This window comes from Pholcus phalangioides, unplaced genomic scaffold (genome assembly GCF_987345545.1).
Source record: "Pholcus phalangioides strain wild (caught in Gottingen) unplaced genomic scaffold, Ppha-v1.0 ptg000003l_1, whole genome shotgun sequence".
NCBI classification, from domain to species: domain Eukaryota; kingdom Metazoa; phylum Arthropoda; class Arachnida; order Araneae; family Pholcidae; genus Pholcus; species Pholcus phalangioides.
The window spans coordinates 28,911,135-28,983,223 of NW_028301596.1; the positions used below are offsets into that span (position 1 = coordinate 28,911,135).

A 72,089-nucleotide genomic window follows, 5' to 3' on the forward strand; every position below is an offset into this window, starting at 1 on the left:
CTCAGGAGCTTATAGTACAACCCCGACAAATGCTCTCCAGACTATCTTGGGCCTCCCTCCGTTGAGCCTGAAAATGGAGTTTCTAGCTAAATCGGCTCGCCTACTCCAGCTCCACAAGACAGTCTCAACGACTGCGGAACAGCCAAATACGTTTTGACGAACCAGAAAACGAAGGTGAGCTGCTTCAGTCATCCACACTTATATATTACACGGATGGATCAAAGTCGGAAAAAGGGGACTGGAGCAGCATACGTTAAGACTAAAGGTAAACAAGTAATAGCCCGATGGTCGGTCAAGCTAAAGGATGATAACTCAGTGTTTCAGGCTGAGCTTTTCTCCATCTACAACGCAGTCTTAGATGCTTCTTTACATCGAAAAACTGCCCTAATTAGATCTGACAGTCGCTCTAGCATACTGGCGGTCTCTAATCCTCAGTCTAGTCATGAAATGGCTAGGACAATAAGAAAGCTTCTCTGCAATCACACCAGAATAAGCCTCTCTTGGGTAAAAGCACATATAGGCCAATGGGGTAATGAATTGGCGGATACCACGGCGAAGGAAGCTACCGAATGCGAAATCATTACAGGTGATCTGCTGCTTCCCGCATCACACGCCAAAGCAATCCTATGGAAGGATCTAATGAATAAATGGCAACAGAGGTGGGATGACAACACAGAGCCGGGTCGATCAACTCATAGCATCCTGCGACATGTAATGCCTCGGAACCGTAAATGGTCACGTGAGATGATTATGTTCGTAACGGGCCATGGTCCATTTCCGGCTAACCTTCATAGGTTCAAATCAATCCCCAGTGATAAATGCTCATGTTTGGCCATAGGCACGCCTCTTCACTACGCAACTCTATGCCCCAAGACAACGGCTTTCCACTTCAGAGAGCCAGCTGAACATCTGCGAATACCTTGGCTTGAGTGCATCCTGAAGCGGGAAGATTCGAAAAGTAAAATACGTAAACTGGTCCGCTTTCTAGAGCAGCACCCTGAGGATATCAGAACTACAGTCCCGGAGCCAGAACCAGATAGAGAGCCACCTATGCCAGTTAGGAGATCCACTAGACTACGACGTCAACTATGCCCAGACAGCGATCTCGTACATCTGTTTAGAGAAGAGGATGAAGAAGAGGAGCCTGAGTAGTCGAGAATAGTTTGATCCACGCTGGCTTATCGAAAAGCTGGATACAGGCAGCAATTACTGACGAATGTCTTTGGACCAAATCAAACCACACGGTGCAGCGATTAGATCAACCCAGCAGTAGATTGACAGCTTTCATTGATGTGATAGTTACTGATCCAATGAAAATCCCTGAAGAGAAGCAGATCAAATTTTATCAAGAACTATTCCCGATTATGACGATTATTATGTGATTTATAACCTGTGATTTATTTACAGAATCACCATTTTTCGATTACAAATTTTATACTTGTTTACTGGCGAGGTGCGTAATGGCACCTGCCCATGTATGTAATATATCTTTCTCAAGATCAATAAATGGTTAGGTTTCCCCGGAGGCACCCGAGTCCCCAGGGACAATGTGCTTATATCACTGAGTGTGACAGAGCCTGGGTGTCTCTCGGTTCCTATCACTATCACACTACGCTGACGTGTCGTAGTCTTCTGTAGGTACGTTCACACCGTGCTGACACAACGTGGTAAAGTCTGTGATGATAAAATCTGACGTAACACGCAAAAATCCATGCACACTACTCTGACGTGACGTGGGAGCACGTAGAAATGCGTGCGATATTAATTCCACCTATGAGCCTTCTTTTTGCTCGTGTGTTGGTGATGGAAGAGCAACTGATCGAACACGTTCGGTCAAATTCTCTGCTGTATGAGAATACAGAAATCAAAATTCGCGGAGGAAGGCTTGGGACGAGATCGGAGGAAAACATGAAGTTTCAGGTCAGTAAACAAATTATTTATTTAGTCTTTGAAATTGTAAAATTAAACAAGTGTATTTGTGAATATGAGATAAATAAACATATACGTTACGGTAAATTTGATATATGCGTTTATTATACATAACAACTGGTTATTATGTACTTACTGATCGTCTTAGTGAGTGATAAATTGCCCTAAATTTATCACTTTTACCGGAGATTATGCATACTACCCAAGCATCATCGGTAAATTTAATAACTAATAAAAAAATTGTAGCTTTTATTGGCGATTATGCATAATAACCATGAGTGGCGTCGTTGGTAAACATGATAAAACGTGCTATATGATATACATAATAATTCATACATGCATTGTATCATTATATCGGAGTACGATAGTAAAATTTATTATCATTATATCGGGGCACAATCGTCAAATTTGTTATTATACCGGTATGACTATATTCATCAGACATACTTTACTCATTTGGAATTTTTTGTCATATTTATAAAATTCCCCAACTACATACATTAGGGTGTTATGCATAATCACACAAAAAGGTGATATATTCCTATTTATCATATTGCCAACGGCACTTGGTTATTATGCATAATCTCCTTTAAAGGTAATAATTGTTTTTTAGTACTTATCAAATTCACCAACGACGCTTGGGTGTTATGCCTATTCGCCCGTAAAAGTGACAAATTTATCAACCTCACCAAGACGATTGGTAAGTATGCATAATAACAGGTTTATCCAATTACCCTAATATATATATATAGCATTCTACACTATATTGAGCATATTGAGAAACAGTCGACGCTCATTATAAAGACTGCTACGGTAGTTCCCAATTATCTTACTCTATTTCTGCAATATTATTTTTTATCTAAAGCCCCGTTCACATGTGCAAGATTGGGGGTCGCTTTGATGATAGTTATTATCACCAAAGCGATTAATTATTACCGGCATGGCAAATTTTTTCCCCTCGTAGGGAAAAAAAGGTGGAAGAGAAGCTCATCAAAAAAAGCCCCTCTTTGTTGGGGTGGATTGGTGGTCTTATGGGACCTTCTCTCCCATAATCCTTTGCGTCGCGAAAACTACTGTAAGTTCCTTCGTCAGCCATATTGAATCAACCACTTCCGTTCAACTCACGTAACCAGTGACGACTTCCGGAAAGAAGGGGGGGGGGATTATTGGCATAAACAAAACGTCATGTGAATGGTTTGTAGCGAAAATCCCCGTTACCGGGAACTTTCCGGGATGTTTTATTGCACATGTGAACGGGTCTTAATATAACTGTTTTTCAACCTCTCATCATTGCATGAATAACAAACACATTTACTTATGTAAAACTGTATAATTGCACTTATTTTTTATACGCAAATTATCAAAACAATACATTTTGGGCAGAGATACGCAAAAGAGGCGAAATGATGCGTTGCATTGTACATTAATTAATTATTGCGAAGGCGGAGGGGAGAGGCGGCTCAGACTCCTCATAAAATGTATTTGAGGAAGTCTCATATAGCTACAGTCCCCAGCTTCCAGCGTCTACGATTTTGAATTTTATTGGGGGCTTGCATCTCGAAATTGACCTTCAACACAAGAGGTCGGTGATATCAAAAAGGTTGGGAAAAACGCTGCAATATAACGACCAATAAATATCATTAACTCGACCAAAACAACGACGGAAATCGGCTTTCCCCCTCCCTCCCAAAGAAATGGACAAATGGTCTTTGAGTGTGTTTAACCTTTCTATCGGTTTCCCCTTTTTACAAAATGGCAAAATGGCGGCCAAAGTACGATTCTCGGCCGAAGAGCACAGATTGAAGAATGCAAACGACAGACAAGCTGAGATGGGTCAGGGTACGTCCACAGTGAACCGCTTCTCGCTACTCGCTTTATCGCGGCTGAAAAATAGATCGTGAAAACTCATTGGGGTGGCCTTAGTACGTCCGCCTACCTGCTTTTACCGGCTGAAACTGCTTTTACCCGCTTTAACCGGAATGAATTGTTATTTCTTTTTCTCGCTTGACCGGCTCACCGCTTGCACTTTAAAACGGATACTTTCCTGTAAGTGTTCGTTTTATAGTGGAATAGTAAATCGACGGAGTTGATTGACTAATCGTTGTTGTATATTATAAAAAATAATATTGCAGAAATAGAGTAAGATAATTGGGAACTACCGTAGCAGTCTTTATAATGAGCGTCGACTGTTTCTCAATATGCTCAATATAGTGTAGAATGCTATATATATATATTAGGGTAATTGGATAAACCTGTTATTATGCATACTTACCAATCGTCTTGGTGAGGTTGATAAATTTGTCACTTTTACGGGCGAATAGGCATAACACCCAAGCGTCGTTGGTGAATTTGATAAGTACTAAAAAACAATTATTACCTTTAAAGGAGATTATGCATAATAACCAAGTGCCGTTGGCAATATGATAAATAGGAATATATCACCTTTTTGTGTGATTATGCATAACACCCTAATGTATGTAGTTGGGGAATTTTATAAATATGACAAAAAATTCCAAATGAGTAAAGTATGTCTGATGAATATAGTCATACCGGTATAATAACAAATTTGACGATTGTGCCCCGATATAATGATAATAAATTTTACTATCGTACTCCGATATAATGATACAATGCATGTATGAATTATTATGTATATCATATAGCACGTTTTATCATGTTTACCAACGACGCCACTCATGGTTATTATGCATAATCGCCAATAAAAGCTACAATTTTTTTATTAGTTATTAAATTTACCGATGATGCTTGGGTAGTATGCATAATCTCCGGTAAAAGTGATAAATTTAGGGCAATTTATCACTCACTAAGACGATCAGTAAGTACATAATAACCAGTTGTTATGTATAATAAACGCATATATCAAATTTACCGTAACGTATATGTTTATTTATCTCATATTCACAAATACACTTGTTTAATTTTACAATTTCAAAGACTAAATAAATAATTTGTTTACTGACCTGAAACTTCATGTTTTCCTCCGATCTCGTCCCAAGCCTTCCTCCGCGAATTTTGATTTCTGTATTCTCATACAGCAGAGAATTTGACCGAACGTGTTCGATCAGTTGCTCTTCCATCACCAACACACGAGCAAAAAACAAATTAAATGAAAACACGGAAAAAATTATATCAATCAAAACGCGAAAAAAAAACCAAATTGATCAAAACACGAACGAAGCAAAAAGGAACGAGAAAAACAAATATGGCGTCTTCACACGCCTCACACGACTGACGAAAATCTGAAAGGTTTGATTTTTTTGTGGCACGTAACAAGGCTTGTTACGTCGGATTTCATCATCCGACACATTCCCACGTCGCGTCAGCACAGTGTGAACGTAACGTACCTACAGAAGGCTCATAGGTGGAAATAATATCGCACGCATTTCTACGTGCTCCCACGTCACGTCAGAGTAGTGTGCATAGATTTTTGCGTGTTACGTCAGATTTCATCATCACAGACTTTACCACGTTGTGTCAGCACGGTGTGAACGTACCTACAGAAGACTCAACTACTACTACTGGTGGAACTTTATATCACACGCATTAACGTGTGGTAACATGTCACGTTAGCCTAGTGTGTATCCGGTTTTATGGGGAAAGCATCATACCACGATGTTCAACCGTAATAATATACACTGCTCAAAACAATTAGGGGAGCACATGGTTTTTACAAAATTACGCAAAGATGTATACCGATAAGTAACATAAAATGAATCATCCATAATTTAAAGCCTAGCACGAAACGGAAAAAGAAAACTTCATATGCAAATCAAAGTTCATGACGTCAAAAACCAGAAAAAGGAGATAAGGGCAGAAATCGGGATGTTGCAGAAACGTCTGTTTTACTGCCGTAACTGTGAAATTCGATTGCGCAGTATTGTTTTTTGAGACAAGGTGACTTGAGGATGTCTCAACAACGTGATTTACCGGAATCCATGGCATGTCGTGTTATAGGCAGACTGGAATCCGGGCAAACACAACGTAGTGTCGCGGACGCTGTTGGAGTCGCCAGAAGTGTTGTTGCAAGGCTGTGGAATCGATTCCAAGAAACAGGAAATGTTAGACGTCGACCAGGGCAAGGTCGGCCACGCGCCACTACAGCAACTAATGACCGGTATATACGGTTAACAGCCCGTCGAAACAGAACAGAGAATGCTACGCAGCTGCAAAGACGGTTGCTCTTTGCAACAGGACGAAGGGTGTCCAGCCAAACAGTACGTAATCGGCTTCATGAGGGAGGGCTCTATGCACGTAGGCCAATGGTCTGCATTCCGTTGACCCCACGCCACCGTACGGCCCGAAGAAAATGGGCTGCTGAACATCGAGATTAGGAGCAACATGATTGGAGCCAAGTGCTGTTTAAAGACGAGTCCCGATTCAGTCTGGAGTGACATCCGACGTGTTCTGGTATGGAGGGACAGGGGTACTCGAAATAACCCCGCATTCGTTCGTGAAAGGTCACAATACAGACGAGCTGGTTGGATGGTATGGGGTGGAATCAGCATAGGCAGACGTACGGACCTGCATATCATTCGGAATGGCACTTTGACGGCCCGAAGGTATGCAAACGAGATACTGCGACCTAGTGTCATCCCTTACGCTGGAGCCATTGGAGATTCCTTTGTTTTCCAGGATGATAATGCCCGACCGCATAGAGCTCGTCTGGTGGAGAACATGCTTGAAGCTGAAACAATACAGCGTATGGAATGGCCAGCGTGCTCTCCTGACCTGAATCCTATCGGACAACGCATTGCTGCGCGACCAAGGCCGCCTGTTACTGTCCGAGACTTGCAGATTGCACTTCTTGAGGAGTGGAACAGTATTCCCCAAAGTCTGATCGATAACCTGATCGCATCCATGGCAAACAGGTGTGCAGCAGTCTTAGCTGTTCGAGGAGACCACACGCCCTATTAAAACTCATGCATCATGTCTAAACAGTACTTTTTTTATCGTTTACATGTAACCAAATTGTTGCCCTAAATCATCTTTTCATGTTTTTTCCATATTTTCAAAGAATTAAAGCTTAATTCCAAATTTTTTTTGCGTCTTTTTTCTGTATTGCGCATTGATACGCGTGTACTATCCATTGTATGCCAATACGTGGCTGTCTCGCACGGTTTTCTTCACTTTTTTGCTTGCCCCCCTAATTGTTTTGAGCAGTGTATATGAGGTACCTCATTCAATCATTTCTTTTTTTGTGCACCTTCTTTTTTTTAATTTTAGCAGAGCCAAATTTTTTTTTGTCAAAATATAAATTCAATCATTAGTAAATTCTAACATGAGTATAATAATTTGATTTTGTTTTGCCATTTGCAAGAATTTTTTTGTGATAATCCCCCTTATACAACGCTAAAATGAATGTGATTTCATAAGTTTTGTTAACCCTAGCGATCTCTGGTCTCACGTTTTTGTTGGTATATTTTGTCATTCCTTGTCATTTTCACCTTTCCCCCCCCCCCCTTTCAGGCATACTTCGCTTTCGTGACCTCAAGACACCAATTTAATTTAACCCCACACTCTAACCAGATTTCACCACAATTTTAATTTAATTTTGTCTTGTTTTGTGTGTGTGCTGTGTGTTTGATATTTTGCAGCATTCCTATATATTTTGTAATAATGTATGAATATTTGAATGCCGATTTCCTTCCCCCACAGAATATATAAAACCAGGGCTAAAAGTATTTTGAGAAGCACCGCTCCCTATTTTAATTAGTGTTATCAACTGTTTTTATTTCAACGAAATTTGGAAAACAGTGAAAATTTTATTATCTATGTAAATTCGTAATAAAAGAATTTTCCTATTTCACATCTGAGGAAAAATTGGTACGCGTTCCTTAACACGTAATGAAGGAGCGGGTAAAATTACAACCAATAGAGATAAAGGATACGGAGTGATATACAAAAATTGGTGCACAGCGGTATGTGTACCACCTTCTGATTCTTAATAACCAATCATCCATAAGTAAGAATCGGTTCGTAAGAATCACGTTAAGAATAGAGCTCCGAATGCAACCACGGTGTGATTGTTAAAAGTTATTCTTAAGATCACGTGACGATGGACAGGCCGATAAATTTCTCTTTTGGGGAATTTCGCCATTGGCCAATCAGCGCCCAGCTAAAAATTAACAACAGCTTGTTGTTGACAAGATGGAGAGGAAAAGAAATTTTAGAGCGACGCTAGCCTGAAAAAATGGCGGAGATTATTTCAGCAAATGTGAATACGGTTTTGAAGAAATGATAAGTACATAATATTTTTGTAACATGTTGCAGTAAAAAACAGAAACATATCCATACTTAATCATCCGATATGATTCGAATCAAAGATTCATCCCACGTTCACTGGGATGGATCCCTGCCACCCTCCATGAAGAGGGGCTGTGCTATATATGTTATGGTGAAAGTGATAAAGAGCTGTTATTATATAAATAATCACCGGCCATTTTGGTAAGTTTGATAAATTTTGCTCATATACCGTGAATCTATCGCATTTGTAGGTCATTATGCATAATTGTCAAACCATGGTTAATGCGATAAATGAATCATCGTTGTGTTTACATTATGTATGTAAGTGAAGCTAACATTACAAGACTAACAATAATTTTTATAATATGCTTCATGTTTCTTTAAATTAATTGTCATGGTGAATTGAACGTGGTGATGTACATGGATTGCATAGCTGCTTCGTGGCCAAATAAAAATAATATATAGTGATCAGATAATACATCAATATTAAAAATGGTCATCGCTTCTGTAATGTTGGCTTTTTCACGTACACCGAAGTATGTGAAAAAAAACAAACGCAGCAGCAGGCTAATAATGATTTTTAATTTATGTACAATTATATTTCGGCCGATTAAAGCTTTATCTCACATATTTTGTGGGCGAAATTCAATTTTCTCTCAAGTTTTAAACGAATAAAAAATTTCAAATCTATAAGTTCCCATAATATGAAAAAAATTGTATTTACGACTCATCGCTCATGATATTTATGGATTGAAAATTTGAGAATTATGCATAATCACTGGTAAATGTGATAAATGTAGCAAAATTTATCAAACTTTATTGAAATGATCCGATATTTTATCACTATTATCAACATATATGTGCTGTATATAGAGACTCTAACACTGTTTTCAACTCTCCCACACAACCTTCAGATAACTTTTCGATAACTTAAAACGTCTGAAATTCCTTATTTGGAAATAAAAATGCATTGTTAATTTTTTTTCCATTTTTTAAAATATGAATCATAAAAAAACTTCTATTCAAGAAAGAATTTAAGTTCTCTCTCGCATAGAAGAAAAAAAATGTTTACTAAGAATCAAGCTAAGAAGTGGGTAGCCTTGGTTCTTAACTATGGAACGAAAACGATTCTTAGTTAAGAATGTGGTAGCAAAGTTCTCTCTCGATTCTTAACTAAAGATCAAATCCATAGTTAAGAAGCGGATTCTTATTAAGAATCAGAAGGTGGTACATCCCCAGGACCCAAGTTAGAATGAACAGAGATGTAAGTTAGAATGCTAGTTGGAATGAACAGAGATGTAAGTTAGAATGCTAGTTGGAATGAATCTTTAGATTGAAAGGCTTTATCAGCTGTCATGGGTTCGATCCCGGCGAAAAGGGGAGTTTTTTCAGGAAATAAAATATGAAAGATAAAAAAAAATCGGTGGTGCTGCCATCTGCTGTCGATCACGGGAAGTAGACGTCTTGAAAATAGACAGCCATCTTGAAAAGAGAGGGAAAAAGAAAAATGGAGAGGGAAAGAGGGAGGAGGAGGGGGGCACTTTCTGTGGTATAGTTGTTTATATACTACTTGTACTCCTCTGCATTCATTATTTTTAGTGGCGAAAATAATTTGGTATGTTTTATCACCATGCTGCCTTTTCAAACACACAAATTGCACATGATGCTTGGCACACGGTCAATTTTTTTACGAATACTTTCCACCATCTCTTTGGCAAATTGTATATTTTGCCAAAATAATAACTGAAGAAAATTTGGAACATATGTTTCATTTATGAAAATCAAACTATGAAAAAAATAGATTTGATGGAATTAATTTGCAGAAGAAACGAATTTTTGATTCTGGCTGGGAACGCAACCAGATAAACAATGAATATGGCTATGAAGGATGAAAGCCAACACAATATCAACAGTGTAAAAGTTTGGCGATTAAAAAAAAAATGCCATATTATAAGTACTTATGGCGTGTACAAATATGCGAATTTTCGGATCTCTGTCATTTTATTGGTGCGACTAATAGATGATAATGCTCTAGACCAGTGGTTCTCAACCGGGGCCCTAGGATATTCCAGGGGGGCCACGGATGAAAATCTTGCAAAAGGGGAGCCACGGCTACTGATACGGGGGGCCACGAAGAAATTTGTGACATTAAATTTTTTTTAGTCACTCTGACTAAAAAAAATTAATTTCCAACAAAATGCATAGAATATCTTTTTCGTAACTCTTCCCCATTCAAGTAACATTAACATGAGGAAGGAAATAAAAAAAAGTGATTCATGTAATTTCGGTGGTTTTACGACTTGGGGGTGATAGTAGGCCCTGACACAAACTATAGAAGAGGTTTAAGCAAAATGGAGTAACTGTAAAGACAGAAAATTGTGTGTTAAGACTTTTCATTCAAAGAGGGCTGCCATAAAGAAAACAGACAAAGATTTGTTGACCATTCATTGACATTCTTTTGAGTGCTGGTAGTAAATGTAATCCAAGAAGCAGATGGGTGAAAAATGAAAGCTAAATTGTAAAAAAACCCATCGTTTTCATGCAATTACAGACGAATAGCCATTTAGTTTAGAACAAAGCTATCTTCAGCCAGCACTCAGTGGTCTGATGGGGAATATATTTATAAAAATCGAATAGAGCGAATGATTGCTCTGGGGTATTTTTTATGAATTTTGAATGGGGGTGCCAATCCATTACCTCTGCTGAAAAGAAATAAAGTCGAATTCCGTTATAACGAACTCCAAGAGACCAAATCATACATGAGGAAAAATACCCGCGAAATTTAATTTTTTAAAACTACATTGCTGTGATAATGTATTGGGACGGGGCAGTTTGTGCGAGGGGTGCGGCGCAACCGGGCAACAGGTTGCAAGGGGCGGCAGCGTAGACTTTACTTAAGACAACAAAATTTAACACAGTAAAAATTCACATCAGGCTTTTGAGTCTCGACAACGGAAACGTTGAGAAAATAGACAAGGCCTCTGATCTTAATACCAGAAACAAGAATGTAAGCTATCTGGGCGGCTCGAGACAAAATCTGTACCCGTGAGGGACTTATTTTTTGCGCCTCCTACTTATTGCTCCCTCCATAGCCCCTACCTCCTGCGTCAGGGAATCTTTCGTGGGGCCCATGCCCGATTTTCCACGAAGCCCCTTCTACAGTCAATTTATAGTGAAAAAAGAAAAGTTATAAGGATTTTGTCCCGGGCCTCAAGCTGGAGCCCTGTCAGCCCTACCCTTAGAAGGTCATGCCCCACCCACACAATTTATCCAAACAATTCCTAACAAAACATTTTTTTCGGCCCTTCATTTCGGATTTTGCGCCCCTCCAGAGCCGGCAGTTTGGTTTTTTTTGGCCAATGGAATTTTTTTTTACCCATTCACCCCGGATTTAGCATCCTCTTAAGCGGTGCCCCGTGTGGCCGCAATGGGTCGCATGGCCAAGCGCCACCCCTGTACTCTATTACAAGGACCATGTGTGCATTTTGGTTCCCTCCCCCATGGCCCCCACAAGAGCCCGGGATAATTCTCATAATTTTTTGGCTTTTTCAGGCTATAAATTAACTATAGAAGGGGCCGTGAGAAATCTGACTATGAGAGGGCCTGCAAAAGATCCCAGCCTAGGGGACCATACCCTCACTTAGAATTTGATCCACAATAGTCAAATGACGGTCAGGGAAAAATTTGGTTTTTCACTTCTCCGGCCCCTGGAATACCAGAAACACCTTTGAAAAAATGTTCTTAATAAAAATTACCCCGTTAAATATCATCTTGATATCATCATGATGATGGCTCACAAAAATAAGTGCTCTTTCAAGGATTAAGTTATCTGGCATTTATTAAGAATGGTAAAATAATTCTAGAACACAAAAAACAAAGACAAAAATTTTCTACTTCAAAAGCGGGACGTATGGTCACGCAGATTTTGCACTGTAAACAATGATGTGCGATTTTCTTGTGAAAAAAAATCAGGTTTATCTCCATGTGCCCTTCACCGAAGCCCTATCAGCCTCCTGGCAGGGTCGCCAGTAGGGGCGGCACATGAGGCTTCGCACCCGGGCGGCATGTAAGCTCGAGCCGCCCCTGTATTGGGACTTCCTCTAAGATTGACATCACATCTTTAAAGTTTTTTTAATCGATACTGTAATGCTTCCTTTTAACTGCCCTACTACTGGCCTGCAGCATCCTAAATAATTTCAATGCAATTTTCCTATCCTACACGAACAATGTTGTGTGGACATTAGAAAAAAAAATCTAAAAAGGTGTATGACTACATTTAAAGCAATTTAAATCCGTTTATTAGAGACTCACTGCATCTGCCGATTTCTAAAAAACGTGCAATAAATTCTCACGCAAGTCTTCACTTTGAAATGTCCATAACCCGCTCAATGCGTCTCTTTGTATCTGTCAACCTAAAATTTATGGTTTTTAGTGTTGATAACACGCATGCAAAACCAATTCAGCGACACGTTTTCACAATCTGCAAAAACTACTTGGATTTAATAGTTGGAAATAATGTCTAAATGCCAAAGATCTGGAGTTCGAATCAAAATGAAAATGTCAAATAATTGAAATTGTGCTTCGTATAAATGAAATATTTTAATATTGAAAGCTATAGATATAGAGATTAATCGTGCCCGTAGTCATACGTCTCATAAATGTGAAATTTTGTCATAAAACTGAGAGTGAGGCACGAATCCCCTTGCTCACAAGTGGAATTTCGAGGCATTTACGCACAGCCGAGCCCGTCTCTTGGCCATTTTCCTTTTTCTCCCCACCCTTTCTTCCTTTTGTTTCCTTCCTAAATTTATAAAAGTAAAAAGGACATAATCATTATAAAAAGGACTTTCAAAGTTCAATTACTTTACTTTAAAAATGTCCGATTTTTTTTTGCCGGGAAATACAGTCAAACCCAAAGCGTATTAAAGACCCTTTATTAATACGCTTTGGTCAAACCCCATTAGACCGGAACTCCGAGAGACCCGAGAAATCACTTTGTAATAACGAAATTTCGTTACAAAGGAATTCCAGATTTTTATATTGTTCCTATGTAAACCTATCCGAGGGATTAGAAAAGTTTTCGTTGAAACGATATTTTTCCCATTAAAATGGTATTTGTTAAAATTAGAGTTGCCTGACATTTCTCAATGAAACCATAATCTTTTACACGAAAAAACTAATTTGGAAATAATAAAAATTTCATCCAGTACAGTAACTTGATGACATTGTGCCGTCTTCAAGCGCAGAGTTTATATTGATTGAAAATATATATATTTTTTAAATTGGACTGACACAACACATAAAACATACAAATCAAACTGAGAAAAACACCAAACAATAAACTTTACAAAAAGTAACATTGTGATGAGACAGACCCTTTGTGATCCCAAGGGATTTATCCTATTTTTACTGTATTCTATTATGTTTATTTTGCTTTTTCGTTATTTTCATAAATTAAAAATTAATCAAATTAAATTCAAAAATATTTATACTTCAGACAATTTTTGAATAACTATCTTCTAATGGGAAAATGTGGGGGGGGGGGGGAGAAATGGGGAGTAGAAAATTATTCATGTTCGCAAGGGGGCCACAGGAATGAGAAATGGTTGAAAGGGGACCATGGACAAAAAAAGGTTGAGAACCACTGCTCTAGACCAGTGATTCCCAACGTGGGCGTTAACGACCCCTTGGGGGCGATGGAATATTCCAGGGGGGCGGTGGAAGCTACGGGTATAGCATAGGACCCTGTGGGTTATATTGCGTTGGGGGGCGATGGGAGAAAAACATTTCTGAAGAAGGGGGCGATGGGACAAAAAAGGTTGGGAAACTATGCTCTAGACCAGCGGTTCTCAACCTTTTTTTGCCCATGGCCCCCTTTCAACCATTTCTCATTCCTGTGGCCCCCCCTTGCGACCATGATTAATTTCCTACCCCTTCCCCCCCCCCCATTTAAAACCCGTTAAATCCCGTTAAAAAACAATTGTTCAAATATTGTTTTGAAGTATAAATATAAGATTGAATTTAATTTATTTTTAATTTATGAAAATAAAGAAAAATCAAAATAAACATAATGCAACACAGTAAAAAAAATATATACTGTAATAAATTTTTTTCAATCAAATGTGAACATTGCGCTTGAAGACGGCATAATGCCATCAAGTTACTGTACAGGATGAAGTTTGAATTATTTACAAATTAGTTTTTCTTGCGTAAATTTGCATTTGGGTGTATCAAAATTTGAAGCTAATCAGAAATCATAAATAATCAGATTTCAAATAAAAAATTATGGGTTTACTGATTTATAATTTTGATACGGTGAGATTTACATTCATCATGGAAATCTGTCTTGTTGAATTACAAGCTATCTCCAAGTGGCTTTTTGGTTCACAATGTGGCCTCTGTCTCGCAGGCGAACAAAGCAACGTGTGAGTTTGGCTTACACAATATTTCACACCACAAACAGTATTAAATATAATGTACAGGGTGCATAGGTAACAAGACGTATGGTATTTTACTGGAAAACCGCGTTCACACTACACAGGAATAGTACAGTTAGAAAAATTATCCAAATAACGTGTAGTATTCGGATATGTCGTTCATGTTACGAGGGGTTGTATAGTTATTAAAATAAAAATGTTAACTTTTTATACAGACACAGTGTGCTCATAAACCCAATTACAAAATTGTTGCCCCGTCTCTTCTGATACCAACAAAACCGTTTTACCCGCATTTAACGTTGTTTTTTGGTTGGTTGTCTTCAAATAAATGTTACTGTCAATCACTGTCAATAAAGTGATACTGTATGCATATATACATTCATCTCAAAACCTTATAATTATTGATAACAAACTCATGACAAGGGCTCTACGTTTCTTCTTTAGGTCATAAAAATCAGTTGCTAATAACTTATCAGCAGAGCGACAACGTTTCATCTGTAGGTCATAAAAATCAGAGCTCTACTTATGAGAAATTGGTTACACACACGCGCAAAAAATCATTGTTTTTGTGAAACTCTTAAAATTTTTGATATTTCAAGTGCTAAATTTCATCTTTCAACTACTCAGATCCTTATTTATGTTCGGCATTGAAATATCCTGCCAACCAATCAAACGTTAGTGTTACTTAAATAGGGGAAAAATTGCGAAAAAAATATTCTATGCATTTTGTTTGAAATTAAATTTTTTTGGTCACTCTTTTAATAAATTTCTTCATGGCCCCCTTATCAGCAGCCATGGCTCCCCTTTTGCGATATTTTCCTCCATGGCCCCCATGGAGTATCCTAGGGCCCCCGGTTGAGAACCACTGCTCTAAACCGTTATATTGGCCCTTGAACAGAAACAATTTGTGTGTGTGTGGCCACCCTTGCCTTATAGTAACCATTTCTCCAGATACTTTATTGGCAACACTGAGAATCGAAACTGCTTTTATTTCTTTGCGTCAGGTTTTTATCCTCCCGCCTGTTTGACGAGTTAAAAAAATGTACAGTATAAAATACAGCAGCTTAAAACCGACTTGCACTATGTTCACCTTCTCGACGCGAGTAAACCCCACCCATTGTTTGAATCGGAAACACGCGTGTACTATGTGCATGCTCTTACCTTGGTGAAATCGCTGTTGTAGAATCCATCTGCCAGACCACAGTAGAACGACAGCGGCAAAAGCAGTAGCTGGTTGACATTCTTATGCTGTCGGAAGGTTGCCGACAGTGACTTGCACGATGCTCCATGATGTTCTCTTCTGGGTTCGTTCTCCATCGGATCCAGTAATAGTTCCACCAGGATCCCCGCGACGAGGACGAGAGCAACGTACATCGAGCACAGGAAGTAACGTTTGTCGTCTGAAGGCGGTTCCAAGTTTGGATTTGAGCCATGCGAAAGAGACGCGTCGTTGGTGCAGAATGACGCCCCGCACGTCCAGTTTGTTCGATCGAATTTGGTGACATTCGTTTCGATGACAACGTTCACATTCCTCAGGACCAGATAAGATGCGACGTTGCCCCATATTTCCGCGTTCTCGTGGAAGAAAGAGTAGACGCCGAAAAACCAAGCGTTCGCCGTGTCTATTCTAGTACCAGTCAATAGAGAATATTGAGCACTCAAATCGTTGACGTACGTGCTTCGAGCAGCCCACAGCGGACCGAAAGCCAGTCCGCTCATCACCGCCGTTGGGAAGAGCGTGGTCCATTTGGGATACATGTTAGCAGCAACGTAGGGGCATATACAGAAAATGGAGATGACTAGTGCCGTTTTGGTGCCGAACCGCTTGATGACGACAGTAGGCAAGAAAAAAGACGACACCGTAAAACTGGCAAATATGAAGGCCTGCGAGACCATCCCTACCCCACCTTCTCCGTTCATGGTACTCTGTAAGTTGCTCAACGAGTCGAAGGCGGTGAATACGAGGAAGTGACCGAACGCCAGGAACAGTAGGTTCTTGAATATCCGTCTCCTCGTCATGACGTGTTTCTGATCAGCACAAACCGACGATTGTGCCGAGGCCGTCGATTCCTCCGACACGACACATTCATCGGCCGACTTCATCGCTGTTTCACGGCAGATATTGATTAAGGTGGTAGCAGATGTATCTACAACTGATTACGTGAATGTCACCCGAAACACTTCAATGCGTTGTCGATAATGTTGTTTTTAAACACACTCTCCGGGTCTTTTATTAATCGCTAATGACTATTAGCAGTGACCAATGTTAATGCTGCTTTCTGATATTCTTCCAACTTTGTTGTAGATGTCTGTATCTGTCACAAACATGTACTTGAGAATAAAACAAAATCGTGTCTCTCCAACATTCTCTGTGTCTGTCTCGGCAGGTTTTTACCAATGTCCTTGAAATCGATTCATTTTAATCAGCACTCACTTGGACATTAACATCCTAGTCTAACACAACGTGATAGTCCTTTTTATCCTTCTCGTAGTGAAATAGGAAAGAGGTAATAGAGGCGAGGAAAAAACAATAAAATCACGAATCATTTCTGCAAAAAGCCAATCGTAGTGAGTTGCTGATCAGACGAGACCCCATGATCAGATAAGGAAAATAGAAACTACTCAAGTGGGAATTCGCAAAGTGTTTCTGTCTCCATCACACACATTTTTCATCTCAACACACAAAACTCTATTTTCCTTTTCTACCAGCTCGCACGGAGCCGTCACATTCCAAGGAAAAGAAAAAGGTTCGAAAGATCGGGCATATTTTCCAACGAAAAGTCCAAGAGTCAGTCAGAGCCAGTCAGTCTTTGTTCACTTCGAAATCAGCGCTTGAAATCTTCAGCACCATCACACCAACTCGCCAACAAAACATGGCGAATGGTATGTTCTTGGCTTCTTCGTATCGACTAATCTTTGATGAATAACAACTACGTCGTCACGTGCACCAATCAACATGACGTCATCGTGATCAAGTGAACCCGATAAGAGAACCTCGACCACTGACGATTTATTTATAGCAGTCTCTCCCGAAGTGTGTGGTGTTGAAGCAATTTAGGAAAGCTGCAGGAAGTGTAAGTGCGATGGAGGAAAAGACTAGAAGAGAGAGAAACTTTAAAATCGTCGTTTTATTTATCTTAGATGAAGGTGCTGAAAATGCAACTTATTATCGTTGAGTAAAGTTCGCTGACAGTTTAGCTAACATCATCTGTATAGGGGAAAAATGCAGTAAGCTGAATCTATTTAGTCCATCCAACACGCTGTTAACTGTTTTGATTGCATGTCATCAATGACCTTTCACCTATAGCAGCGGAACCCTAATAGTTTCAAAAATTTTCTTGTTACTGTGTGTTTCACCTGAAGCAATTTTTTATATTGCTTTTTGTTAAGAACGTGTACTCTAAAACAATTTGGGATAATTTGATTAGTAGGAGAAAAACAACATTCGTGTTGGCTCCTTTCTTTCTTCCTATTCTCACACGCAAGTCTTTCAGAGAACAATCCAATGTACGAAGAACGACACATTTAGAGATAGAACCCTTGAGTGACATGTGACATAGTTTTAGAGCACTTAAGTGGTCCCCAGTGCAGTTCTATATCACTCAAGTTAACCGCGGCACATTCTGAGATTATTTATGTGTGATCCGCGGCATATAATTACGGATCACTTTAGTGATGCGTTTCACAATTCCAGAGCACTTAAGCGGCCCGAACACCTTTCCAGATCACTTGGATCCGCGAAAAATTTAGAGATCACTAAAGTGGCTCTGTAGGGCACTTATCAATAGTGGGAGGGGGGCGATATTACTTCAAGTGCCCACAAACTATCGAAAGGTTTTTCTCGTTTTTGGTTCACCGAATAAGATGTCAATACAAATATTTCATATTTTCATGAAGGGTGGTTGATTACGTACGCATTATCCAACCCCCCCCCTCTCTTGTCATCAAAAGTCACCAAATCGGGCTCCCCCCCCCCCCCATCGATGATGACGTAATACTTGAACGGCCCCTTAGAAGATCTGCCCACCGTATCTCGGTAGCTGGAATATGTAAGAGAACGGGGATCTTTGAGATTCCATTTCGGACGATCGATATGCGATAGACGATAATGCATAGTTGAATTCTTCTGCCGGATCTCTTCTGCTTGTCTATGTGTGAGACACTTCGGTTCCCGAATCTCTCGTTCTTACTCTGGTTAGAGGTGTTCTATTGAAATATGAATGATATTATGTACGGTGTGGGCAATAAGATCTTATTCCCTGAACTTGAGTATGCCTATGGAGCTGCTACAAATTGGTTTTTTCAATAGTTCGATGATATATTAAAATTCCTTGTTGAGTTCCGCGGTTTGGAATTTATTTGTGTTCTTGTACGGTTCGACCATTCCATTTTCTTCTGGTGGGTCGGATGACATAAAATTGTTGTCCAGCAAGTTGATTTTGCACCATGAAATTCAAAATGTCTTGTCTAGCATTCGTGTCAATACAATCGATAGCAATGCGCCTATGAATATTCCGTATCAAATATATTTGTGATTGGAAATTATCTAAAAATCCCAGTCTTTGATCATCTCTATCTAGAGCAGCTGAAGTCTTACTCCGTACATTGTAGATCAAAAGTGTAGAATTTTATCAAAGGACTGATCAATCGCATTTTCATTACATGTAATGACATCAGATTTTTTTGCTGGTTTTCTTTCTCTTTTTTCGTGAAACCAACGAAAGCTGGTCTTCATTTTGTTTATTTTTGTTCGCATTATTCGTTTGGCGCTTCGTCTGGATATATTTCCTCTGTATTTGTAGTGCAATCATAATTGGTTGGATTTTCTGATGTTAAATTTCTAGACGTATGAGGTGTTGTAACCGCAGGGGTAAATTAACTCCAAAAATTTGATTGATAGAAAGAGTGGCAGATAGATAAAATCAGTGGAAGGAAACTTAGTGTTCTGTGCCACGCTGTTCCGAAGTTATTGGGTGTTTGAAAAACGTTCTGTATTGTTTTCCGAAGTTATTCCATCATAATTCGCCGTTGATTCACGGCGTAGGTCTTGGTTGGTGCAAGAGGAGAGGTTTTAATTCAATAGTGCTGCTCTCTTATGGGAATCCTCGGAATGATTCCCCTTTTTTGTTTGTATGCAAGAGTTTTCGCGGTGTGTTGTAGCTTCAAACTCATTCTTCTTGGGAACTCTTTGTGGTTTAGGGAGAGGGGCTGAAGTGAAGCCAAAGTAGGCTGGTGATCTGTTTGTTGCCGATCTTTGATAACATCACTCATTTTGGACGTTTTGAGTGCATTCAAAGGAAATATTTTTCGATTCATGTGTCTGTTACAGGGTTGGTAAAAAAACCGGTTTTTTTGAAAAAAACCAAAAAACCGGGTTTTTTTGGTTTAAACCAGGTTTTTTTGGTTTAAACCGGTTTTTTTGTTTTATATAGTATTAACATTAAAAACAATGAAATTTCTGAAAAATCATTCAAACTTGTAATAATTAACTAAAATAAAATGTTTATTAATGCAATTAACACTATTCCCATGCTAATTAATCAATAAATATTTATTACATTTTAACAAAAACCATTTTGCCATTTAATTATTTTTTGCTTAACTCAATGGATTACTGTGTGTTTGAAAATTCTTTTAATGTTATTATTAATCATATAATATATACAGGTTTTTCTCCAGTTACTTTCAGTATACTTAATTACAAAGCTATTTTGCAAAAAGTAATATAAATTAGGTGAATATAATGCATTTAATGAAGCATAAATAATGCAGATTAATTAACGATGATTTACGATATACAGGGTGATTATAACTAAGGTTCTGATTTCAAAATACTGTAAAAAAGAGCGATTGTCAGAATGACTTGAAAATTGACATGAATATTCCTGAAAAAATTCAATTTTATTTGATAAAGGGGAAAAAATACTTAAAAATGTAAAATTAATGACATCATCCAACACGTGGGAAATTTGCTTGCAGAATGGAAACGATAGCCAGTAATGGGAAAATTATAACTTAATTATAGCATTGCACGAGTCCATAATTCACGGAAACATCACAAAAAAAATTGTAAAAAGTAATTGAACAAATAACTACAACTTACTCAAAAAATTTTAAATATGTTGTCCACCGCGTGTTCTGGCTATGAGGCTGAAAGCACAAATATTCTTGTTCAACAGCAGAATCGGAGTATGCCATGGTCATAATGTGGATGTGCTTGCAATTCAGCTTCATTAAACCAAACGCGCCCCCATGTTAATATTCCTGAGGAACTTCTAACATATAGGGGATGTGCTGGAGATTGAAATTCACCAAATTTTGCAATCTGACCACTGTTTATAACATTTTGAGGTACCCCCACAGCCAGAAGTTGCAAGGGTTAAGGTGCATCCTGTCAAAATGGGTCTTCAGCAGCTGCTTTGCTGGTATTGCAATGTGCATCTTGATAGAAGTTCTATCCACACACTGATGCTGTGGAAGTGCCGAAATGATGTGGTTGCACAAAATAGATTATACTGCTGGCCAAGTACAGCATCGTCTACTTGCACATTTTGCACTTTTTTCTTTTGCGAAAGAAACGTCCATTGCTTCAGGAGTATCCATGCAAATTTTCAGGTCATTCCGATCAGTACTTATTGTATAGTTTTGGAATCAAAACTTAAATTATAATCACCCTGTATATAGCTGATTATTTTTTATAAATCTGTTACTACTATACAGTAGAAAATTGATTAACTGGGCTTAACAGTGTGTGTGTGTGTGTGAATATATTAAGACTGGGAGATATACAGTAGGAGATGTGCTACTTCTTATGGGAATGAAAATGTATGTGAGGTAATGTAACCACTGATACACTAGTCTTTGTCCTTCAAGGACAGCTGGTGTCTTTATTGGATTATAGGACCACTTGCCCCTAGCATGATGGTGTCACTACTGTAGCTGCTTCTTTGTGAACGGAAAAAGAAACCCTGTGAGATAATACACCACTACATTTAGATGTGTGATGCAATCCTTATTCATGAATTTGCTAAAGATAGAGCATCAGAATGTAGCCAAAGGTTAGAAAATGTTGTAAGAATGAGAAATTTTGGCTTTTATATATAACTTTAAATGACTAAGATACTTCATATGAAAAATATATATATATTCTGGCCACTTTTATGAGACTTTTTGAAAAAAACCACTTATAAAATCTTATGTCATTTAAAGATATACCATCAGAATGTACCCCAAGGATATAAAATGAGGTAAAAATGAAACATTTTGGCTAATAATGAACAAATATGATATTTTTCTGGGAAAAAAATGATATTTAGGCCACTTTTATCTGATTTTTTGAAAAAAACCAAAGTGGTTTTTTTAAAAAAACCAGTTGGTTAAAACCAAGGTTTAAACCATGGTTTAAACCAACGTGGTTTAAACCAAACAACCCTGGTCTGTTATTAGAGTTTTGCTGCATTTCCTTCTCCAACGGCTCTTTGTTATTTGAAGTTCCACCGGTTCTCTGGAAATATTTGGAGTTAAAGAATTATCAAATACTTGTTTCCTCCTGGTGCTTGTTCTTTGCCTACCACTCATACGTTTCCTGTCTCTTTCAGAAGTACTTGTATGAGGATCAGTAAGTAAAAAGTTAATCGTGTTTCTTGTTTCGGCAGATGATGTTGATGACATGCATTTTTATGCTTTTTTTTACTGTTAGGACAATTTTTTTTTTAGTTTTCGGGCATTTTATGGCATTTTCACGATATTTTTTCACTTTTCAAATTTTTTGACGATAGAAAAGTTTCAGAAAATTATATGAATACTGATTGCGTTGAGCACTTATGAAAAAATATGCTTGCATTTATTAGAAAATAAAAGAAAGAGATGCTTTTTGGCTTCCTAACCATAGGCATGGATACACAGGATTTCCTCGGAGGGGGGATTCATTTTTCGTTTTTTACTGGAAAAAACCATATCCCTCCTTCCCGGTTGTCAAACATAACCGGTTTTCCAAGAGAACTTTGTTTAAAGTTACTCATTTTTTTGTGATAGAACTTTGTTTCATTATTTTTATGGCATTTTTTAGTCATTTTTCAAGATTTTTAAAGCAACAACATCCGGGCCTTGGTGATAACATAGTAAATTATTTTCGTCATTAACAATAACGAATGTAAGTAGTTTTCCGCTGAGAATAGCTCGAATAATGATCACGAATTTGATTTAACACCTTGTAAATCATTAATTTTAATTTGATAATTTTACCTTGTCGGGGGCCCGCGGGTCAGCTCTTGGCCACCCCTGTCATAAAGCATGAAGGAGGGAGAGAGAGAGAGAGCGATATCGAAAATTTATTTTTTCACCCATCTACTCTGGGCCTAGTAAACTCGCCTCGGAAAGAGATTCAGTTAAATAAACAATATAATTAAGTCAGTATAATCACGTTTCTTATTCATTAATTAGTAATATTTACGGTTAATAATTAGTCTGTTGGATGGATTGAAAATCCCTTCGGATCCCAAAATGAATGCATGTCGACTGTAGGGTTGGTATGGTATTTACCTTTGATAGGTTTTTACCGCTTTTGTAAAAACAAAATAGAAGCCTAGTAGAATTATTTTATAACTACAGTATAACACACACAAAAATATTTTCATTACGTTCTCCTTAACTAAAAAAAAAACAAAAATAAAATAAAATGTGGTTGGACTCGTCATCATTCTTCTTAACAACTTACTAATGTTGAACGATTCTCTCAATATTTTCAAATTTGCCAAATTACCCATTTCAAATTTAACAGCGACAAATATCATTTTATATTTATCAGTAAATCAGTATCTTCTATCGCTCACAATCCAGTTCAAAGACTAGTTCGACACGCGCGGTATGTGAAAAAAAAATTCTTTCCACAGGGACTTTTCTGCTTCTCACAGGCGGTTCGCGCAAAGCGGTGACACGCTATGCAAATGAACGGAGCGTTTCCCCCCATTCTCATTGGTCCGATCCATGGAGGAAAGAATAACAGGAGGTGACATCAGGAACGAAAATTGAAGCCGTTGTGGCAACCCTATGGGCTGACAAGTAAGCCCAAACAAACCGCTTTTTTCCCTATACTTAACATGTGTTTTGCCGGATCGAATTCTCTCAAAATATTAATAACTAAATAAATTTAAGCACCATGACTGTTTAATGCGTCTTCAGGTAATCTACATGATCCAATAAAGGGGAAAAATAAAATCTTATCCTTATATAAGGGGTTGTTATATTTTTAATTTATTTTTGAAAGGGCAAGATCATTTTTCACTCTCAACTCGTCATACGTTTTTAGTTCAGTGCCTTCAATTTATTTTAAAAATTTCATGCCTCACATTAATGTCTATGGGAATATGATTAATTAAAATAATATGAAGCTGCAATAAAATTCAATTTTTAAAATTTTTTTTCTTTTAACTGTTTATCTTGCTTTTTTGTTTCGTTCATCATTATGATAGATCCGAGACATTTCGAAAGTGTTTCAGGCCCGTGGGCGCTCGTCTTAAGCTTTACATGAGGAATTTTGATTTCTGAATCAGTTCTTAGGTGCTCGAGCACCTTCTGACAGGGCCATAGCTAGGATTTTTGCCACCCGGGGCAAACAGCATTTTGCCGCCCCCGTACCTCAAAGTACTGGAAGTGCTCGAGCGTCCTCCGCCACTGTGTATTTATGGGTTTGCTGCCTGTACGCTGTACAAATTTCGCCACCCTTCTTCCGTTCCACTCTCATATTCTTGAATACGTATTACTGGAAATATATGCCGCCCATCTGAACTTTCCGCTATGTAGATGTATTGAGAAAAAAATATTAAAAAATAAGAAACTTTTTTTACGAGCCGCGATAAGTCATTTCTCTGGCCTATAGTACTTGAGAAAATAATCTGGGCTGTTTTTTTTTCTCTTCATTTTGTACCAATTACTTTGCTTTTAAAGTGGTATGTGTACGAAAATTTGACAAAAAAGTTTCGAATTGAATTTGAAATCTAAAATTGTGTCTGTGTTCGAGTTTTTGCCTGGAATGGAGAAATATTTCTACAATATTTGAATATAAATAGCTGAAAGGCATTATATATGAAATGTTTTGCATATATAATGTTTTTCGTAAAAAAAGTCAGATTTTTTCAAACACCGCTTGTTCAAGTGCCTTTAAACATTGTTTTTCTCTCAGCACTGAGGTGTTACATACTTTGGCATAATTTTTTTTTAATTAAAATGCCGAGGAGGAATTTTAGGGCACAAGATATGGGTAAATTTTGGTTATTTTTGCAAAAGGTTCCATGTTGTTGAAGTTAATATTCGAAAACAAGTAACAACTAAAATTGTAAATGCTCTCGTTCAATTGTATAAATATATCCACAGAATTTGAGGGAAAAAAAATCGAGTTCCTAAAGTGAATAGTAAATTTTTAAATGATTTTTAAAAACGGGGATGTTTCTCATAGGAAAGCATGGGAAGCCACGGTTTGTTTGGGCTTACTTGGTCCCTTTAATAGAGCGATCACTGGCTTCATCTGGCAACCCAGATTCCCCATGCTTTCTCAACGGACGCGCTGGTCGCGTCACCTCCTGTTATTCATTCCTCCATGGGTCCGATCACCACCAAAATTGCCGGAATCGGAAACCTAAGAAATTTTTCCGTTAATCGCCCGAAATCTAAAAGCGAAAAAAGTTGAAATTGGGGTATTCAACCTATCAGAGATGGCGTGGGTTTCCAGAATCGGAAACGCGTGCACTATGCGCGTACGAAAACATGTGTGAAATCGCACAGAAGTGATTTCTTTGGCAGAAGTGATTTCTTTTATTGTTGTAATATTTAGCAGCCCGGTGCGATCATGGGTACTCATATTCTGCAACTGGGATGTTCTGGAGAACGGAAACTTCGCTTGAGCGAAATGATACCCCCTGATGGTGAGAAAAAACTTAGTTTGTATGAAAACGTAAAAAAATAATTTTTTTTCCTTTGAGTAAAAATAAAGTTTATTGATCCGTGGCACCTCATGGTGTACGGAAGTGAAAATTCCGTAGAGGCTTTCTGCTATGGAAGATGTTGGCCAAATACGGTTGGTTAAATAACGAAAGGCTTACGGTACGGTCGCGTGGGCATCGTGATGGACTCGAATCTCAAGGTCCCAGGTTCGATCCCCATTAGCGGCATCAGTTGAAAAATTCATTCATTGCCGCTTTTGTCTTCGGAAAATAGAAAGCATCACCCAGACACATGCACGTAAGAAACATACATAACCTCCTTTGTCCTGAAGAGACCTTGAGTTTTACGTTTATTTTCAATTGTGGTACTACCTAGAATTAGTTTTATCAACAGATGAGTATGAATGAGTTACTACCAAATGTTTATAACATCTAGAACTAATTTTGAGCATTTCATTTAGCTAGGATGAATTTTTTTTAGAAGTGCTGTCTCCCGCAGGGACTGAGGATGAGAAATGCATCGTGGAGTTTCATTATAAACAATTCTGCCACAGCCAACCTCTTTGGAGGCAAGTTGCTTCTGTGGAGATTAAATGTGCTGCGTACTTAGTGAAGTAATGTCTTATACGATCAGTCTCTCTGCCGATTTTTCACTTCCGAATTTTGAAGAACAGATGGCAGCATTTTTCAGCATCCAACAATTCGTTGCATACGTGATTTAGTATTTTTGCGGTGTGTATACCCACCCTCTCTTGCAACTGAAAGCACACGTCGACCACCTAACGTGTCCTAATTACCTACCACTACTTCATCAAACACCAACTCCGGCCATATTACAATTTGTTGCTATTAATGAGATGGGTTGGAAATTAAGGCGTTGTCTATCGGTGGTCGCCTCAAGCTCGGTAGAGAAAATATCTTATCTATACCCTCCCTCCGGTTTGAACCTGCGACCGCGACTTTCACGGTGGTAGATTATCTTACCACCACGTCACTAGGGCGCGTGTCCCAATACCTATAGTTTGTTTCAGGTTAACTTTGCAGAGAAAGGTAGAGTTCCTTCGCCGCAAAATATAGTTCTCGTACATCGGAGGTTTATGATGATCATTTATATAGAATATTTCAAATTTTTTTATGATTTTTAAAAAAAATACCGTTTTGAACCAATGTTTATTCGTTTAAAATTTTTTTATTAAAAAAAATATTGGTTACCACACATTATCAAAAATCCATGGCAAGCACAACATTTTGGCACGATTTCCAAGAAATTTTCCCCGCCAATATATATCACTGTCGTGCTTTTTTCGTTGCACAATTATACGTATATATATTTTATATCGTCACTTTGTTGAATTTTTCGATAGATATAATTTTTCATTCAGTTTTGCATGTAGTTATAGGCTTACACACCCAGACGAATATTCAATCAGTTTTTTTTCTCCCGAAAATAGCCTTCAACGAATCCAGATATTCACTCGTAGATTACAGAAAGTGTCCCTCTTTCACGACAGCGCCGATGCCATTGTGAAAGGCTCTCTTTATGGGTGTAGGTTCCCCCATTCTTTTTTAAATTATCTATTTCTTGCCATGTTCATAGGATAGGGGCGGTTTCTGAATTTCAATAACCAATAGCGGATGGTGATGACATAAGAAATGTCGCTTTCACCCACACCAACGCCATCTTCTCCCCCACAGCAGAGGACCATCTGTTTCTCCAGATAATATAAATAAGGGGTCATTCAAGTATTACGTCAGCATCGATGGGGGGTGGGGGGGTTACGATTTGCTGACTTGATGACGAGGGTGAGGGGGGTTTGGATGAATTTACGTCATCAACCACCCTATATGAAGATATGAAATATTCTTAATGACATCTTATTCGGTGCGCCAAAAACGTAAACTTTTCGATAGTTATTGGGCACCTGAACTCACATTCCACCTATAGATAAGTCCCCTACAGATTCACGCCACAGGGCGTGAAATAAGGAAGGCAGGGTCATGTCTCCAGTGGTAGATGGTAGCATGCTTGCCCGGTATGGAAGAGGGCCTCGGTTCGAGTCCCGGTGGAGACGTGACGAGTTTTCTTTCCGAGTTCACCTCAGCATCATATCCGGAAAATAACTGTTTCCTTGATATCTCGGGCTGAGAAAAAAGCCATCTATCTCAGAAAAGAATGAAATTCATCCAGGGCCCCTGACTCGGAAGGTCATTTGGTATACCCGTGTGAGGGCCACGGCAAATGTTCATTTGTATTCCTCCACGCAATTACCCGCGACCGAATTCGCAAATTTTATGGGCCCCCAGACCACATATATCTTGGGCTTCCGCTATCGCAAATTTTTCAATATTAAAGCAGCAAGAAAACAATGAGATCCATCAAGGGCCCCTGAAAATGAAACCTTTTAACTTCCCGATGAAGGTATACGTGCAATCCCCCAGTATCCCGACCCTGTGTGTTGGGAGCACTGGTGATACACGTATATTATACGTATACATACCTCTCGGCATGACCCCTACAAGGGCAGGGCTTCCGTTACATAAAATCGTCACTAATTTTCGTTGCTTAGAAACGGGCCCTTTTCGAGTTGGTGATTTTATATTAGGGGCCGTTCAAGTATTACGTCATCATCGATGGGGTAAAAAAATCAAAATCCGCGAGTTTTTTGGCAGCTATGGTTAATGTACAGTATTTTGAAATTACACGTTGCTTTCATATTATTGTTTATTGTTTTAATTTTTTTTTCAACAATTTTTTTTATTGGTAGTATTTTTTTTTCATAAATGAATTTCAGCTGAGGGAAGTGACGTATTGCTGAAAAATATTACTACGTTTATCTGAATTTTTCTTTAATGCTACTCAAATATTTTAATTACTCACGGCACATCAATGAAGAGTAAATGACGCGCTCTGATGTACGATAATTATTTTTTCTAGATTTTAAGATACTTTTCAATCAAAAAAAAAATTATTTCAAAAACCGCACTTTAATTTCTAAAAGTATCGACGATGTTTTCTTTTTTCATTAGCTAATTGTTACCAATTTGTTGTAATTGTTACCACTACTGCAATTTTTTCTACAGGCATTACGTTATACGTCAAAAAATATTTTTTTCTGCGAGATTGGCGAGAATCAGCCATACCTTACCGAGGCCGCGCATCGATACATAGGTTAAGAGGCTTTCGTTGTCATAGCAACGACGAGTGATGCGGTTCCCTCTTCACTGCAAAGTTAACCTGAAACGGACTATAAAAGATATTTTTTTATCGTTGTTTGCTGAAAGAAAATGAAGTTGTACATCAAGATACCCCAATGCAATGCGCATAAATTTTAAAAATTTATGACGCGTCGTTAAAATGACTGACGACGTCATGCACATAAATCTATCATATCTCGGTGCGGTAACAAGGGAGATTGAAATTGTCTTACGTTGAAAAAAAAAATCGGTGCCGTTTTGTTGACGCAACCCGTCTTCTAGCAGAGAAACCATCCCTAGTAAGTTTATTTCGATTTGCAAATCTTTTTTAAGCCTATCAAAGCCATCTTTCAACGCTTTCAAATTTTTTTTTTGGAAAACTCTTCGTTGGAGAGCGGACGTTTCTTAAAAACCTTCCTAACATTTTTAATCGTCAGAAGCAAAAATGACATACGGCCAGTGGTATACATATCCTCACATGTTTTGTCTTTCTGAGCATAACTCGGGTCTACCGCCATGGGCAATAAACTACCGATTGATTGTGCCTGAAAAGTGTGTGCGGCCTAACAGTCTGGGTGCGTATCGAGTGTTGTGTGTGAAATTTAGTGCTGTCATCTATATTTAAAATTGTAAATGGAGTGTAATGATTGAATATTTGTAGACTTGTAGGCCCGTTGCTCTCTGTGGCGTGACTTTTTAACGGGGAGATCGGTTCGCATCGCGCCTCGAAATTGGGAACCACAGAAGACCAACTCCAGTCGACTACCACTACTACTACTAAACCAGCCATGCACCTCGTCCATATTCCTCTGCGGAACTTTTAACGAATTAATACACGTTGGAATGTGTGTGTACGTATAGTGAACATTCCGTGAAGTTTGTTTCTGTGTAATGCTTGTGATGTGTAGTGCTGCCATCTGCAATCAATTTTTCATTTGATCATTTTTGTCGCACCACGGTCATTTTCTGCACACGAGGGCTAATTAGACCAGGACCTACAATTTATTGCCGATTCCGAACGGCAGGCTTGTTTTTCATACTCGTCGAGAGGTTGGTGTTCTAACCCCTCGATGGGGGACTCCTTGTGGTAGCAATTTTTGCTGCGGTCATGTCGCCATTTTTGTTGTACCCCTGTGTCAGGAAAGTTTTCTGACAAGGACGAACCGGGTATCGAACTCGCGACACCTCTAAGGGAGGGAAAGGAATAGGGGCGGGGCTCGTGCGCCTCCCTCCTCCAGACGAGAAAAAAATATTTTTGATGCAAAAAAAATTCGAAAGGAAATACATTTACATGTTATTTTAATCAATTTCTTTTAATTTCAATGCTATTTGAAGGGTAAGAATTATCATATTTGGTAGATCCTCAGATCAAATGTGGCCCTGAAGGTTATCTGATGTGGCTTGCTACCCTCAAACCTAATTTTGTAAAAATGAACGAAGCGGCAGATTTACAAATCACTTAAATGACCCGTGGCACAATTCCAGAGCATTCAAGTGTCCCGTGGCACATTTTCAGATCACTTAAGTAGGTCTCAAAGATCACTTAAGAAACTCGCGACACAGTTCCAGAACACTTAAACGATCCGTGGCACATTTAGAGATTCCCTGAGTGACATGTGGCACTGTTTTAGAGCACTTGAGCGGCCCCCAGTGCGGTTCTACATCACTCAAGTTACCAGCGGAACATTCCTAAATTACTTAAGTGATACGTGACATAATTACGGATCATTTGAGTGATACGTGGCACAGTTCCAGAGCACTTAAGCGGCCCGGACACATTTCCAGAGCACTTGAAGGATCCGTGAAACATTTAGAGATCACTAAAGTGGCTCTGTAGGGGGATTTATCAATAGGATCGAATGTTAGTTTAGGTGCCCAAATCGAAAGGTTTTTTCCGTTTTTGGCGCACCGAAAAAGATGTCATTAAAAATATTTCATATCTTCATAAAGGGTGGTTGATGACGTAAATCCAAACCCCCCTCCTGCCTTGTCATACCAAAAGTCAGCAAATTGTAAATGGGTTTCGAACCCGAATCTTCGTGATGAGAATCCATTTGACCTCTGTTCGCCGCGGTTATGCTTTACAACAGTGGTGCGCAAACCGTGGGTCACGAGAGATTCTCCAAATAAGAAATTGATCTTCATTTAAAAAAATGTCAGAACTAAAGAAAGGAATTTATTCATCCGATCTAATTACCATGTATCATACGATGCAATCAAATTGCAGTTTATGATAATAAATAGCTGCCACGTCATGCCAGAAGCAATGTCCTTGGGGAAAAAAAAGGAACGTGGGAAATAATGACGTTTGAATTAATTACTCTACGGAAGTTATTTTCCCAAGGCCCCTTTCACACGGAGCGGACGCGGGTCCGCATACCCTTTCACACGGGCACTGAAGATGCGGGTTAGGTTGAAATTCGCGCATAAAAACTATTTTTTTCGCAATTTTTGTAATTATTTTTCTCCTTCACTCCTGATTCAGTGCCCATAGGCAGCCTAGAGAAATTCTTTGGTGGTTTAATCTTGAGCCCCATAGAATATGGGTATAAAGATACCTTCATTCCGATCCTCACAAGTGGTCGATGGGAGAAAATATCTTCAAATATTTTCAAAAAATTTTGAAAAAAAATCTGTCTTTTCGGAAAAATATGAAAGAAAATTCCAAAAACACATCCAATGTTCGAAAAATCCAATCCAAAAACATCAAAACATTCGATGTTCCAAAAAAAAAAAAAAAATTCAGGAAATATCAAAGAATTTGCAAGTAGAAAAAAAGGGGAGGGGTGGAGACTTTCAAAATGCCTATGCTTAGAAATATTCACATCACAATTCTGTCTTAGGGCGGGATTACACTATAAAAGTTTTGTAAAAGCTCTTTGATAAAACGTGAAAAATTCAACCATTAAGATCACCGGTTGCATTTGCTTGAATGCAACCGATGCGCCTATTGGTTGAATTTTTTAACTTTTATAAAAGATCTTTTACAAAACTTTATAGTATACTCCCGGCCTCAAGTCCGGATTACACTATAAAAATGTTATAATAATTCTTTTAAAAAAGTAACTAATAAATTTATCGGTTGCACTTGCAATTTATTAGTTGCTTTTTTCAAGTTTTATAAAATAACTTTCATAAACCTTTTATAGTGAAATCCCATCCTTAGATTAGTCACTTCTGAAATATAAAATTTCATTTTTTTAAGGATATCGAGTAAAATAAACTTGTAGGTATCGGGGGAACCACCAAAAATATTCAAGTGCTAGGGTCTTCAAACGACTTAATCCGGCCCTGAGTGAACACCATTATACGTGGATAACATTGTTCAATAAAAGTATTTTTTTTAAAGTTTAAAAAAGTTAAAAGATTAAAAATTTAAAAAAATAATAAATATTTAAAATAATATTTCAGATATTTATATTTTTTAAATAATTTTAAAAATTAAAAAAGAAAAAAATTATTATTTTTAAATTAAATTTGAAAGTTATTAAAGTATGTATAGTCAATTAAATATTCGTAATGAACAGAACGGCTTATAATTTTGGTCCCGTCAGTGGCCGTTGTTGTCAGGTTTTATCGTATAAAATTGTAAAGTATGGACAAAAGGCAGTTAAAGTTGCTATATATCTCCATCTCAGAAGGAAACAAAGGGATAGACGTATGTGGGTACATCATATTTGATGAACAGGAACCCTCATATGGTGTTTTTAAGGGTATTTATGGCAAAATAATTAAAAAAATTCCGTGCAAAATTCCGTTAAAAAGTAGCCAAAGATGCGGACGAATTCGCTCCGCATCCATCGTGTGAATAGCTCCGAATAAACCTATTGTCAAAACTTCTATGTGCGGATGCGGTTTTGGCACATGCGGACGACGTCCGGACCCGCATAAACATTTCCTAGGTGCGGAGATTTTTCGGCTCGTCTCGATTCCAATTGTTAAAACTTCTTCCGGACCCGCGTCCGTATAAAAAGCCTCTAAAATGTTTTACGTGTGCGTTTCAATAGGGCTTTATAGAATCCCGTGTTACATTCGTTTCAGGCACAACTTGGATAGCAAAACAAAGTACCCAAACAGCTGATAAAAAAATAAGTGGGCGATATCAAGTTGTGATATACAGGGTGACTTGGAGAGAATACCCCGATTTCAAAATTGTTTATTTCTTAAAAATTAAAAACACAGAATAGAATGATAAGTGATATATGAATATACGGAGGAAAATGTGTTTACGTTTTATCAACAATTTTTGTTAATGGTCGATTTCAAGTTTAGTGTTGGAGCCCAGATTGTTGTTTGTGTTTTATTTCATAGATGGCAGCATCTCAGTATCGATGTAGTTGCTTGTTCGTTTTTTTATGATTTTTCGTATTTTTATTACGTTTTATTTTTCGTATTTTTTTCGTACGTTTTTCGTATTTTGTGTGAGTACAGGTTTGCACGTGTCTGTAGCGTTCCTCCGGGAACCGTTTCGCATTAATTTATGATTTATAATTAAATGTTGAATTTCTAAGTGAACCTGTTCTGCTTTCATGAGCTGAAACCATTCAAATTCAGTCCACTACTTATTGTGCGCCCACATTCAGAATCATTTTGAAATCGGATGATTTGTTCTTATTCGCCCTGTATACGAAAATCAAGGACCATCTTGCATAAGGGACACTAAGTACATCAAAAAACAAAGTAGATATCTGTATGATATTAAAAAAATTGAATATATCTTTGGAAGTCAATATCGCCTAATCAAAAGAAGCGTTCCGAAACGGGCTTTCGGGAACAGCACGTTTACTAGCAAGAAACTGGGACCCCGACATGGGCTGATCATATGTTTTCGTTAAACAGAACATATGGTCAGCGCATGTCAAGGTTGCGGGACATATGGTCAGCCAATGTAGGGGTCGCCGAAACCCTTTTTTTGGTTAAAAGGGAGTCGCGCTTCAGAAAGTTTACGCACCATCGCTTTACAAATTCGAAAAGTGTCCTTTTTTTCCTCCCCCTCCTCACGTGCAACCTCCGGTTCGGACCGCACCCTTGGCTATGCAAAATCAGAGACGCAACGCAACCCCCTCCCGCGAATCCATCGTCGGCAGAGCCTCTTAAGTGTGGCTTTCATCTAGTGTGCGTTGCTTGCTTCGGGTGAAATATTTTTTGCCACAGCCACGCATAGATGGCAAGCCCAGCAAACCCAAACCACTCAAAGAAAACGCATAGCGTGTGCATGTAGACGCGCCGGAAATGATCCTCATCATCATCCAGCGTTTTTGGCCAACGTTCCTCCAGTAGCAGGTGCCCTAGCGGGGAAAAAAAACTCTATTAATTTTTATGCGTCTAAGAAACATGCAGCAGACAATTATGTTGGTTGTAATTTTGTAACTGCATTGCAAATTCTTTTTTTTTTTTGTCAGTTGCATTCGTGAAGTATCGCAATGTTCTTGCTGCTCTAACCCGAGAAATCACTCAAAAGCATTTTTGTTTCTCGCACTTGCAAGCTTATCTATCGGTAGGAGACAGCGGTAATTTACACTAAGAGGAGAAAAAATATCACCAAGAAAATCGACGTCGTCGGTTAACGGTCTTCCGGATAATCTAGATTCTCCTGTATTTACAAAAACCTTTTCTCACAAATGTTTAGACTGCTGAATCGCAGTGTTGTTATGTGATAGGCCTCCTCGTGGTTCACCCTGGGTAATGCCAAATCTATCACACGTCATTGTCTTCGCATATTTGTGCTCATATCCTTCACTTCCAATAGCCCAGATTACATATTTATTTTCACACATCTTACAGTATTTGTCTTGCGTCTCGTTTTGTCCTGTCTATGTACTCGTCTTTTGTGTACAACCCCTCATTGTGGGCCTCGCTCAGGCGAGGAGGGTCCTCCCAGACGTGGTATTGATTCTAGCGTATGCCCTATCTGGGACGCTGTCTACCCGCGTGTGGAGACCCGTAAGGTTGGAGATGGGGATCCTGGTTAGCCTGATTCACTAGCTGTGGTCTCGGATTCAGCCGAAATGGGAGACCTGGATTAGCCCCGTCTGGGTCAATCGGCTCTGGTCGCCTCGGTGGCTGAAGGGGTTACATTACTGGGCAGGTAGAGGGGCCGAGCTTACCGGACTTCGTTGAGGTTTGTTTGTGTTGCTTCACCATGATCTTGGATCTTGAACGCGTCTGCTCGCCTGTTTTGGTTTTGTATAGCTCTCATCTAACCTGGCGTTGTTACTAATCTTCATTGGTTACGTGTGAGCGTCCCTTTTTAGAGCTCCATGGCGGGCATTGTGGGTGGGAGTGGAATTTAATTATGGGGAAAAAATGTACCAAAACGTCAAAGAACTGCTTCGAATCAAACACATGTCACTGTACCTGCTTCTTCAAATTCATAAACTGTCTCATTTCTCTTTCTACACTCTTCTGATACCGAGAAACAGCTGGCGAAAGTATCACCATTCTTAATAGATAAAGCTCTACATCTTTACAAATCTTTACATCTCTCGGAGACCAATAATAGTCAATATTATTCTAATAATAATCAATATCATTCTAATAATAATCAATATCATTCTAATATTCATCAATATTATTCTAATATTAATCAATATTATTCCAATAATAGTCAATATTATTCTAATAATAGTCAATATTATTCTAATAATAATCAATATTATTCCAATAATAGTAAAAATCTTATGAATTACGCTGAATTATTCACGTGGCGTCATTTCAAACCCTAACTTAAATTAACATGGATGAAGATCTAACCCAAGAGCTGGCTTCTCAAGGCATAACATCAGCCAAACATATTATGAGCCGCAAAGATGGCAATCCAGCTCCAACACGTAATATAATTCTAACATTTTCATTCCAAACCTTGCCGAAAGATATCAAAATTGGTTATTATAACCTCAAAATCTGGCCATACATACCTAACTCTGTCCGATGCTTCAACTGCCAAAAATACGATCACTCACGAATGGCGTGTGGTAGTCAACCCACCTGCGCAAAGTGCGGTGTGAAGGACCACACTTCGGACAATTGCACTAATTCACTATTCAAGTGCTTCAATTTCGGTGGCGATCATCCCGCATTTGATAGGAACTGTCCGAAATGGAATAAAGAAAGAGATCCAGAAGATCAAGGTCCTCCATAACATCCCATAAGCACGGCCGTCGTATAACCTCTAACCAAGCTCCAATAGGTAGTAGATCATACTCTAATATGGTAATAAATCCATCGTCAGCTAATAAGACTAACAACCAACCGTGGCTGCTGTTGCTCCACTGGATTACGGAGGGAGTCCACTACCTCCGAAGAAGCGAGAAAAGCAACGGCAAACACTTTCAAAATTTCTACAGGTACTAAACCTAAAACTGTTTCTGGAAATAAAGCTAAAAAGAAACAATTCAAAGCGGGATATTCACGAAAAGCCACACAGAGAGCGCTGAAATATCCCACAATTAAAAATATGTCACTAATTGATGACAAATCGATTGGTGACATGGAGTTGGAAAATCCTCCGGAATCCGGTACTACTCGCCGCAAAATTGACCGGAATAAACTGAAGGACCTTGAACCGTCCACTTCTATTTAATTCTTTAATTTATGGCCAACATAATTCAATGGAATATTCGTGGTGTTAGATCCAATTACGGAGATCTCAAGCATTTGATCAATCGATATTCAGTTTGCGTAGCACTCCAGGAAACTTTTACGAAGCCCTCGGAAACATGGAACATCAGGCGACATTCCCTGTTCCGTATTGATTACGATGACGGGAGTAGAGCTTGCAGCGGTGTTGCTCTACTGGGTCCACATCATATGTCGTCGCATGTTTTAATGTTGCTCACGAACCTGCAAGCCATCGCGGTGGAAATCTCTACAGGCCTAAGAATTACCATCTGTTCTATTTATTTGCCACCAAATAACACCATCTTACAGAGAGATCTTGAAGATCTGATTGATCAATTACCACCACTATTTTTTCTTCTCGGAGACTTCAATCCAATGCTCATACATGATATGGGGTTCTAAAAGCAACATCCCTCTGGGGAAATGGTTGAACGGCTGTTAGATGACATGGACCTCGCCATCATAAATGATGGCAGTTTTACTCATTTCCATGCCCCAAACAATAGTTTCACTGCAATAGATCTATCCTTATACTAACCTACACACTTTCCCAACTGGTCCTGGTCGATTGATCCGGACCTCTACGGGAGCAATCATTTTGCTCTAGTGGTTAAGTGCCTTGGTCGACACCATAGCATACCTGAGGGACCTCCTCGGCGGAAGCTTGTGGCCGCCCGATGAGCTGACTTACGGTCAAGGCAGAAATTACGGAAGATATGGTCTCACAACCCGACGTCGACCACTGTGTTGACCTTTGACCAGTTGTATGTTCTCTGCAGCAAATGAAACAATTCCCAAAATCTCCTCGAAACTTCCTAAATATTCTTAACCTTGGTGGAACCACGAATGTAGTCACGATTAAAGCACAAAAGAAAGCATGTTCCGGCGGTATCCTACCCATGACAACAAGTTGGCATTTTTAAAAACAAAGGCGATAGCAAGAAGAACCAGGCGCCAGGCTCAACGCGAGTCTTGGCATACGTTTACCAAAGGGATCAATTCATCAACTTCATCTAAAATCATTTGGGATCGGATCCAAAAAATCAATGGTCATTATTATTCTCATCCCATCACCATTTTAAATACCAATGGCACTATCATCAGCGACGTGAGGGATATTGCGGATATCAACACCACCCATTTCGCCGTTGTCTCCAGTGATGCGAATTATTCCCCATCGTTTCATCGCATCAAATCATCAGCCGAACGCAATTCGTATACTTTTCGGTCTTTTACACCGGAGAGTTACAATTCATTGTTTACCCTTCATGAACTGACGACGGTCTTGCAGCGAAGTCCTGACTCAGCTGTAGGGCCCGATGGTATTCACTATTCCATGATTCGGCATCTCTCATCTGAATCACTGTCACAATTACTCATATTGTTTAATCGGATCTGGGTCGATCATACATTCCCTAACATCTGGCGATCAGCCATAGTTCTTGCATTTCCAAAGCCTATCCTCAACAACCAGACAGCTATAGACCTATCGCATTGACCAGCTGTCTGTGCAAGCTCATGGAACGGATGGTCAACTATCGCCTTATACACTAACTTGAGGTGAACAATATTTTATCGAAACATCAAAGCGGCTTTAGACGGTTCAGGTCCACAACATGCAATTTGTTACGCCTTGAGACTTCAATTAGACAAGCTTTTGTAAAGAGGGAGCATATGATAGCCATATTTTCCGACATAGAAAATGTCTACGACCGTACTTTGGAAGCACGGAATTCTTTCCGACCTCTATAATTGCGGCTTGCGGGGCAACTTGCCCGTTTTTATTAAGAACTTTCTGGCTCTCCGCATCTTCCAGGTACGGATCGGAAGCACATTATCTGCTCCTCAAATTCAGGAACAAGGTGTATGTCAAGGTAGCATTTTAAGTGTTACACTTTTTATTTTGAGATTCAACGGGGTGTTGAACCAACTCCCGTTGTCTGTCACTGGCGCACTTTATTTGGATGATCTGCTAATATCGTATCAATCAGTGAATATGAAGTCAGCCGAGAGACAATTACAAATCGCTCTCAACAAGATCAGCAAGTGGGCTCATGATAGCGGCTTCTCATTCTCCGCCGACAAGACTGTCGCTGTGCACTTTTGTCGACGTCGAGACCTTCATGAGGACCCACAGATGTCTCTCAACAATAATCCAATACCAATTGTAGAAAACACTAAATTCCTCGGCCTTACATTCGATAAGAAACTTACGTTCAAACCTCATATTGCACAATTGAGAGCTCGTTGCATGAACCTCTTGAAGGTCATCTCGTCTACATCATGGGGTGCAGACCGTAAGTTGCTCCTCCACGTATATAAAGCTTTCCAGACATCTCCAATGGAGAGCCTGTATGTCGAATGCAGTGAGCCATCACTGATATCAAGACGCCAGCAACTTTTTTTGAAATATTATATCAAAATGAAGTCTTTATACATATCATCATCATCAAGTGTACCAGATCATCCACTTCATCGTGTCATTTTCAACCCCTCACTTCATAGACTTTTTGCAGTGTTCCTCCTTGATGTGTTCCGTCCTACGGTCTCCGTATGAGAGCACTCGTAGAAGAACTAGGAATAGACATCGGTCGTGTGTCCCAAGTTGCTCGGCAACTGGCACCATGAGAGCAATCTCCGCCAGATGTCTCTCTCTTACTATCATCACACCCTAAAGCCACCACAGCAGATGCCATATATCATCAGATATTCTTTAGTCACAGGGCTAGGTATAACTGGCACTTCCCCCATATATACCGACGCCTCTAAGAGCCATGGCTATGTTGGCTGTGCCTACATCTGCTGTGTGAGGAGACATCTTTAAAACTACCTGACACGTTCTCTATTCGACGGAGCTGTACGACATCCTTCAAACTCTCCGTCATGTACGACCCAAACGCCATCGACAATGCATTATTTATAGTGACTCTCTAAGCTCATTACAGGCACTGTGTTTCTTCACTTATCACACTCATCCATTTAGGTCAGGGTCATCTTACACTTCCTGACATTTTATCTGACCATTGCGATGCATCTCGCATTTTTAAATCCATCAAAGCCATTTTGTTTTTATAACAAATTACAGTTATTTACAATCCATGACATTGTCTTTTTATCATTCATAGTTTTACTTTCTGGACGTGACGAGAATAAGTTTCATCTTATTATTAATTTGCTCGAATCATTTGTTTTGGCGCATTTTGACCTTATTGGTCCTTGCGCCAATAGACCCAAAATCCAATCCAATCTGAATTGCAGAATTTTTGCTGAACAAGACTTCTAATAAATTTCGTCGTTATCTTTTAATTCTTTTCTTTCAGACCATGATTGTTGCACCTCCATCATCGAAGGACACCAAATTTCCAGACGAAGTCCGAGACTGTTCAGAGAATGCACTAAACGATTTTTCGGTCATCAAGAACCTAGTGGTGCTTTGCACAGGTTTCCCACTGATGTTTTGCGCTTACAAGGCTCTCGCAAACCTCCAGAGCACCCTGAATCAGGAGAAATCCATCGGCCTCATCTCTCAGAGCGTCATCTACGCCGGCTTCTTTGTTTCGTCCCTGCTGCTGCCCAATTTATTCATCCGTAAAATCGGATGCAAAAAGACTCTGGTGCTTTGTATTTTGGCCTATTCTCCTTACATAGCCGTAAACGCTTACCCGAATTTCGGAACTGTTCTCCCAACTTCAGTGCTCTTGGGATTAGCGGCGGGTCCTTTGTGGTCCGCCCAATCAGTATACCTGACGGAGATCGGTCGCCAGTACGCGGTTCTCGCTGGAAAAAAAGAAGCGGTGACCCTCTCCCTATTTTTCGGATTGTTTTCTACGGCATACGGTACCACGGACGTGTGGGGTAACTTGGTGTCGTATTACATCCTGAGTCCGGGATCGGAGAACTCTAGTAACTCCAGCGCATCTTCATCATCACCTTGCGGCATCGATTTCTGTTCGAAAAGCGGCCAAATGAACCACAATCTGGACCCCCCGAGCGAAACGGAAAGGTACTTACTCGTTGGCATATATTTCCTGATAAGCGTTCTCTCGGCGCTAATAATAGCTCTGTTCTTGGATCCTCTGCCCAGAGACGAATCGAACAAGCTGGAACCCCGGAACTACAACATTCTAGCAATGGTTGGAGCGACGTTTAAGAGCTTGCGGAAGTTCGAACAATTGCTGCTCGTGCCCATCACCATATTCAGCGGTGCAGAAAGAGCTTTTTTCATCGGGGAATTCACTAGGGTAAGAGATCTGCCTCATCTACTGTATGTATGTCCGTGTATGTATATATATATATATAAACTGTATATATTGTATGTCTTTTCTGTCCCAGACTCTGTGCCACGAAGCTGGACTGGAAGAGATCTCGGCAACGGGATAAGTCCGGCTGCAGAGTTCTGGCGTTCATTCATTCATTCATTCGTGTATGTCTTTTCTCTCTTGCTCCGTGCATAATGGTCACTGTTTACAGAGTGTTCGCTGATGATTATAACTTATAGTAAGTTTATTTGTGTGATTATAACTTATATAATAAGTTTACTAAACTAATCAACTTACTTGAACCACTTTATTGTTTTTTAAGGGGGAAAGAATGTACGTATTATATGGAAAAGTGCCCAAAATTCGTCCCCTCTCTAATTTGTATGCACGGGCGGCTATCTCTTGCTAGAGTGCCGCGAAACTCTTCAGAACCATTCAGTTGACTACTTCAATTGACGAAGTTGCTTTGCTCTCTTCATTTACGCTTTACTTTTTCAGAAATAGCTTTTGTTATAATTTGTTACAATGTGAAATCAACTTTGAACAGTTATATTCATGCCTTATATACGATAAGTTTTGAATCATTGATAACTTAGATCGCTACTTGAATATTACGTTGCAATCGTTATAGTCATGTAGCTGTAGTTGTTTAGTCAAGAGCAGTCACAATTTTTACTATAACTGAATTACTAAATCCGTTCCCTCTGAGTATTTAGGACGGAGTACTTAGTCTTCGGACGGATTTAGGACACTCATAATGTACTTTTCTTGGGATATTTTTTTTCCTGACTTCTTAGACACATTTCGATTCACGTATGATCCAAGAGACATCAAGAAAGAGTCTTCCAGTCATCCAGCCTCAACATCTTCCAGAGCCTGGATCTCATCTTTTTTCATCTCCATATATTTATTATAAGAAATGTTAACACTGTTTTAATCAAGTTTCCAATAAAAATAAATGCGTAGATAATAACTGGAAAGAGGAGGACGGAGTTAGGATATACCTTTGATGAAAATCCGAAATTCGATTGTTTTCTTTTTTTTTTTTTTTGAGTAAGAAAAAATTTATTTAGTACAACCACACTTGCATCATTATTAGGTATGAAGTTGAGTTACGGAAATCAGTTTTTATACTATCTTTAATTCTAAAAAAAATTTCAGAATTAACGGTTTTGCTTAAGGGGACGGCATTTGGGCACTTTCCCTTACTTCGTAATCTATTGTAATTTGATTACGATCATGTTTAATTGTTTGGTTACGACAAATTAGCTTCACCCTGTAATATAGCGCATAAGCGGATACAGGCTCCTTGAACGGGAATGGGGGAGCGAATCATCAAGGATTGAGGGTGTGCATAGTGAACTGGGGGAGGGGCAAAAGTCTGAATCGCCCTCACAGCTATGCCAGTAATACAAGTTTTTCCCTGTCGCCGCTTATGACACTGTGTCTGGTAGGAGAAGCGAATAATGATGAGGTTCCAAAAAATATTTCAAGGCATTCGGAGACTTTGTTTCAGAACGAAGAAGTAATTGGAATGGCAATTAAGAGTACTATATGATATAAGGCATTGGTTCTTTTTGGATCTTCAATTTTTCTTTTCTGCATGACATTTTCGGAGATACCACCATATACGCATTCAATGAGCGTGGAAACAAATCTAACCTACTTTCACTAAACTAGAAATTTCAAACGACTTCGTACATGCCTGGAAGTGTTCGAATGCCTTAATTTCATTTATGATGTTTGTGAGTGTCATTTACTCAAAAAAGTGTTGCCATCTAACTTCCGAGTTGAGCGAAATATCCGCAGTTACGTGCCACGCGTAGTTTATTTATTTATACAATATTGTTGTCCCTGGGGCCTATACAAAGGGTTTCGATTAAAAATGACAAAGATATTGTTTGATATTAGACAAAAAACTAGTGATATAGTGGGAGATTCGACAATAGAGCTTGGGAGTTTGTTCCATTCACCAATGCAATGAGGAAAGAAGCTGTATTTAAAGCAGTCAGTGGAAGCCAAAATAGGTTTTAATTTAAGGGAATGGTTGAGTCTTCTAGAGATGTAGGATGGTTTGGCTAAGATACCAGAAGTATATGATGTTGAATTGACCATGAAAAATTTTCTATAACAATGTTAATCGAGAAATGAGACGAAGAGGAGAGAGAGAGGGAGAAGAGATCAAGTTCGTTTTTAAGTTTGGACACGGAAACACAAGATGACCAGCAGTCGTGAACAAATCGGGTGGATTTATTTTGGATTGATTCGAGTTTGCCTATATTACTGGAGGTGTAGGGGTCCCAGATTTCAACGGCATAGGAAAGAACGGGGGAGATATAAGAGTTTGGTAACAGAGTAGTCTGATATCCCGAGTAGAGTGTTTAAGGTTGCGACGGAGGAAGAAAAGTTTGTTTAGACACTGTTTCTGGTAAACGTAATCAACATGTTATGATTGATTTCCGTTAATTTTACACATTTTCAGTTAATGATGGAGATTGGAAGACCATTTCGAACGCGCGAATGAAATATCTCATAAAACCGTCTGCAATTGAGTTGCAGTCTTTATTCTTCCGCAAGTGAAATAATGCCAGACACTTGCTTTTAATTTGAACGAAGGATGCTTATGCGTGGTTTTTTATTGTGCAGGGTTACATCGCATGTACGTGGGGCATCTATCACATAGGGTACGTTTGCATATGCTATGGAGCTGTCAATTCAGTTTGGTCTTTGATGTCCGGTTACTCGTCCAAATTTTTACCGCGTTACGTCATCCTCACTCTTGGTTTTCTGGCAAATATCAGTGCGTGCGTCGCGATGATTCTGTGGCAACAACAGCAATACTACGTGTTGTTCGTCGTGGCAGCATTGTGGGCACTCAACGATGCCGTTTTCCACACACACCTGAGAGGTTAGATCATGCATTGCAAGTATATATATATTTTTCATAAGTAATATTTTTTTAATATATGCAAGGTGTCGGAATTAAAAAAATCTTGTGGTGAAAAAATAAGCTTTCACAGCGATTCGATTAATTTTCTCGAGTTCGACAGATTTCGTGAAGCAGGTAGTTTTGCTGCCTAGTAAGTTTTAATACCTTGCATATTGAACTTCGTTGACCCCATCGAGCAAAACAAATATATTCATCATTGAAGGCACTGATCGTCTTTAGGACCGGCTCAAAGCAGATATTAATACAGTCTAACAAGCAAATACAAATGCAAATCCACAACAGGCAAATTGCCCAACGAGGTGGCTGGGAAAAAGATGCCCATGACAAGTATGGATGCCATATAATACTAACATGAATAAATATTTTGATACTGTAGTCGATTTCAAGTGTGTTGTCACCATGCTGGAGAGGGGGAGAAAGAGCTTACCCCTTCTGGAAATTTGGCTTTGAAGGGATATAATCAGCTATCAATTGCACTTTCAGTTGGACCAAAAATGCTCTTTTTCTCCCAATACGAAAACGGGTTATATTTTTCCAATACAGCCCAAAAAAATGCTATCTAAAATATATGAATACTAGCTGTTATATACTTTATATACACCAGCGACTTAGCTCGCGTGGATTTGGAAATCTGAAAATTATTCGGTGATGATTCCCCCATATAACTTATGGGGATTGAATTTTCAGAAATTCTGCCTTAGTAGGTAATACAAATACAACGCCACAACAGGCAAAATGCCCAATAAGGTGGCTGAGAAAAAGATGCCCATAACAAATAATATGGATGTCATATGTTTCTAAAATAAAGCAACTCAATTAAAAATGCAATTAACAAAAATTATAATCAATATATACACATGATAAAATATTATACAATGCCCATAAAGAATATTATGGTTGTCTTATTCTAAGAATGGATAGCTTCTCGATTTACCCCAACATGTTTATCGTATTTCTTTTTAAACGGGTCAATTGTCTTACAATTTACTTCCTCCGGGGGTAAGCTATTCCATTTATTAACAACCCTATTGAAGAAAAATTCCCTGCGACACCATAACCTGGCAGTGTCCCTTACCAATTGATACTGGTGTCCCCTTGTAAAAGCAGTCGATTGGCGGTGTACTAAAAGTTCATGGTCCATCCCATTGAAAATTTTCAACACTTCGATCATATCTCCTCGACACCTGCATTCATCCAATGTAAACATATTCAAAAAATGAAGTCTCTCTTCATAACTCAATCCCCGCGTGTCAATAAGGACACGCGTAGCTCTTCTCTGCACCCCTTCAACCAAGTATATACCCTCTGTAGGAATGGTCTCCAAAACCTTACAGCATACTCCAGTCCAGGACGAACCAAGCCTCGAAAAAGTGGAAGAATGACTTTAGGAGAATGCGAAGAGACTTTTTTGAAAATGAGAGCAAGCATTCTATTCGATTTTTTGACCACCGCTGAACAATGTTCAGAAAACCTAAGCCGCTCGTCAATGAGAATTCCAAAATAGGTGACCCTAGTTGCATCCGCGATAGTGACACCATTCAACTCGTAAGAGAACCGTGGGTTGTTCGAATCAAAATGAGCGACCATGCACTTGTCAACGCTAAACGTCATGCTCTATTCCCATGCTACAATCCTGTTTAAGTTGCTCTGGAGCAAGTCCCTATCGCTTTGATTCCCGATTACCCCCATTAGATTAACGTCATCTGCGAATTTGCTAGCAATCCCATACCCTGATGGAGTTTATCAATAAAAGGGAAAAACGTATGGAACCAAGGGCACTTCCTTGAGGAACTCCACTTGTGACGTCTTCCTAACCACAGAATTCCCCGTTTACCATAACTCGTTGTGACCTATCTCTTAACCACGATTCTGTCCAATTCAGCAAGTGTTGCCCCCTATCCCAATCTCTTGTAAACGCTTCAAGAGTTTACCATGTTGGACCCGATCGAATGCCTTCTGGAAATCAAGGTAAACAACATCTACATTTTTGCTCTTACCCAAAGCCTTAGTCACGTGATCATAGAAACAAAGGAGGTTAATTACACATGACTTCCCCTTCCTGAACCCATGCTGATTATCCGACAATACATTATTCTCGTCTATCCAATTCACAAACTGCCTTTTGATGATAATTTCGAAAATATTTTCAAGAGGGAGCTCGTCAAACTCACTGGACGATAATTGGGCACAGCTTCTCTACTACCCTTCTTCAATATCGGAACAACATTAGCAAGTTTCCAATCCCTTGGGACGATACCCTCAGCAACACTACTCCTGTATATCTGTACGACTGGTCCCAACAATTCATTAGCACATTCCCTGAGGACCCAGGGATAAATATCATCTGGTCTTGGTGCTTTGCTTGCACATACATTTCTTAGAAGATTTAGGAGCACCACATCTTCCACTTGAATATAGTTGAGGGGTTTATTACCCCATGCAACACCCGTATATTGAATATCATTATCTCCATTAAAAACCGACGCGAAAAAGTCATTGAAAGCACTACACATACCTACATTGCTCTCTAACCTAGACTCTCCTATCAAGAGGGGGCCAACTGTCCCCTTACATCCAATATTGACGTATCGAAAAATTATTTTGGGTCAGAGCCAATGTTATCTGCCAACCTAGATTAAACTTCGTTTTTACTATCCCTTATCGCTTTCTTCAACACTCTTCTTTTATCAGTAAACAATGCTAGGTCACCTCGTCCACTGAATGCTCACTCCTCCAATGCTCCACTCTCTCTGAATGCTCTTTTCTTTTCAAGATAAAGGTTACGCACGCTATCCGTGAACCATAGAGGGTGCGATGTACAAACACGCTTTTTTGGAACAAAGGGTATGACGGCGAGCAAAACAGACGATAGCTTCGTACTAAATTCTTCCCATTGACCTACCACACCCACCGATTCCAACCAATCTCTTTGAAAACTTCCCCTAACCTTCCTCTCAAAACATCAAAGTTAGTTCTACGAAAACAAGGAACCAGTCTTTTGTTATCAACCTTATCCGAAGAAAAGTTACACTGAAAAGTGACGATACGATGATCACTGGAAGAAAACTCTTCCCCCACCCCTATCCGAACCTGGTGGGGGAATTTATATCCCCCCACCAGTTTCTGCATTATAAGATTTAATACTGACCAAATTTCATATTTGTAGCTTCAGCGTTTTCGGCTCGGCCGTGATTTCTTTATGTAACTTTTGAAATCCCTTATGACCTTCCCTCCCCTTAGGGGTCGAATTTCGTAATAACCCTTCCTTAGTTAGTCTTTACGTCATGGAATAAATTTACTGACTAATTTTCATTAATTCTTGCCAGCGGTTTCAGCTCGGCATGACTCTTCTGTTACCTTTGAATTCCCTTATGGGTTGAATTTCTTAAAACCCTTCCTTAGGTAATCTTTAGCCCCGTTTGTGTATGCAAGATTGGGGGTTGCTTTGGTGATTATTACCTGCTGCATGGCAATTTTTTTCCTCATGGGGGAAAAAGGAGGCAGGGAGATCCGTCAAAAGAGTTCCATCGTTGTTATGGTGGGTGACTTCGAATTCCTCTCCCATAATCTTTTGTACAGCGAAACTACTGTTAGCTCCTTCGTCAGCCATCTTGAGCCAACCACTTCCGTTCAACCCAAGTGACCAGTGAGACTTCTGAAAAGAAAAGGGGAATGCCTGCATAAACTAAACGCCGTGTAAACGTGTTGTAGCGAAAATCCCTGTTACCAGTAACTTCCCGGGATATTTTATTTCGCATGTAAACGGGACTTTTGCGTCATGGAATAAATTTCATGAAATGAAGCTACTGACAAAATATCAGTTATACATGGCTCGTTGGTGATGATGCAGTCAGCCAAGGCATTATTATTTTATGTAAACGGAGTGAATCCGACTTATTCCGCCAAACGGAAAGGGATGATCAGGCCCGTCATTTGGGGGGAACCGTTGCCCCCCCCCCCGGCTTTAGAAAATACTAGAAATGGTATATACGTATATACATACATTGAGTATACGTTCTTTGCCCCCCTCCTCCTACGGAAAAGTTGAAATGACTGTCCTGGGGGGTGATAGACGAGCCCAAGTGTATCATGAAACACTCCACCACGCGCGACCCTGTCCTATCTCAGAAAGTTTTCTCGAGTTATGATGGGTAATCGATTATGGAAAAAATGTGTCAAGTCTGAAAAAAAAAACCCGACATTTGTGAAGTTTCTAAGAAACCTACACGCAAACTAAACACATAATTGAAAAGAACGAAAAAAATCCAATATGATAACATCATTTGCATCGAAATATCTGTATTTATTCGCGAGCTACAAGTGCTGAAAGATTGGCAAATTTCAAAATCGAATCTATGTATATAAAATTGATTTTCTGCGTGTGTGCATGTTCTCTATACAGATCTACAATTTTAGATCGATCGTCACCAAATTTCGCATATATACCAAATGGCATCCGACTTGAACGATAGGCTACTTTAAAATTTCGTCAGAGCAGGGAAAATGCCCCAAATGGGCAAAAAAACTGTCGGGCAACAATTGTTTTTGGGCCTCAACAATCACTTTCGGAACGTTTAGAGGCCTTTCACACGGAGCGGATGCGGACGCGGGTCCGGAAGAAGTTTTAAAAATTCGAATATACTGAGCCTTTCAGACGAGCCGAAAAATCTCCGCACCTAGGAAATGTTCATGCGGGTCCGGACGTCGTCCGCATGTGCCAAAACCGCATCCGCACATAGAAGTTTTGACAATAGGTTTATTCGGAGCTATTCACACGATGGATGCGGAGCGAATTCGTCCGCATCTTTGGCTACTTTTTAACGGAATTTTGCACGGAATTTTTTTAATTATTTTGCCATAAATACCCTTAAAAACACCATATGAGGGTTCCTGTTCATCAAATATGATGTACCCACATACGTCTATCCCTCCGTTTCCTTCTGAGATGGAGATATATAGCAACTTTAACTGCCTTTTGTCCATATTTCACAATTTTATACGATAAAACCTGACAACAACGGCCACTGACGGGACCAAAATGATAAGCCGTTCTGTTCATTACGAATATTTAATTGACTACATACTTTAATAACTTTTAAATTTAATTTAAAAATTTTAATTTTTTTCTTTTTAAATATTCGAAATTATTTTGAAAATATAAATATTTAAAATTATTTTAAATATTTATTATTTTTTAAATTTTTAATCTTTTAATTTTTTTTTAAACTTAAAAAAAATACTTTATTAAACAACGTTAAACGTTACTTCATTAAACAACGTTAAACGTTACTTCATTAACAACGTTTATATTAAACAACGTTATCCACGTACGGCGTTCACTCAGGGCCGGATTAAGACGATTGAAGGCCCTAAGCACTTGAATATTTTTGGTGGTTCCCCGATACCTAAAGTATATTTTACTCAATATTCAGTCTATAAACTAAAAACAAAAAGTGAAATTTTATATTTCAGAAATGATTAATGTAAGGATGGGACTTCACTCTAAAAGGTTAGACTAAACTCACTCTAAAAGTTATTTTATAAAACTTGAAAAAAGCAACGAATTAATTTATCGGTTGCATTCGAGCAAATGCAACCGATCAGCTTATTGGTTGCATTTTTGAGAGAATTATTATAAAATTTTTATAGTGCAATCTGGGCTTAAGGCCGGGATCACACTATAAAGTTTTATAAAATATCTTTTATAAAAGTTGAAAATTCAACCAATAGGCGCATCGGTTGCATTCAAGCAAATGCAACCGGTGATCTTATTGGTTGAATTTTTCACGTTTTATCAAACAGCTTCTACAAAACTTTTATCCCGGCCAGCTTGATAAGTATTAAAATTGCCGATTTTACTGTAGAAATACGGGAATTTAATAGGAGTTTCCTGCCACATCAATAATTTTAAAAATTATATTGAATTCACTTAGAGATATAAGAAGCCCAGAAAATTAAATATGAAGTAATTAGCCGGACCTACTTTCGAGTTGGATATCCAGGCAATAACATTAATTTAAACTTTTTATTTATATCTTCTCAAGCATGAGAATTAATGTCTCCGTATTGTTTTTTAATATTCACCTGCATAAATTCACGTATGGTTTAGGATGTTTTAAAATTAATTATGGGCCCATGAAGTGCATCGAAGAAATTTCACAGCTTTAACTAAGCATGTTTGGAAGCAGAAATAGGCAAATGGATAACTTGAAGTTCTAGGGGGGAATCGAAATACTTACCCCCCACCCTAAAAAAGGAAAAAAATATTTATTTATTTCTACGTTTCTTTGAATCTAGATTTGTTTCTTTCATGAATCGCGCAGGAAGTCGCCATATTGGTTAACCTGGACACGATTTTTATGTCCCTCAAACAGAGGGAGATATCACGTGATCAAAAAAGCCTCATTGAAGAAAACCCGGGCAGAGGCGGGTATTTTGGCTAGAGAGAAGAGAGAGTGAGAGAGAGCTGTCGATAAAATTTTTCATTTTTTATCGCCAATTACGCAAATCACCCCCTTTCGTTTGGTGAAATAGATCGGATTCACCCTGTGTAGGTACTAGCTATTACCCGCAATTTCACTCGCGTGGATTTGGTTATCTGAAAATTACTCGGCGATGATACCCCATATAACATTTAAAGGCCTCATGACCCCCTTAGGGGTTGAGTTTTAAAAAACCCTTTTAGTCTTTACATCATAAAATGAAACTACTCATAAAGTTTCATATTTATAGCTTCAGCGGTTTCGGCTCGGCGATGATGAATTAGTGAGTTAGGCATGTTTTTTTATGTTTATAAATAGTATTTTTTAATAATAAAAATAATTACCCGATAAAATTCCTCTGACGACTTTACGAATATCTGGTCATTTAGAATTTCGGCAAACTTGGCGATGGCATTAGATCCACAAGGACCTATGGGAACTTCGGCTTTTTGATATAGATCATTGGACATTTCCTTCTGTATGTTTATTTTTGAGTCTCTTACATACTCGAAAGTTTAGGATGTTTCTCAAGGTAGGCGTTACCCACGACTATGGCCCCGCACAACACAGTCCATCTTGTGGTACGCTTATAACTGACTTCTTTGTCAGCCGGTCGGTCGATATGTTAACAATCTTATATCTTGGACCACCCCCACCTCGTGGTAACTTGTTATAAATAAATCTTACTCATGCAATTTGTATTTGTTTTATAGACACACATTAAAAAATTTGTTTTTAAAACATTTGCTGTAACAACTCGTCAAAAAAAGTTTTTTTCCCCTTCAAAATATGTATTCTTTAAAGTCAATCCGGAGGCAGAAGATAAGAAATTTTTAAAAAAATTCATATGCGAGCTAAAGGCATCATTTGGTACACTTTCGTGCTGTGCCGGATAGAAATTAAATTTTTTTTTACGTAGATCGGTGACCCACTTTACTGCATAACCGGTTTATGCAGAAAACCAACACGCAATTTCACTAGCAGAATTATAATAAATAGTTTTGTTTTAGTCTGATAGGTGGCAGCAGTGGTTATAGATCGCAAAGCTGTTTCTCGCCTGTTTAATCAATAGAGTGACTATTGATGTTCCAAAGTGTAACTCCTGCTGCCAAACGAATTACATATCGTCTGACGTAAAATATCGATTTGCCTGTGGGTTTTCACTTGGTTTAAGACTCCCAGTCTTATCTTGGGATGTAGTGTTTTGAAGATCTTTTAACAAACTACCTAATCGTATTGATCTCTTCAAGAAAGTATAGTCGAAGGAAACTCGAACATCGACGAAATAATTATTTGGTCTTTACGTTTATGCACTGACGACGTTCGACTTCGCATCTCTGTTGGATCGAGGGATAAAACGAGTATTTTTTTCAATAGAAATTTGTTAGTAGCGTTAATGAGGTTCGACTTCACATATTCGATGGGTCTAGGCTAGGCATCTCTTCCCACATTGGCTTACAGGACTCTGACCATCTGCTTAAGTCTCTGCCTTGATACAGCGCGGCGGGCCATGATCTGGTAAGGAGATCTAGGAATCAAACCCGTTTATTAATTTTTTTTACACTTAGAAATTGTCTTGAAAACCAATGTATTGTGACAAACCAGAAATCTCGGGCTAGAAATTAGTACGTAGTAAATCTAAAATTAATTTTTTTTAGACATATTTCAAAGAGAACTGTTAGTTTGTTTCACGGCTAAGTTTGAATGGTGCTGCTAGGGCTGGAACTAGAAAGGGGCAACTGCCCTGGGAACTTTAAGGGGCGGCGGCAAATTATAGGAGGTAATAAAAACACCGTTCATATAATTTTGCGGTGTTGGGGCGGCAAAATCATGTTCCCACCCACAAAAAATCTAAGTTATGGTCCCGAGTGCTGCTGAGCAACACCATTCACATGATTTGAAGCAAAATCAGCAGATACAGTGGATTCCAGCAACGCTACATTTAGATGCTTGGTCAAACATGTATTTTGGCTCCCTTGTGTAATGTTGAAAAGCGATTAAAGGGCGAAATCGGTGACCTCCCTTAACCCAGTGCCCTGGACATCGGATCCGACTGCTTTCTCTCCCCCACACCCCAGTTGTGGCCACGGGTTCCAGCCTCGCTGAATAGGTAGTTGGGGTATGGTAAGACGTTTGGTTCTGCATTCCGAGTATTGTCGAAATCATCTTATACATCACTATTTTCTTTCTGCCCCTTCAAAAGTTATTAGGACCTCATTTCGTATGGCCACCATTTTGTTTTTAGTGATTTGAAGCATATAACATCAAAACCAAGAAGGCAAACAAAATATTTGGAATCAGCACATCAAATACATTTAGAAAAAGTTGTCTGCCCACTTTTCCCCAAAAATGCTTCCCACACTTTTTATAGCCACATTTCTGAGAATTTTCACCAGGCTATTAGGGTGCATTCACATCTACAGACACATACCGTGTCGTGTCACACACGGCAAACATTCTTATGAATATGTTCATCGGTTTTATGATTGATATGAATATGTTCATCGGTTTTATGATTGATATGAATATGTTCATCGGTTTTATGATTGATATGAATATGTTCATCGGTTTTATGATTGATATGAATATGTTCATCGGTTTTATGATTGATATGAATATGTTCATCGGTTTTATGATTGATATGAATATGTTCATCGGTTTTATGATAATCTATCGTACCGCAGACCGATATTTTCATGTTAAAGAATAGTTGCTTGTCTAACACGACACGGTGAGCGTCTGGGGATGTGAATCCACTCTTATTGACGTAATCACTTTTTCCTGATAGTCTTTTCTGTTTGCAGCGTTCTACGGCCTCTTGTTCCGAGGTGAAGAGGTAGGTGCCTTCTCGAATTTTCTACTCTGGGATTCTGTTGGAAACGTGATATTTTTCTCCAGCAGCGCGTACCTGTGCATGAAGGTAAAGGTCTCGATGATCGTCATCATCTCTGTTGCCGGCATGGTCGGTTACTACGCGCTGGAAAGCGGGATCGGCCGCCGCAAGTGAATGAGCTTAAGACGAAGAATCAAGACGACAGAACAAGCGAAGAATCGTAAAAATATTTTTTATTATTTCATTGTATTTACCCTTGGGTTATTGTTAGAATAAAGAAATGATTCATAAGGAATAAAAACACATGTGCATTCGCAATAACGACTTACTTTTTTGACAATAAAACGGGACGAAAGATATGGCGATTCATCTACGGTAGTTTCGAATGAAAAAAAAATTTGCACCACTCTTTGATCTAGCAACCTATTTCGGTGACTATTCAACCAAATATGTACAGGGTGTCCCATAAGTTCCAAATAAATCAAAAATTCATAAAACTGAATTTTCCCCCTTCTCACGAAGAGGAGTTTTTCTTGGAACAAGAAAAAAACTTCAATTTTTGTCAATATAGGGTGCTACACGATAGCAAATCACTGAAAATATGCAAATCAGAGTCCTATGAAATGCAGCTCATTTCTATATTTTCCCGTTACTGGCGCTTAAGGCCGTTTAAGCGTTACGTCAGGAAATTTTTAACCATTTTTAACTACCTCTCCCCCTGTCAGCAAAAATCAGCAAAACTCTGACCCCCTCCCACCCTTGTCAGCAAAATTTCGTCAGCTCTGCCCCCCTCCTTACGCATATTGGGATCAGAAAAGTACGCGGAGGAGGGATACGAGCTTCTCTATGCCCCCTCCCTTAGACAATCAAAAAAAATATTTAAAAAAATTAAAATGAAAGAAGCACCTTTATGTGTTATTATTATAATCGATTTGAAGGTTAAGAACCAAAAATTTCTCTTAAAGAATTCATTACGACACACCCTCTTAGCAATATACAATATATGTAAACCCATGGCCAGCGGGCATGTGGCCCGCCACCTCAAACATAATTTTATAAAAATGAAGTAAGCGACACAGTTACAGATCGCTTAATTGACACGCAGTACAATTCCAGGGCATTCAAGCGGCCCGTGCAACATTTTCAGATCATTCAAGTAGATTATTCATCAGATCATTCGCAGATCACTTGAGTGACTCGCGGCACAGTTCCAAAACGCTTAAGCAGTCCGTTGTAAATTTAGAGATCTCTTATGTGTCGTGTAGTTCGGTTTTAGAGCACTTAAGCGTCCCGTAGGGTAGTTCTACATCACTCAAGTTACCAGCACATTCTCAGATAACTTAAGTGATCCGCGGCATAGTTCCAGAGGACTTAAGTGGCCCCTTGACACATTTCTAGAGCACTTGAGCGGCCCGGTCACATTTCCAGATCACTTGGATCCGCGAAAATTTAGAGATCATTAAAGAGGACTGACTTATCAATAGGGAGAAAGTTAGTTCAGGTGCCCACAAACTAGGGAAAGGTTTTTCTCGTTTTTGTCATTTCCGGTAAAGATGTCATTAAAAGATTTCATATTTGTATACAGAGTGGTTGATGACGCATGAATAATCACCTCCCCCCATCATCAAAAGTCGGCAAACCCGAAACCCCCTTCCCTCATCGTTGCTGATGTAATACTTGAATGATCCCTCGATTTAGGTTTTCATTGTTATGTTGGCATTATTGGATAAAATATTATTGCTGAAGTCGTTTTACCTCAGCCCGGCAGAAGCCTACGAACCTTTAGGAGGCAGAAGCGACTGAAGCAGGTCCGTCATTTGGAGGGGTCAGGGAAAACATTGCCCTCCCCTCCATGGCTTTTGAAAATACACTAAAAATGGTATTTCTATGGCGTCGATAGCCATCCGTTGATGCGATGGTTCACCGAGTAATGTGGCAGTGATGTCTTCAAGAAATTTGCTAACTTTACTAATACACTGGTAAAACAAATTAAGAGAATTTGCATACTTTATCGAATTTCATGAAAAGAACTGAACTGAATATAAAACCACTGCTTCTACACAAAAATGCAAATCTTGTACGTCAAATACGTAAGCGTACACGTGTGTGTAGGCGCAGCCAGTAGAGAAACAGGCTTTATAAGCGCGCGTAAGTTAAGACGCATTTCGTTCGCTAGCACACCTCGGCGAATTTCTTGGTGTTATTTTGCAGCAATCGGTTAATTTCAAATTGTAACAGCAAAAATGAGTAACCACCAACGTTTAGATGATGGAATGAGGTGGCGAATTGTGGGCTAGAAGCAGGCCAATCTCAAGTCCAGATTTGTAGAGAGTTCAATTTGACGCCCAGCGTCGTGTGTAACTTATGGAAACAGTTCCAGGATACCGGATCCATCGAGAGAAAGCCTGGGCAAGGTCGTCCAAGAGTCACGACGGCCACAGAAGATCGCCATTTGTCGATTATAGTGAGGCGTAACCGGAGTGCTACAGCTTCTCAGCTCTCTCGTGACTTGTATGTAGCCACAGGAACCCGTGTATCAAGGGTGACTGTTTCCAAAAGACTTCATAAGAAAGGGTTGTTTGCAAGAAGACCTGCTGTTTGCGTCCCGCTCACTTCTACGGACAGGAGAGTCCGTTTATCATGGTGCAGAGAGCATAGAGATTGGAGTATGGGTCAATGGGCGACCGTTCTCTTCACTGATGAGTCCCGGTTCAGCCTAAGCACCGATTCTCGCCGTACGTTCATATGGAGAGAATCAGGGACCCGCTACCTACCCTCCAATGTCCGCCAATCGACCATTATGGCGGAGGAGGTTTAATGGTCTGGGCAGGCATCATGTTGGATGGCCGCACACCTCTCCATGTCTTTGAAAGAGGCACTGTGACTGGTGTGAGGTATAGGGATGAGGTCTTGGAGCCCTATGTTCGCCTTTTCAGGGGTGCAGTTGGCCCTGAGTTCATTTTAATGGACGATAACGCGAAGCCACATAGAGCTCTTCTGCTCGACGATTTTCTAGAGAGTGAGGATATTCGCCGGATGGATTGGCCAGCCAGATCTCCAGACCTTAACTCTATAGAGCATGTCTGGGGAGGGCAATAGGGACAATTGCTAACCCTCCTCCCGGAACCATCCAAGGAATGAAAACAGCGTTGCTGAACGATTGGGACCAATTGCCAAAGGAAATGATAAACTGCCTTATTTCAAGTATGAAATCGCGCTGCGAGACCTGTATATCTGTAAGAGGGGACCATACCCCCATTAACCCATTTTTTTGTTTATTCTGCAACCGCTGTTTCATACCTTCCGACTCCAATGAGTGTTACGCACGATCATGAGTGTGTATTACAATTATTCATTGGTTATTTGTTTTGTATATTCAATATATGTACATATCAAATTTCATTAAAATCGGTACAGTATTTCTAGAGATAATCGACCAAGTCTGCAAATTCTCTTAATTACTTACACCAGTGTATGTTCAAAACTTCGCATTAAACTGCCGTTTCCAGAGGTTGTGTACTGAAAAAGATAAAACAAAAGAGACAACATTTTTTCCAAACAGCCTCGACAATGATGTTGTGTGTGAGATAAGGGAAATCTCACCCAAGGTGACGATGGAGTACATCCCACACAAGTCAAAAAACGCAATGCAAGACATTCAAATTTCAGATGCTGAACGTGAGGAGATAAACCGACAGGCTATATCCACACAATCTCTTCCTCAGAGACTTAAGAAGAAGAAAGACAATATTGTAACTAATGAGGTTTCAACTAATAGAGAAAAGGGGGAAGAGACTATCCTACAGCCTAAGGTAAATCGTCAACCTCGTACAGACGAAACAGTGCAAACTCAACGTACAAATCCTGTTCTTTCAGCCATACAGAAAAAGATGTTTGATATGGCCAACTATTGTCCAGGTAATTTGGCAAATACAGTGGTTAACAATTACCGACGACGGGAACTAGACGAAGAGGATCTCTCCAATAAAACTTGGACTGTGGTAGCATCAAAGTCCGCCAGAAAAAGAACTCGACAACAGTTCCGACAAGCAACGAGAAAACCGCTTTCAAGGTACAACCAGTCTCAACATCAACAGGGAAACTATTCATTTAGTATCAAGACCAACTTCCAGAATAAATTTCATCGACCGACCCAACCTAGAGTCTTTAATTCGGGAAGTCAGTGGAAATCGCGTACTTCAAGAGAGCTTAACATGGAAAGAAATCAACATACAGTTTTTAAGAAACAACAACTGAAATTAGATCAAGGTTTTGTATCGAACCAATGGAAATATAGGCCTGGTGACCTCTGGTTGCAAACGTACTTCACTCAACCAGAGTATTTCAACAATAAAAGAATCCAGGAAGATCTTTTGGAACAATTGTGGTACGCGTTTTTGGATGACAAAGTTGTCAACACTAAACTTCACAAGAATGGCATATCCATACTTTGTCAATCTCAAATAGCACTGCAAGCCATTCAAGGCAAAGTGGCGAATAATTTCAAATTGAAATTTAATATATACACGCTTAATAAAGATTTTTGCTAACTTCAATTTCTATCGTCATTCTACCATCCAATTCTAAAAGTCCAATTCAAATTTTCTTATGGCCAGTGTTTTTAAAGTACTTCAATTTAACGCAAATAAATGCAGAAATGCAATGGCACTTCTCTCCCTCCAGGCTGCAAAAAACTCTTGGGATATTTTGCTCCTACAAGAGCCATTGGTTGGAAACAACAAATTACGTGAAATTCCAGCACATTGGCAGAATTGGATATCAAGAAATAATAAAGCTGCTATTGTGCTGACGAACAAAAACATCATTGGAGGAGTCTTTGCAATCTTGGACAACTGTGTAGCCATCAAAGTCAGCACACACAAAGAAGAGGTTACATTCGTATCAGCGTATTCCTCTCCATCCCAAAAACTGGAAGATACAATACTTGAACTTAATTTTATCTGCAATAAGGCTAAATCATCCCCGATTTTCATCTCTGCAGATTTAAACGCCCACCACCAGAGCTGGGGATACAAGGATATTAATGCACGAGGCTGGACTTTGTTAGATTTCACCCGAGCAAATCACCTGATTTTTCACAACGACAAATCAACCACATATGAGCATTATGGAGCTACCGGAGCACCGGATGTCTCCCTCTCAAACAGCCTCCCACCCTTGGATAACATTCATTGGCGTGTTAGAAAAGAAGATGTGACACACAGCCCGCATTTTTTCATAGAAATCTCAATCCACGAATCCCCAACTCTGAACTTCACTACAAAATTCTCAAATTCTCGTCGTCATATCCTAAGATTTCTCGATGCTCTTCAAGAAAATTTTGGAGCTCACGAACTGGATATTCGGGAGGCTCAGGATAGACACCATCTCGATCTGGCTACTAACCGTCTTTTCGATACCATCACATCCAAGGGGAATAAATTTCTCCGAGTTTCTAGAGCCAGGAAGAATTATTTCGACAATTGGTGGTGTAAGGAACTCGAAGTAGCCCGAAGGAAAACAAGAGCTAGCAAAAAGAAGTTTCTTAGAGCAAATAATGATAACAGAGAAGTCCTAAGAATAATTTTCCATCGAAACAGAGCAATTTACTCAAAGCTCATGCGGAAATATAAGAAAAACTCCTAGGAAAAATTCTGCACCTTGGCCACAGATCCCTTTGGGACATTTTATAAGGCCACGGTGAAACATTCATCTTTTTCTCCACAAATTTTTGTATCACCGGATCAAACTCTTTCCATACGGGAACAGGCAAAACTTCTACATTTCTTCCCGAATGACTCAGAAAATCATCAGAACTCTTCATCTGACTCTACACGACAAAATTTTTACCAAAACGTCTTCTATCCGGATACGAATGAAATTTCATTCGGAGAGGTGTGGAGGATAGCTTCATTTCTTAACAAAAAGAAGGCACCAGGAATCGACGCAGTTAATAACGTTGTCCTTCAGGCTCTGTTGAAACGTTTTCCGACGATCTTCACTCTTCTCTTCTCTTCAATAAATGCATCCAGCTCTCATACTTCCCACGGCATTTCAAGAAGAGTCATGTCCTCATATGCTTCGTCATATCGACCGATCCACCTTTTGTCGACAATTGGCAAACTTTTGGAAAAAGTTATATGTCAACGTATCTCATACTATTTGGACAAATCTAATGTACTCAGCCCCTATCAATTTGGCTTCAGACACGGAAGATCCACTGAGCAGGCGATGATGGCTATTAAAAACGAAATACTATGCCAAAAATCCAAACGCCATAATATCGCCATCATAACATTGGATATCCAAGGGACGTTTGATAATATTAATCATAATATCATCACATCTCAACTTCATAATCTTCCAATTCCTACAAACCTAGCTGACATGATGGCCAGTATTCTGAGTGATCGCACAGTGCAAATTGATACACCTGAGGGTCCAGTTCTCCATACAATCACAAAAGGTTGTCCTCAGGGGTCATGTTCTGGACCTTTACTTTGGAACATTTTTATCAATGATCTTTTGCAGCAAAACTGGCCAAAGAATGTAAAGGTTCAAGCATACGCTGATGATTTTATCGTGATTGTTTCAGGACCAGCCGTGGAAAGAACGGGCACTGCAGCGACAATCACCTTAAATTCCATCAACACCTGGCTTCAACAAAGGGATCTAAAAATAGCAGCGGAAAAAACATCCTTCCTCTGGATCTCGTCAAAACGACCTCCATCAATTAAGATTGGAGATCAATTCATAAAGAAAAAATCCCAGGTTAAAATTCTTGGAGTTATTTATATTTTGAAGGCGTACTCAACATCTCCTACAAATGCGCTCCAGGTAGTGACGGGGCTCCCTCCACTGAGGCTATTTGTTGAGTTCGAGGCCAAAAAAGGTCTTCTGTGTAGGAATAAGACAAACATCCAACTTCAAAACGGTACATTTGTAGGACATCTTCAACTCCAGAGTAATGTAACGGGTTGGGCAGAACATCCAGCAATTTCTCCAACTGACGTACAAATTTCCACAATTTCATCAGAAGACAGAATAACCTCAGTTGATGATGAAATTTCAATCTACACTGACGGCTCCAAGACGGAAAGTGGTGTGGCCGCTGCATTTGTAATCTACAAGGCAAATGACATTTTGTTCCGATGGTCGTGTAAACTTCATAATAACAATACAGTTTTCCAATCGGAACTTTTTGCCATTTACATGGCATGCAGAAAAGCAATGGAGCTCGGTGGAAAAAATACTATATTTTCAGATTCTCTCTCATCCTTACACGCGGTCAAGGATCTCCTCTCAAGACATCTGGTCGCAAGACAGGTCAGATCCTCCTCGTGTGCCAGCCCGAATATTAGTCTGGCATGGATAAAGGCTCACACTGGTACTCGGGGAAATGGGAATCATGGCAAATCTACAACAGAAAGAGAATCTTCAGACTTTTCATTATTTCTTCCCAAATCTTGGGCTACGGGAATCCTGAAGAACGAAATGATGGACAAATGGTAATACAGATGGTCTAATGAGAGAAAAACAGGACGTAAAATCTTCGCTCTCATTAAGGAGAGGCCAAATTAAGGAGATGGACCAGAGAAATGTTTCTCTTCTTCTCAGAACACGGTCCATTTCCTTCTTATTTAGCTAGATTCCATCGAAGAACGGACAAATGTAGGTGTGGTGAGGAAGGCACAGTATTACTCTACGCCACGTCATGTCCTCTTACAAAAGCTTATCACGTCTCTTCTCCACCTGTCAATGTACATCAGTGGAAATTGCATCTTCTAGGGAACCAAGAATTCCATCGAAAGATCAATAAATTAATTAACTACATAGAAAACAATGAAGACCATATCATCGTTCCTAGACTGAATGGTGCACAAAACCGGAATGAGATGCAAGACTCCTGCTCTGACTCGGACTATGAACCCTAAATAATTTAATAAATATAATATATATATATAAAAAAAAAAGAAAAAAAGTCATAAACATGAACAATGAAGTCCGTTGTGTTGCCATTGTCATCATTTTCACAATAACATTTGAACAATGATGTTTCGTAAGAATTCCCATTGAAATCTATCGGACTTCCTGCCAGAAGAGACAACAGTGGAGTTGCCGTTTCCAGACACCATACTCTGGAGTTGTTTCCGTGCAATTTCTCTTGGTTACGCCTACGGAACGGGATGCTTCGCCGGTGTCGCACTTTGGTTGTCCTCGGAAGTCTGCGCAACAGTGTTCGGGACTGCACATTCGAAAACGTACGAACGGTCAAAATAATTCGTTTTCACTTCGACAGTACTCCAGCGTCGTCCTCTATTCATTGACTGACGTGAAAAAAGAAAAAAAAACATTCGACGCGCTCTCTCTACGATATAAATTCGCTGCAAAGTGTAACACCCAGGCTGCACTTCATGGGGACTGATTCGTGACATTGGGTCTAGTGCGGACTGAGCCACTGACGAGCCGATTTGTTTCTTGTACAAGTGAATTTTGAAAATTTAGACTTTGGAACTAATAACGCTTGATTCACTGAACAAATACGTTGAAATTCAGAGTAATGCATGTGATGTAACTTATCTAGTATCACTGCGCAGCATTTTCAGTGACACATGCTCTACAACATTTAATATAACATTTTATTTCAGTGATAAATGCAACTGCGATTTTCTTGTTGCTATGTCTAAACATTATTGACATATTTTTATGTGACGTCATCCGAAGAAATTATACGTATTTTCGCTATTACGAGGATAAAGAGTAAAAAAAATACTTCCGATAAATCATCAAAAGGGATGATATACCGTAATCAACGTTATTATGAATTCATGAAAATTTTCAAAGCTTCTGTATATTTCATGCGCAGTGATTTTCGCAAACCTCTTTTGTATATAATTTTATTTCAGCTTATATTATCTTTCTGCAATTCACTTATGAATATTTTTTTTTTAAACCGAGCACACAACTCAGGTCTATCGCCATAGGCAATTTACTAAATAGTGAGTTGTGCCGGCATTGTAAGTGTGTGTACCGAACAGTCTGAGTGCGTATCTAGTGTTGCGTATGATTTTTCAGTGCTGCCATCTATATCTCAGAAGTGAAGTGAGTGATGTGTACTGTTTGTAGACCTGTTGCTCTCTGTGGCGAGACTTTTTGACTTATGAATATATCGAAACACATACTATATATTATGTGCAGTATATACGATATACTGCACATAATGTATGTGTATATATATATAATATCTATATATCATATATATAAATATGAGGGCTCTTCACAGAGAAAGACACACGGCATCTATTTTCCGAACATTTATAAGCCGCACAAAACATACAAGACGATCACACACAGACATAACAAAAAACGCGGCCTTTCCCGCTGACTTCTCCCGACAAACTCACTGTTGCCAAAACTAATCTTTACAATAATACTTATTCCCCCGCATGCCGCAGCGCCATCTACCGATAACAAAAAGAACTATAAATAAAAATCCTACAGTTTGGCCATCCTGCGGCTCACTGACCTCAGCAACATTTTAAATGAACACAATATTCGTATAAGCATGAAAAATTCGGACCATAAAATTTTTATCAGCATAAAAAATTCAAAACACAAATATTCATATAAGCATGGAATATTCAAAACATTATGTTCTTATACATTTTTAATAGCGTTTTATGAGATCAGCTGCGGTAGCAGCGGTGATAGGGCCTGAATGATTTCCGACTTTCTTGACCTCATATCTGTCCTTAGCATTCACTTTTGTTACTTCATATGGACCAAAGAATTTGGGTCTTAACTTTAGTTCGGGGCCGAACTGAGTCCTTTGTATAGCCACCAGATCACCAACTTGGTACTTGGGTGCCTTTTTTCTCTTTTTGTTGTAAGCACGCCTATTTTCAGCCTGAATCTTGTGGATATTTTTCTTCGCCTCTTCTCTAATGACATTTCTTTGATCGTGGAATTTATCAACAGCCTTTTCCATCAGGAGATCTCTTAGTAAAATGTCTTCTTTACTTCTCATTTTCACACCAGTTAAATGTTCAAATGGCGTGTATTTCGTACCTCGACTGTCGTGCTGTTCAAGACCCTATGCAACTTATCAACGTGCTTGAACCACTTTGTTGCATCGTCAAGAGTCAACTTGGTTAGGACAGGTATCAGAGTACGGTGGATTCTCTTTTGACCTGTCCGTTCCCACGACGAACACCTGTGGCAATCTGCAAATGCATGCTGCCCTCTTCAGCACAATAATCACTGAAAGCTTTCGAAGCGAATGCTGAGCCTCTGTCAGTTATAATCCTGTACGGAATCCCGAAAGTCTTCTGCTGAAGCTTCAACTTCTCTAAGGCGTCCTCTGCCAACGTAGACTTAACCGGATACAACCAGGTGAATTTCGTGAACGCATCTACAACAGTTAGTATATGCTGGTAATTCTTATTCGTTGAAGGTAAGGGACCTATGAAATCAACGTGATAAGTTCCTAGTGGTACATTTGCTTTTGGGATTGGGTTCAAAAACCCTTCCTTTTTCCCACATTTTTTTGTTTGCCAATATACATGGAACACGACTGAGAATAACTCTTTCTGTCAGCTTGCTCAAGTTAGGAATATGGAACTCTTGCTTGACAACCTCTTCCGTCTTAGATGTGGAAAAGTGACCCTTTTCATGAGCTAATTTTATCAGCTCCATCTGCATGTCCTTTGGAACCACAATGAGTTCACGACCATTCATAAACTTGTAGAGAATGTCGTTTCTCTTACAAAGTATTCTTCAGATTCATTATCAGCAAGCAGTGCTCTAGGGGCACAAATCTGTTCACCTTCTAACTGAGCATTCTTCAGTTTCGCCGTCAAGGTGTCATTCCCAACTATCATTGGGACTGGGTGTCTACTTAAGGCGTCGACATGCTGCATCCTCTGACCGGGCCTATGAGTAATTTCATAATCAAATTCTTCCAGAAGAAGAGCCCATCTAGCGATTCTTGTAACAAGATCTTTCTTGTCCATTGTCTTCTGAAATGCTGAACAATCCATGACAATTTTGAATCTATTACCCAACAGATATACTCGGAACTTCTTCAAGGCTCCGATAATTGCTAGTACTTCTAACTCATAACTACTGTACTTCTCCTCAGCGGGATTTGTTTTTTCGACATGTAGTAAACCGGATGTAAACTTCCGTCATCAGCTTCTTGTATTAATACTGTACCGTAGCCATGTTTGTTGGCATCTGTATGCAACTCTATTCTCCGCCCTTGTTGAAAAATACTTAGCACTGTACTTTTGGTTAGTAATGTTTTGAGCTTTGTGAATGCTTCTTCTTGTTCGGGAACAAAATCAAATGAATGGTCTTTTCTCAACAAATCACTTAGTGGTTTGGCGATCTTTGCGTATCCCGGAATAAACTTTCTGAAATATCCCGCCAGTCCTAAAAAACTCTGGGTTTGCATGGAGGAAAGAATAACAGGAGGTGACATCAGGCACGAAAATTGAAGCCGTTGTGGCAACCCTATGGGCTGACAAGTAAGCCCAAACAAACCGCTTTTTTCCCTATACTTAGCATGTGTTTTGCCGGATCGAATTCTCTTAAAATATTAATACCTAAATAAATTTAAGCACCATGACTGTTTAATGCGTCTTCAGGTAATCTACATGATCCAATAATATGAAAAGATAAAAGTTTATCCTTGTATAAGGGGTTTTTATATTTTTAATTTATTTTTGAAAAAGGGGAAGATCATTTTTCACTCTCAACTCGTCATACGTTTTTAGTTCAGTGCCTTCAATTTATTTTAAAAATTCGATGTATATGGATATGATTAATTAAAATAATATGAAGCTCCGATGAAATGCAATTTTCATAATTTTTGCTTTTAACTGTTTATTTTGCCTTTTTGTTTCGTTCATCATTATCATAGATCCGGGACATTTCGAAAGTGTTTGAGGCCCGTGGGCGCTGGTCTTAAGCTTTACATGAGGAATTTTGATTTCTGAATCAATCCTGAGTTGCTCAAGCACCTTCTGACAGGGACGTAGCTGGGATTTTTGCCACCCGGGGCAAAGAGCATTTTGCCGCCCCCGTGCCTCAAAGTACTGGAAGTGCTCGAGCGTCCTCCACCACTGTGTATTTATGGTTTTGCTGCCTGTAGGCTGCACAAATTTCGCCACCCTTCTTCCGTTCCACTCTCATATTCTTGAATACGCATTGTTGAAATATATGCCGCCCATCCGAACCTTCCGCTATGTAGATGTAGTATTGAGAAAAAAAATATTGAAAATAAAAAAAAAAATTTACGAGCCACGATAAGTCTTCTCTCTGGCCTATAGCCTGTATTTAGGAAAATAATCACTTGGACTGTTTTTTCCCCTCTTCATTTTGTACCTATTACTTTGCTTTTAAAGTGATATGTGTACGAAAATTTGAAAAAAAAAAAAACAGTTTCGAATTGAATTTGAAATCTAAAATTGTCTGTGCTCGAGTTTTTGTGGTTCTACCTGGACTGGAAGTATTTCTACAATATTTTTAATATCAACAGCTGAAAGACATTATATATGCTAATGTTTTGCATATATGCATAATGTTTTTCGCAAAAAAAAAGTCAGATTTTTTCAAACACCTCTTGTTCAAGTGTCTTTAAACATTGTGTCTCTCTCAGCACTGAGGTATTACATGCTTTGGCATAATTTTTTTTGAATTAAAATGCCGAGAAGGAATTTTGTGTCACAAGATATGGGTAAATTTTGGTTATTTTTGTAAAAGGTTCCATGTTGTTGAAGTTAATATTCGAAAACAAATAACAACTAAAATTGTAAAAGCTCTCGTTCAATTGTATAAATATATCCAAAGAATTTGAGGGAAAAAAATCGAATTGCTAAAGTGAATAGTAAATTTTTAAATGATTTTTAAAAATCGGGGATGTTTCTCATAGGAAAGCATGGGAAGCCACGGTTTGTTTGGGCTTACTTGGTCCCTTTAATAGAGCGATCACTGGCTTCATCTGGCAACCCAGATTCCCCATGCTTTCTCAACGGACGCGCTGGTCGCGTCACCTCCTGTAATTCTTTCCTGCATGCTGGGTTTGCTTTATGCTTGTTGGGACAGGAAATTTTTTCACTGCTAGTGTCTTTTCAGGAGACGGGTTTATCGACTCATTTTCTACGATATGGCCAAGGAGCCCTACCTGAAAAATTGGCTTTTTTTTTTAAATTTGATCTCGAGGTCATATTTTAACGCCACTCTTAGAACAGTTTCTAACTTATCCAAGCCATCCCTTTCATCAGCCGAGGGAATGATCAATACGTCCATATAAATCATAGTTTCCAACCTTTTTTGGCGCATCGCCCCCTTCTTCGGAATTTTTTTTCTCCCAACGTAATCTAACCCATAGGATCCTATGTTATACCCGTAGCTTCTACCGCCCCCCCCGGAACTTTCCATCGCCCCCAAGGGGGCGTTAACTCCCACGTTGGGAATCACTGATATAAATAATAACAACACCTTTGTTCATGAGGTCTCTGAAAATGCTGAAAACATACCGCTGAAAGACACTTGGGCTGGTGCTTAACCCGAATGGGACCTTATTAAATTCGAACTGACTGTCTGGGACCACGAAGGAAGTGTACTTTCTGCAGTCTTCATCAACATCTACATGGAAAACCCCGTTTTTAAGATCCAGTGTGGTGTATAATTTTGCACTCTGCAACTTATCTAAAACATCTTCTATCAACGGCAGAGGAAACCTATCTTTGACGAGCTTCCTGTCCAATTTTCTATAATCGACACACAACCTAGTTGTGTTGTCTTTTTTCTTCACCAATACCACTGGGCTGGCATAGTCAGAAGAACTTGGTCTGATAATTCCTTCTTCCAGATATTCATGGATCTGCTTGTCTCTCAGGAAATGATAGGCGTCGAGCTCTCTGATATACAGGTTTTTTATCATTGAGAATAATTCTCATAGAGACATTTGTTTTTTCAGTCTTTTCCGGCCTGTAAGACAAAACAGTCTTTCTTAGCTTCTCTCTCATTTCTCTATCACAAATGTGAGCCAGTTCAAGTTAGTCTTGATCCAATTCAGATATCTACATGAGCCAATGTCCTCTCTCTTCTTTACGAAAAGTGACTTCACTTTCGTCGAAGTGCAATGAAGCCTGTTTTCGGATTCCAACTCCAATCACTGCTTTAAAGTTCAGTTGTGCTGTAGGTACAACATGCCACGTAAGGGTGAAGCTATTCCCGTCCAACTCAACTTCCTGTTCAAAGGATCCTTTAGTCCACACCTGTCCCACCCCAATTCCAGGTAGTAGTATGGGCTTACGCGTCAATTCCGAACGCCAACAGCTCGTCTGTATACATCCTCACGCAAAAGGCATACTGCACTGCCCGTGTCGACGAGTGCACAAACTGTCAAATTTTTTAATTTCATCTGTTTAATAGGAACCTCTCCAACTTCGGTACTGTCACTGTGTTCGGTAATGTGAGTATCTGACCTTTTCTACCTCTCGCTGTCCACGTTGAACGATGTTGAGCAATTGCTGTTCTTGAATAACTTGGGACACTGGAACTTCAAGTGGCCCACATTACCACACCTATAACATCTGATCTGACTATCGTTCTTCTCGGTTTGTCTATGTCCAATCTTCCATCCTCCTTCTGCTTTATTCTTGACGTCCTTGATTTTGCAGAACTTATCCTGGAAATTTTGGAATGTTGGTTTCGTGAATTTTTGTCGTTCCCACTCACCCGCATGTGATGTTTTGACAGGTCTCTTAACACTTTCGTAATCATCAAGCTTTTCTGTCAGTTCGGTAGGAGAGACAAAATTACTCCATTCGTCTAAATGATAATCTCGGAAATCAACTGGGCTTCGCTTTTTAATTTGATCCGTGATGATCAAATTCCTTATCTGATCGAATGTTGTTACATTTAAAGCGGATGTCCAGCCATCAAAATATGCGCATAATTCATAATGAAAGTCTCGCCAAGTACTGGTCTGCTTCTTCTGATACGAGACAAACAGCTGACGAAACTTTTCCGCCTCTCTCGGGCTCTCTGATTTATTTCATGAGGTAATAGTCCTAGAAGGTGAGTGACCCATTCCTCCTTTGGTAGAGCTTGCCGCTCAAAGAGCACAAGGTAGAGACTTATATCATCACTCATATCGAACCTTTGCATCAGATTTTGGAACTCCCTGCTTGGATTTTTAGCGTTTTCAAACGGAGTCCTTTCGCCTGATCGGGATTTCTACCTCGATTTTCAGTTTCTCTATTTTCAGTCTTATACGTTGTTCTTCCATCGCATCTCTCCTCCGTTGCTCTTCGATCTAATCTTTCCTCCGCAACTCTTCTATTGCGTCTCTTCTCTTCTGCTCTTCCTTTCTAACACCTATGATAGTTTTCAGCATCTCTTTGCAAAACTCCATATTCTTCGCTTTCCAGAATGGCCTTCTCGAGATCTATGATTCTGAAATTAGGAGGAGTGTCCAACTTCAATTCACTCGCGAGCACCTTCAAGTCCTCTTTGATGCCCTGTGCCAAATAAGAAATGGCGACCTCGTGTAGAAGGCTCAATTCGTAAAGGTATATGCGGATGAGTTACAAGATAAACGAACACAACAATGCATGCATATACTCGAAATGCAATTGGAAACATCCGCATCAGGGAAACTCAAATCAATTACACGTAAATGACACTGCAATGTACTTTCGGTCAGAAACAATTTTTTTTTACGGGCACGAAACACTTATCGCGATCCACTTTTATCACGGATGCGCACTTTTCTTTCGAGTCTTGACGACCCACGGCGGAGACGTACCCGATCGCGAAATCTCCAGCACTTTCTTGTGAAGACGATACTGATCGCGAAATTTTCAGCGCAGTCCCGCGAACATGAAACCAATCGCGAAATTTTCAGTACGGTCTCGCAAACATGAGACCGATCGTGAAATACTCAGCACGGTCTCGCGAACATGAAACCGATCGCGAAATCTTCAGAACAGTCCTGCGAAGACGAAACTGATCGCGAAATCTTGAATCAGTGCGATCTGAAGAGAAAACTCGAATCAACACGCTTCGCTAACGAAAAATCGTATCAAGACGATTCGCCATCACATTCAAATCGATTCCGGACGAGCCCCCATTTTTCTCTGTGGGCTCCTCACAGAGAAAGACACACGGCATCTATTTTTCAAACATTTATAACGCGCACAAAACATACAAGACGATCACACACAGACATAACAAAAAAACGCGGCCTTTCCAGCATGGCCCCCACATCCTGAAGCAGGGCCCCTAGGCTGGGATCTTTTACGGGCCCCCCGACCAGACTTTCATGGGGGCCCCCTTTATGATGAATTTACAGCGTGAAAAAACAAAAAACAACTTGTGGGGGCCATGCTTTCCAGCCGACTTCTCCCGGCAAACTCACTGTGTTGCCAAAACTAATCTTTACAATACTACTTATTCCCCTGCATTCCGCCACTGAGCTACAAGTAAAGTGGAGTGAAGACTGCGCGAGCCGTCGCCCTACGCGACCTCATCACCCTTTTGCAGCGAAGCGGGCAACACATTTCCTGACCATGTTAATACAATGGGACAATTCCAATTACGAGACATGTACATTCCGTTTTTTTTTCACTTTTCGGCCAATAATTATGTATTCTTTATGTTCAAAAAAATGTATAAAAATGAATACTTACTTTCGTACACGAAATACCCTTTCTTTTCCAAAGCTTAAGAGGAACTATTTTTTTTATAAAAAAACAACAACATACATATTTAATATTATGTTTTGCATTTTGGTGAAAGCTTCCACTTCGAAAATTCATAGCAGTGAATATTTCCGCGAATTAACTGCTGAAAAAGAACTTTCAATGCAAGAAATGAAATAAAAATTATAGAAAAAAAAGTGTTTAATATTTTTTTTTCAAACATTATATATACAACAATGTGCATATAAAAGTTTTTTCCAATAAACAATTTACAAACAGGTCCACAGAAAAATTTGAAATATTAAAATCGCAATTCACAAGAGCACTCATATGTTTGCTATCAAATAATTACTTAGTTATAATGCAAACCTTTGTCTAGTACTTTATACAGACAAACTCTTTAAATTTGAAAGGATTTTTTCCCTTTCCAACATATGCAATTATTCACAGCATATATAAGACGACATTTAACATTTTCATTAGATTTATTTTCATCATGACTCTACAACTGCCATGTTTTCTCACATTGCAAGGGTACCAGAAACTAACACTTTTTCCTCTAATTAAGACTTTGTAATAATTATTGCATACATAGCTCAGCAGTAATCAACACATTAAGGAAGATGGCCAGGTGGTGGCCCAAAATTTCAATAAAAGATATAATTTCACAGGCGATACATTAGAATTTGAATGAACTTGAAACTATCCAAAAAAACTGCATTAAATTGGCATTTTCCACAATTATGCAATCGAAGCTCGAGGGGGGGGGGACCAGAGTTGCCAACATGAAGAAAGCAGGGCATTATGTATTCATTAATTAGGGAGTTCACATGGAAGAACATGTAAGTCACACAAAATCTTACAGGACCTATCCTAATAGACATTCAATTGTTAGAGCACAATCCAGGGGGAGTGCTTCCTTGTGCTGTAACATTTTCAACATATGAGAAAGTTTCGCTCATGAAACCTGGGTAACAGTCGGTAGAGCTCACCCATGATCTCAGCATCGCTGGGTGGGGAAGAGTAAACTTTTTCACAAATATGTATATAGTTATATGAACGAGGAGAATAAAAATATAAAATAACTGCAAATTCTTTCATACATGATGTGTATCGTCTCCTACTCGGTTTCACATTTTTATTTCTCAGCTGATATACTAGGAGTTCAAATGGGATAATTCCAAAAGTGTCTTTTAACAAGGTAACAGTTTGCATGGGCATTCCACATACTTTTTGCGCCGTTTTTAACATTGACGTAAGATCTGATTTTTTTTTTTTTTGTCCCTCCGTTTCAATCTTTACATGGAGCAGTTTTATTTTGCGCCTCAGTTCAGCTTTGGTGGGGCTATCTGACTTCGGCACTTCAGAACTGATCTGGCCTGGAAAATTAGGGCAATCCTCCCTTGACAAAGTGACTGTAGCCAGTTATGATAATGCTGTAGCAGCTACTTCAAATTCATTTTGAACATTTGATTCATCAGTGTTCGCCATGTTGTCACGATTGTGAACAGCAGTTTTCAACCTTTTAAAAATCTGCAAAAAAAAAAAATCCTAATTAAAATATTAATTTCATATACAGTAAACCTCTTATAATGGCCACCTCCGAACTACTGCCATATTTTGTTGAAACGAAAGGATTCTGTCTCAGACTTAACATTACAAGTAACCTCCGATCAACTATTTCCGAACGAACACTTAACACGGAATTGAAAAAGTATGCTTAGCACAATGAGAAAATTTTTTTAAAAAATTCAAGTGGATTTTCAAGGCAGCCGCCATCGCCCCCCCCCAAATTATATGAAAAGAAAGACTGTATGTGTATACTTCCTTGGTATAAATGCTAGATAGGTGTTAAAGGCAATGGAGAGGGGAAAAACTTACAGATTAGAGGGGGACAACAGAAGACTTGCTGTCAACACTAATACACAAGCTGTCCAATTACTAGAAAAGATTTGTTTATGTGGCACTCCCTACTTCAAGGCATGGTTCAATACAAAAAATGGACCTTGCAAATAGCAAATGAATAGAAATATCCAGGGAATAAATTTCTTGGGAGGGATGTGTCAATCTTTTCACAAGAACGTCTTCAGCTATCGGACTGAACATAAAAATGCCCTGGAAAGAAGGCTTAATTTATTTTGGATGGTCCTGTTAGTGGCCGCTGTTAGGAGGTTTTACTGTAATTTTCCATTATAGTTTGCAAGTAAAGTTTTCTAATTTCTACGCGAAAAAGAGAAGTTGCCAAGATTTTGACAATTATATAAATATTTATAACTATATACAGGGTGATTATAAAAAAACTATCCCGACATATGGGCCCCTAACTATCATACCATTCACAGAAACTGAATGAAATTTTGGCATAAGGTATTTAGAGGTATGCGCTCAAGAATGATATGGAAAACAACAGTGTCACTCTAACAGTTACGGTTACAGTGAGAAAATTTCGAAAATATCAAATGGCAACA

The 72,089-nt window shown here is 39.2% G+C and overlaps 3 protein-coding genes across 3 annotated transcripts in view; 1 reads left to right on the plus strand and 2 right to left on the minus strand.

Annotated features, from left to right (window-relative positions):
• LOC149088362 (UNC93-like protein) overlaps positions 1–17,737 on the minus strand; it is a 25,599-nt gene extending 7,862 nt beyond the window's left edge. The window contains exon 1 of the mRNA XM_089247434.1: positions 15,792–17,737. Within this exon, the coding sequence (XP_089103560.1) occupies positions 15,792–16,733 (942 nt within the window). The 5' untranslated portion in view covers positions 16,734–17,737. The remainder of the gene's footprint in view (positions 1–15,791) is intronic.
• Positions 17,738–28,886: 11,149 nt separating this feature from the next.
• LOC149088363 (UNC93-like protein) lies at positions 28,887–53,222 on the plus strand. The gene is made up of 4 exons (XM_089252910.1): positions 28,887–29,061; positions 39,703–40,623; positions 43,288–43,549; positions 52,878–53,222. The coding sequence occupies exons 2-4, from the start codon at positions 39,706–39,708 to the stop codon at positions 53,078–53,080; spliced, it is 1,383 nt and encodes a 460-aa protein (XP_089109036.1). The 5' UTR covers positions 28,887–29,061; positions 39,703–39,705; the 3' UTR covers positions 53,081–53,222.
• A 9,847-nt stretch (positions 53,223–63,069) lies between these two features.
• LOC149088364 (uncharacterized) lies at positions 63,070–63,607 on the minus strand. Its single transcript, XM_089251935.1, has 2 exons — positions 63,469–63,607; positions 63,070–63,368 (listed from the first exon to the last, which is right to left on the minus strand). The coding sequence occupies exons 1-2, from the start codon at positions 63,605–63,607 to the stop codon at positions 63,070–63,072; spliced, it is 438 nt and encodes a 145-aa protein (XP_089108061.1).
• Positions 63,608–72,089: the final 8,482 nt, after the last annotated feature.

Excerpts from the sequence above, each read along its gene's own strand:
- LOC149088363 (XM_089252910.1), top strand. The coding sequence starts at position 39,706 with ATGATTGTTGCACCTCCATCATCGAAGGACACCAAATTTCCAGACGAA. Across the intron at positions 40,624-43,287 it reads TCATCGGGGAATTCACTAGG|GGTTACATCGCATGTACGTG; the intron begins GTAAGAGATCTG and ends TTTATTGTGCAG. Across the intron at positions 43,550-52,877 it reads TTTCCACACACACCTGAGAG|CGTTCTACGGCCTCTTGTTC; the intron begins GTTAGATCATGC and ends TTCTGTTTGCAG.
- LOC149088364 (XM_089251935.1), bottom strand. The coding sequence starts at position 63,607 with ATGCAGATGGAGCTGATAAAATTAGCTCATGAAAAGGGTCACTTTTCC. Across the intron at positions 63,369-63,468 it reads TATTCTCAGTCGTGTTCCAT|GTCCCTTACCTTCAACGAAT; the intron begins GTATATTGGCAA and ends TTGATTTCATAG.